Below are 72,089 nucleotides of genomic sequence, written 5' to 3' on the forward strand. Positions count from 1 at the left end.
TAGGCTGACTGCTTGGTACACATTCAGGAAAGTTCTCCCACTCTCCTCGTTGCATGCCCTACTGAGTTGGGTTGAAAATAGAACTTTACATTCTGAGAATGTAGCCAAAGGTAGAAACCTGAGCTTCATGGAAAGAAAATAGATCCTTTTGGCATGTCAGAATGGGTTAGTTCTTGCAATAAAATAACCCCATGCTTTCCCTGCAACGAGAAGGCTGGGATTCTGAGTTCCCACTTCCTTAGGAGTGGTAGAAATTCAGCTCCTACTCTGCAGAATTTGTGGTTAAATTGCCTTTTATCTGTTCTGCAGCAGAGTCAATTATTTCTTCATTCTGACTCCGCTTAAAGGTCTGAAAGATTTCTCCTGGTTTCAGTGGCCTTTGGTCAGGCCTGGGATGTGTTATGAAAACAACAGGGACTGTCACTGTGGCTTTCTTTGACCCTAAAGCAAACTTTCAGGTGACACCAAGCTCAGTGTGGTGACACACCTGAGGAATGGGATGCTATCCAGAGGGACCTGGAGAAGCTTGAGGAGTGGGTCCTTGGGGATCTCATGAGGTTTAACAAGACCAAGTGCTGGTGCTGCACCTGGGTCAGGTTAGCCCTTGGTATCAATCCTGGCTGAGGATGAACAGATCCAGAGTAGCCCTGCTGGGAAGGATTTGGGGGTGCTGGTGGGTGACAGGCTGGACATGAGCTGGGAATGTGCAAGTGCAGCCCAGAAAGCCACCCATGTCCTGGGCTGCATCCAAAGCTCTGTGGGCAGCAGTAGAGGGAGGGGATCCTGCTCCTCTACTCTGGTGAGCTCCCACCTGCAGTGCTGCATCCAGCTCTGCAGCCCCAGCACAGGAAGGACATGGAGCTGTTGGAGTGAGTCCAGAAGTGGGACACCAAGGTAATGCAGCACCTCTCCTGTGAGGGAAGGCTGAGAGAATTGGGATTGTTCAGCCTGGAGAAGAAAAGGCTTGGGGATGACCTAACTGTGGCCTCCAGCACCTGAACAGAGCCTACAAGAAAGATGGAGAGAGACTTTTTACAAGAGCATGGAGTGACAGGACAAGGGGGAACGGATTCAGACTGAGAGTGGATTTAGATTAGATATTAAAAAGAATTCTTTACTGTTGAGTGGTGAGGCCCTGGCACAGGCTGCCCAGAGAAGCTGTGTCTGCCCCATCCCTGGAAGTGTCCAAGGCCAGGTTGGATGGGGCTCTGAGCAACCTGGGATAGTGAAAGGTGTCCCTGCTCAGAGCAGGGAGCTTGACATGAGATGATCTTTAAGGTGCCTTCCAACCCAAACTCTTCTAGGATTCTATGATAAACACAGATTGGCAACATACCTGTAGCCTAACCTTCTGGATTTTCCAAGAGCTTTGCCACTAAGAAAATGAAGTACATGGTTGCTGTCAAATTATCAGTAAAAAAATATTTAGATGCTAAACGTGTTCAGAAGCAATTTTTAAAATGTTTTTATGGGTGTCTGCCTGAGTATTTTGAAATTTTTCTATATCCAATTATGGTCTTTCATAGGAAAATTTTTGCAATTTGAATGTTTTTCTAATTGTATTCAGGCAGCTCAATGAAGAGAAAGGAGTAATTGTGAACAGGTAGAATTTACTCCTAAGTACCCTGAAAAGATAAATAATCAACGCCCAAAAATAAGATTTCCACCATGATTTAATATTTCAGAGATGCCTAGAATAAATGTGATTCCATTTCATGCTACAGAAATTGTTTAAAAGAAATATTTTTCAAAAGAACTGATGATTTAGGTTCTATGATGTTTGGCATGTTTGTTATGTGCTTTCTGGGGTTCCTTTTGCAAAGATGGATAAGTATGATTGATATCACTCTGGAGAGCATTTACCTAGGACAAAGGCAGTCTCTTTTTATTCTCAATTTCTTTCGGTAGTGCTTTGAGGCTGGTTAAGTTCCAGCCTGTGGTGTATGAGTACACAGAACAGTAAATAATCCCTGTCATAAAGAAACTTTAACCTAAAAAGGCAGCATGAGGAGAGGGACATACAGAGAAGACAAAATAACATTAATTCCAGTGTTTTGTTTTCCTGTCGAGATAAGGTATGTTCTGGGGGAAACTAAGAGGATTGATGGAGGAAAGAAGCTGAACCTTCACAGGAGGTAAAGGATGTTGGAAGGAAGCTGAGGTAAAAGACTGAGAAAGGAGGGGAGAAAGGTGGCTCTAAACTGGATGGACAGTGATGAGTCAGAGCCTCTGGATGAGCTCTGACTCGGGAACGATTTTCTTCCTGTTGAGGAGCATAGGGTGTTTTACACATTTGTGTAAAACATACGTGTTCATGCGTGCTTAGGAGCAGACATCTGCATGAGCTTCACTAGTGGTTACTCAGGAAGAGCACCTATTTGAGTATTTAGCAACGTTCTTTTCACTAGGTTTTGATGCAAAGGTTATAAAGCCCATTTAGGTTTTTCTCTGTTCCATGGAGCACAGCAACAACTTTGGATTCTCATATCCCCAAATCCTTTTTAAAGCCGTTTGCATTTTGTGTCTCTCTTCAGACACGAGCTGTTTCCTGCACAAGGTTCACCATTCAGAAATAAATTTGAGGTGTGAGGGTTCTTGTTTTCAGTATATCAGGTGTTACAGTCTAGCCTCAAAATTTCAATTAATCTCCTCCTCATTTGTTGATAGGGAAAAAGAACAGGTAAGTTGGGAGCTGCCTTGATTTTTAAAACCCAAAGCACACAAAGGCCTATTCTCTTTGCAGTAGCATCTCTGCTGAAGTGATCGGAAAAAAAGTGAGGGGTGAAACACTAGATTTCTTTTTTTTTTTGGCTGCCGATTGGAGATAGGTTTTGAAATGGTTTTGGTTTTTTTTTTTTCATTTAGCCAGGAAAGTTGATTATTGTTAATAATGCTACCTCTAATGTTTCATTGTAATCTTATTTTAAGGAAATGCTTGAGCAATAAGCATTTTTCCCACAGCAATGAAACAATGTACCTTTCCCTGCCAAAGATTACATTCACATATATCCTCCTCATTCCTGTAGCTGGAAGGTGAAGCTTGGAATTTTTCCAGTAGCCCGGCTGCCAATTTGCCATCATTGATCATTATCAGGAGTCATTTGGCTGAGGTGTCTCAGGTATAGCAAAGCATGTTCTTGCTGTGTGTGATGCATTTATTACCTCTGTCAGGTCTTGGAGTCCTGCTGGGACTGGTTTTCAGGTTTTTTTGCACTCCATACCTGTCTGTAGTTTGCTAAGAGGTGGCTCCTATGGAATAATTATATCATAGTGCAGTGATTGGTTAGGGGGGTGTGTGTGATGAAGCACAAAGAGTTTGCTGGCACCCACACTATAAACAGACCTAATTCAGTCCTCTGGCACTCAATGGAAGTTCAGCTATTGAGCTCAATGAGAGGAGGCACCTCTCCAGTGCTCTTTTGACTTCATGTTCAGCTCTGTGCCCCCAAAATGTTGCAGTGTCTGTTAAGAAAGTTATGAGATCGTGTCATTCACATGCATTTGGTATAGTCCTCAGTTAAGCAGAAAGAAGAAAAAAAAGGGGAGGGAGGTAGGTGAGGGCGGAAGAAAGAAAAGCCTATCAGCAGCTCTTGCTTCAGTTGCAAAGAAATCAGATTTTTGTCATGGGAAGGTGCCTCACAGTATTTACTGCCTTAGGGTTTATCAGGGAGTGACACTGAAAGAACTCATCACATCGAGATCATACACAAAATGCTGTAAATGCTTTGCATGCTGATTTATTTCTAAACCCCAAATTTTGTCCCAAATGAGATGAAATTTATTTTCTGTGACAACTAGGCACTTAGCATCATGCTTTGCATCAATGCCTTGTTTTAGCAGCGTAGCTATTAAGCTGAGGTACAAAAAACAGAAGGAATTTTAAAAATTAAATTGACCTTAGTACTTTATGATCCATTTAGTGATGCTTGTTGCATTTTGAGTTTTTCAATTCTGTGTTATTGGCGTTACATATGCCATATGAGAATTTGTGTAAATCTCATTTTTATTGAAAGTAAAATAAAACCTGGAAATTTTTCTGGTAGCCTAAGGTTTTATAACAGCTTGTTTGTTCAAAGTCTAAACTCAGAGACAGGTTTGTCTAATAGCCTCAGAACACTACTAATAAATGCTGGAGAACTTGTCAATGCTCAAACAAGCTTGAAGATATTTGAATTATTTGCCAGGCTTGGCCTTCACACTGGGGGAGTTTGGGCTAGAATGTATGTCCTAGATGGCTGATTGGTTAGTACTGGGTGTCAGACAGCTGTTCTTAGTGTTTGTAGTTGTCCATACTTCTTTGACATTTTCATAATCGATTAATCATTTATTAACCCTTTATAAACCATTTATAAACGTACCCTGAATAAAAAAGTGTGACCATTCAGGATTTTTTTCCTCAAGTTTAATATTAAAGGCGAGTCCAAGGCCCAGATGGGCACAGGGAGGCTTTAGGGAGCTGATGTAGTTTATATTTTGGACAGTCAGCTGAGGAACCACGCGGAACTAAAATTAGTAAAGTGTGGGCAGTGAAGAAAGTTCACACGGTGTAATATGCTGTGGGCAGTATTAATGTTGATTTACCCAGTCTGTTAATGGCATGGTCTGTCCAGACCTTTGGAACATTCCTCAGCTCCTTATTTAATGTAGGAGGAATCATTTCTGGAATTAGCATATAAATTGTCCAGAGTCAGCAGCCCTTTAAAGCAGTGTTCTACCCTTGTGTCACGGCACAGTAACTGTTCTAAAAAAATAAAGTTCCCAGTCAGGCACATTCTCATGAAGAAGCTCTTGACTTTACGTTGCATGCTGAAAAAGTGCATAAACCTGAGAAAGTTCATTAAGATTAAAAGAGGGAAATGGTCAGGATTTGATTTGGGTAAGTTGTATTTATTTAGTCACGTTAACAGGGGGAAGTGCATTATGATAAGGAAACACCTGGCAAGGTCTGTCCATGTAGGTTTACGTGTATGTATTGAAACTGGAGGCTTTTCTGACCTTGACATCAATTTTTTTTTCCTTTCCTTGCTCTTCCACATGGCTTGTATACAAGCCATGCTGTAGGGTGCCCTCATTCCAGGGCTCACTCTGACTGGCCCTCGTGTGAGAACAAGTCTGCTCCTGGTACCTGGCGCTGGGATGCTGCCAAAACAAGGTGCCAGGAACCTGACGGAGGTGAACCCTCCTCCCTGGCTGTTGTTCTTTGGTTGCATCTTCCAAAATCCTGTACTTACTCCTTTCCACTTTAGTTGCCAAGAGTAACATGCAGTGCTGTCTTCTAGGTTATCATTTTCCAGGGGAGATGATAAAATATTCAGCTTGGGAATTCCTGCAGGAGTCGGGAACTTGCTTTTTAGAAAGAGTAGATGTGTAGTCAGAGATGAAAAATAAATGTCAATATGGTGTGAAAGGTTTATTTGGCATGGATCTGAGATGACCACACTGAGCAGCGAAGCCAATAAAATCTTTGTACTAGGAAATCATGTGTTCTGAACATGCCATGTACTTTACAGAAGAACTATTCCAGGAATGCTGCTTGAGAGTTTTATATGTTTATTTGGTACTTATTTTTTGTCTCCCTTGCTCCAAAAGCCAGGTGCTTTAATCACAATGAAATCCACTGCCCAGGTCATGGAGAAAAAGAAATGGAAAATAATGCAATTACAGCAAGTCCTAAAAATGATCTAAAATAACATTTTTATATGCAACTGAATAATAATTTTAAGTTGGGGTATTTCCTTACCTCCCCAGGGTTAACTAATGAATTTCTTACTGAAAATGCCATATTAAAAAGCTTTTTCCATTCCAGAAAGGTTTGGCTTATGACCAGGAAAGCCTCCAAGATGCTGGATCTTAAATTTGCCATGGTCCCAGTGTCCATCCTACATGTTGCCCTAGTGTTCTGAAGAAAACGTGTATCAGAGGAGGGGGGGGAGATAAGATTTTTTCCTGATTGAATAATGAAGAACTGTTCAAGAAGGTAAAAAAAACCCCAACAAAACAACAAAAATCAGCTCCCTCAAAGCAATTAAAAAACATTTTATTTAAAAAAAGCAAAGCTCACGTGGCTAAACACAGGAGTACTGATAGATGCATACTACGTGCAGCAAGCAGGGTTTGTGTTGTGTGCTAGAACAGGGAGGCCCTGGCTGGTGTCTGTGGGCCCTGAGCTTGACAGAAACCAAAAGCCACGGTACAAGGTGACAGGCAGAGGGGTATGGCTTGAGGGGGAACATGGGAGTCGTGGCTTGTGTTTGGATGTTCCAGCTGGGGTGGGATGGGCACGCTGAGCCTTCCCTCCAGAGCGAGCGATAGCAGCTATTTTGTGATGTGAGCTTAGCAACCCAAGGCTTGCATGTATTTCACAGGCTTCAGGGTGTCTGACCCAAAGATAACCGTGCTCAAAGGTGTCAGAATGTACCAGAAGAACCAGTGCAGGCTCGTGGGTGTAGTGCTTTGAGACAGGCAGGGATTTGGGGAGGTGCCCTGCAACATCTCAACACGCTTCTCTGCCGTCCCGGGGAGCTGCCTCTGCCAAGCTTGGGGTGGTGGTTGTGCTTTTGACAGGTAACTCTGAGGGACCAGTCTTGGGATTATTTCAATAAATTTGTGACCAAGTCAGCCCCAATCCTGTGACACAAAACCGTGGTGTTTGTGGGGCACAGAGTCGCATTCTTATGGTCTGCATTAGTTTGAGTGGTCCCCAGTGGAAAAAGTGCTTTGAATTTTCTTATCTATGCTCCTCCGATATTCTGTAGCTTGTGATAAAAGATGTATGCTTGTTTTTATGTTTTCCTTTTAAAATATTTCTGCTTCAGTGGCACTTTAAATATTTGAAGGCTTTCCCCCTCCCTTATTACTCAATTTAATTGGAATTATGGTGCCTATCAAAAAGTATTACTGCAAGGTGACCTGGAAATAATAATTTCCTTTCATCTCTACCAAACATTTGTAGATCATTAAAATGTCACAAATAAAAGGAGTCTTATTCACAAAGAAATGGTTTTATATGAGCACAGTAAAATATGAGATTTCATTATATACAAAAATGTTTTGTATTCCTGGTTCACAGAGGAAACCTCCAACACATGTGGAATGCATGGCAGGATGTAGGACCCTCCAAGGGCTGTATACAGATATGTGAAGGGGAAGAGGAGGGGGAGAGGGGAGGGGGAAAAAAAAGGCACAGTGGTTCTGAGGAAACGACCCCTTTCAGTAACAAATGGAGCTTGTGCTCTGGGTCTCCGGGAGGATTTGTGCAGGGATCTTGCTCTGCATGTGCGCGCATTCCTCTGAATCAGACAGGTGTTAAAGTGAAATGGTGCCCAGAGGACGCAGCACCCTCCCATGCTATCAGCAGCCTGACCACATGACGAATCTGAAGCCAGCCAAGCACAACTGCTGAGGGCTTTGCCAAGGAGTTTAGATGCCAAATGCTGAGAGAGAGTATCCTTGCCAGCTTGGCACCTTTAGGCCATGTGGCTGCTGCTGGCATGGAGTTGTCGTTGTAATGTGCTGGGAAGAATGGAACCAGAAACTGTCTTAATAGTTCTGTGTGAATGAAGCTCTCTTATTATTGTGAATATAAAATATTAATTGCCTTACAAATGTGTTTGAGAGGCTGTGCATGGCTTTGGCACCTGTCCAGGCTGGCAGTGGTGAAATCAGAGGATTGCCTCCTGGCAGCCAAATTTATTTATCCCCCCGCCCCTCCCCAGCATCACACTGGAAATAAGAGTGGAGCTATTTGAAAACAATTGACATCTGGGGGAAGATGTTCATTGGCTCCTGGGATTTGGATCACTCCCTGAGCTGGTGCCTTAAGAGTGGATTTAACCAATGCTGTAATCTTCTGGCACCTGTTACAGTTTTTGGCAGTGGCACAGGACAGCTTTGATTGCGCTGGGACTGGAGTAGCGAACATATGTCTAATGCCCATCCCAGAAAGAATGACTTAGTGCCCTTAATGCCTTTCCTATTGTTTTCTTTTCCACTTTCTCTTCTCTTATTCATCAAGCTGCTGTTAGTAGTTATCATTACATGCAGGCAAGCACCCACCAGCATCTTCAAACAAACCAAGGATAACACAAGAGGGAAACAGGAACTGGGACTTCTGTCTTCACAGAATCCAGCTGCTTTCTGCATTTGATTTTCAGTTGTTTGTCTGGCCCTGAATCTTTAGGAAGTGTGGTAAATTAAGGAGTCCAGGAAAAATGATACATGTGCCAGTGTCTGAGATGTAATCAGAAGAAGAGTATTTGTTTTTCTGAACATGTTAATTGAAATAACCAAGCATGTGTCTTCAGGAAGAGAATTCAGAGGACCCATTAAAGGAAGTCTCTGCCTCCATGTCTCTGTACTGATTGTGGATCTGTAAATGGCTGCCATCCAGCAAAGCTCTTAAGTGCATGCTTAGCTCTAGCACAGCTTGGCTAACTTTGTTGCTAACTTTGGCATGTGTGGGGCGTTCACATGCCTGGTGAGAGGCACATGCTCGTGTGCCCTTCTGCATAACTAACTCTTCCTTGTGTCCTACAGGCCTGAGGCCAGGAGTGTGGGTCCGGTGTCCTGCTCCCATAGAAGGTACTGAAGATGGCAGTAGGGTTGCACTTCATCTACAGCTCCGGGGTTTTCTTGCTTCTCATGAACGTCACTGAAATGCAGAGGTAGAAACTCCTGAAAACTGGTATGAAGCCTACCAGCAATGTGTGTAACTTTACCTTGCCTGGTGCCTGTGCAGAATTTAGTGGTGTTTGTTTAAAGCGACTCCAAGTAACCCATGCAAAGTTGTGGCAAAGACTGAGAGCACAGAGGAAAAACGTCATGCTCAGATATCAAATATTCAATTAAAATCTGTGCTGCTGCATCACAGTTGTGGGTGTTTGTACAGAGGTATAGCTCAAGGGGTGCATGTGTTAAAATTTATCATTGTGTTTGGTATTTTGTGAGAAGTCAGTCTTGAGAGCTGGGGTGATTGATTAGGTTTGGAGAGAAAGTCCTTGTATACTTATGGTGGTTCTTGGAATTAGATCATGGCTTATTTATCTACGAAGCCAACAGAAGACTGGGCTTCTTATCTACCCACAGATTTCAAATGATGGACACTGGTAAAGGCTCTTAAATTATAAACATGGATAATTTAATTAAATATAATCTAACCACTTGGATCTCATTAAGCACCTCTGTCAAAATACCTGATTTAGGAGAAAAAATATAAAGGGAAAGGAAAAATTCCATCAGTAACAAACAACTGTACCCATAAAGTCCCAACTCATACAGTAAAGTCCAAGCAAGCAAACTCGGTGAAAAATTCTTGTGCGTGCAGTTCAGAGTCCACTCAGATATCTTCCAGACTACCATCTGCATCAGAAATTTGCTGGACAAATAACTCTGATTCTCTCCAGTAGCTTCTTGGTATGCCTGAGGTGGAATTCCGAAAGAGGCAAGTTGTGTTTTGTTTTTACCTTCGCCAAAGCCTGTTTGAATTACAGGGATCATAGTGCATCTCTGGTTGTTGGAACCTGCACTCGTTTATTTTAAGAAAGTTAATTTCTTGGGGATCATAAAAAAAACAGATGGGAAGAAGCTATCCTGTTGTGGGAAAGTCCTTATCTGCTTCATTGAAATAATTGAAAATGGCTTTTTAAATAGTCTAAAGAAGTTCACTTATGGCTAAGACCCAAATTTGTTGGGGGAAAAAAAAAAAAACCAAACCGAGTGTGAGAAATACTTTAAAGTATCTTTATCCAGCTTTTTGCCCCCGGAGGAGGAAGTGAGATATTTAGAAAGCAGCACATGTGACAGATGCTGCTCAAGATGCTCAGCACATTACTTAAAGATGCTCTGTGACCATCATGTCGCGAGCAATAAAAGAATGTGAATGGGATGGAAGTGGAACAGTCCACATTTACTGTAACCACATCTGTAGCCTCGCCACTCTCACATGATGGCCAGCAAATTCCTGCCAGTTCCTGGAGTATTCCTAAATGTATCTGGGCAGTGCAAAGCAGCACTGGACTGGGGAGCCCTCTGGTTACCTCCAAGTGAGCTGGCATGTCTGTAGCAGTTTGCCACACAGGGACAGCAGTGTTGGTGCCAGAAACAGTAAAGCTCTGTTACTGCCATACATAGTTAATTAGCTCGGGTGTCACAGCGAGCAAACACGGCTATATTGCTCCTGCTTCTGCAGCGAAGTTAATTGAGGCTGGCTTGGGGATCTTTGCCCCAATGTGCGGTGCAGACATACCCAGGAATGCACTCCTATTGTTGACTGAATACTGTATTTTCACATAAATGTGGCAGGAATATAATTGCAGGGTGGAAAGAGAAGGCCAATATACATTCACTTCACTTTAGAAACTAAATTAAACCTTTGACTTAACTCACTTCTATACCAGCTCCCTGCAGGCATTTCTACAGGCTTCATTAGAGCCAACCTAGAGGCCATGGAAAAGGTCTTACAAAAGACTAGCCAGGAAGCCAGTCACAGACCCAGATCCTGCTGCTACAGAACACAATCTGCCTCTTGGCACCTCGGGCTTGCAGCTGCCAGGCACTCTCCTTATGTGGTCACTGGTGTTGGCTCGGAGGCTGGAGCAGATAGATGAGGAGGGCTGAGGGGGAGCACATTCATCACTGCCAGCAGCGAGTGGAGGCAGTGCCAAGTCACTATGTAACCAGGCACATGTGCCAATTTGCTCAGTAATTGGATTGCTATTTGAAAAATTAAAGTGGTGTCTAGAAAATTCTAACCTCTGCATTTATGAAGTATGAAGTTCGCGACTGAGAGGCTGAACAGGAAGAGTGGAGGGGATCAAGCAGAGGTGTTTAAGGAGAGCAAATGTAGGAAGTAATTTGATTACTTTCCAAAGTGTTACAGCAGCCTCAGAAGCAGCCTCTCTGTACCAGAGAGACAAAGAGCAAGACACAGTGCCGTGGAAAGCTGTGACATTACGGACAAGCCGTAACCCATTGCTGACTACAGAAAATCAGTGAGGACTTGTCAGCTGAAAGCAATTTGTATAAAGAAAACACCACTGGAAGGCAAGGCTTGATATACTTCTGCAACTAATTTTTTCCCTAAAAACAAAAAAGTTCTTAACGGGCACTATTTTGTATTTTCAGCGTTTTCTCAGAGCCTGTGAATTGTTGCTTCTGTCTACTGTATACATTGCTCTCAAGTACATTTGGTGAACAAATTCCATGTGCTAATATTAATCATAAATGATATTGAATTATCCAGCTACAGAGAGAATTTGTGATTCAGAAATATACTTCTGCCACAAATTATTTCTGCTCCCATGGCAGTCAAATTCAGACTTTGCTTTGACTCCAGTAGAAGCACAATTACATACAAAAATATAGTTACACAAGTAGTCCTTCAGGCATTTCATTATTCTTTGCAGTTGAGCTCACTGGCCACCCTTATTCAGCTGAAAACTTTGAGCATATGGGGATGATGGATTATAAATTGTTCCTAGGATAATATTTGTAGTTTAAAATATAGTCCAGTTGCTAGTAGATGTACAAAAGTGGTGCCTGTGTTCTTCATCACTCTTAAGCAGAAACTCAAGCTGGAAGCTGTGTATTTAAAATAATAAAAAATAAAAATCTATGGACTCATACTGAAGAAGAGCTATTTGGAACCTCTGTGAAATGTCTGATTATTTCTCATGCACTCAGGCCTGGTAGAATGAGGTTAACACATGTCAAAGCAAAGGCTAAGGAAATTTTGAGTCACATTTCTGCCCCTAGATGGAGTATTCTGCACACTGGGTTGGTTTTTGTATATATATTTTGGGAGAATGGAGCTGTGTTAGAAGGCTTGAAATGCCTCTTGTTCTGAATTCCCTTAACAGTGTATCAAGTGCTGCCCGTTGGGACTAGACTAACTGGGTCCCAGAGACCATTTAGAAGAGAAAAATCAAAATAAGGTTTGTTTGTATAATTGATTGGACACTATAAAGGCCACTGCACTTTCTTAGTGTCTCCTATTCGTTGGTGATAGATATGTGAGTTAAAATGCAAGAAGCCTATGCTTTACAAAGTGTCACTAATTACTATGAAACATCTGATATTTGCAGCTTGCAGTGCTGGATGTTTCTGTGATTTTCATGGTATTTCCTTCTATGAGTATGCAGTGAATGCCATGGTAACCTTAACTGCTTGTAAAACATTTTAATAGTGACCACTGTAATATAGTGGTTGTGTGCAAACAGCATGCACCACTGCTTCAGAGGTGTTTGGAACACTTTGTTTTGGTCACAATTGGAGTAAAATGTTGCCAGACTTCAAGAACTGAATCCTAAACTTGCCAAACAGGGAGCTGAAAGTAAGGTCTCCTGTTCTCCAGCTCCTGTCTTTGATCATCTCCGGAGTTTCATTGATACATTCCTGCCCAGCACTCACACGCTTAGTGAACCATGGCTCCAGAAAGCTTGGAGTTGCTTGGGAAAAGCGCTTGGCTGCAGGCACTGGATTTGAAGGGGGTGGGTGTCAGATTAGAAGCCAGCTTTTGAAAGACCTCGCTTGTTTTGTGTGTGTGAGTGAGAATTCAGCTGCAGGCTCTTAGCTCAGGTATGTTCTCATGTGGGCTTCTGGTTTAGCCCACTCTTAACAGGAGGGACCAGCTGTAAAGTTTGTCCCTGGACTGGGGGCTGAATTCCTGCAGAATCCGGGATTTTCGTTTGGACCTTTTCAGATATGATGTAAATGCCAGCAGCTTCCCAACAACTGTTTTTGAAGCTCAGAGCAGAATTTAGAGCAGACCCTTATGAGTTAGGGAATTGCACAAGACACCCCTTCTCAGAAGAGAAAGAAAAAGCCCAACAAAACCTAAGCCATCTGACTGGAGTCCTGAGAAATGCTTCCCAGCTTTCAAAGAAAGAAAGGGTCTTAATTCAGATTTGCCGGAATCGTCTAATTAGTCCCTTTAATGCCATGCACCTTATAGTCTGTGCCACCGGATTCGTCCTATAAATGAGACGATGGGCTAATTCATCTTGGCAGCAGTAAACAGACCTTGCGATTGTCCTCCGTACAAACACCGGCCTGATTTTAGGAAAACGCTTTGACCAAGCCTGTGTCCCTGCTCCCTCCCCCGCGACGCCCCCGCCTTTTTCTGAGTGCTGCCTGTGCTTCTTGCCCTCCTTCATCCCCACCACCCCAGCCCGGCCCGTCTCACACACAGTGACATACCTCACACATTTGCCACTGCTAACAACAACCTGTCAACTCTTTCTTTGCACCGTGCTAGGCGCCTTTTGTTTCTGCAGCCCAGCAAGCCTTGCAGCTGTTGTCCGAGGCCTGCTCCGACAGCCTGTGATCAGTCAGCTGCAAAATCCTCCCTGAACAACTCGGTATTCACAGCTCTAATCGGGCCAGCGGACTGTTTCCTCCTCTCTCGCAGTAAATCTTTATCACTTGCGCTCTGCTCGTCAGTTCGTGGCGCCAGCTCTTTGGGCTGCTCTATCCCTTTCCCATACTCTGCCGGGCTGTGTGCTCTGAATGCTAACTCCAGCCTTGTTTAGACTCGGTGCTGCCTCAGTGCTGCAATCCACATGTTAGGAAGGTCCGAATTCCAGCTCCCCCCATCTCCCAGCTTTTAAGCTGGATGTACATTAAGTTTGTATCGCTCCAAAGGTGAAGATATCAAAGGCTCCCTCCCTCCCTCTCTCCCTCCCTTCCCTCCCTTCGCTCGGCCTGTTTCATACTTTGTCCATATAAGTTAGTTGTGTGATTATCTTTCTGTTTCCTCCCAGCAGACTGCTGTGCTTCTGTTTAAGAGCCGTCTTTGGTGAGGAGATGAGGATGAGCTGCCCAGCCTGGGGAAGCTGGTGATGGCAAGGGAAAGCCTGGGGGGAACTGGCACAAACCTTAATTTGATCGCATGCCCAGGGCTATTAGCCCTCCTCCTAATGGTCCCCCCACAGAGGAGTCGGAAACACATTTCCCTCCATCCTGTCCCTGACTTGATGCCATCACAGTCTTTTAAAAGATTTACATCAAGGATGTTGAATTGTGAAGCAGATTTCTAGAAAAAGAGAGGATCAAAGTTTGCTTCATTAGTATCCCAGCTGAGCTGAAGGAGAGTCCTTGGAGAGTTTAGGGTGGAGGTTTCTGTCAGCGTGGAGTTCCTGAGGATTTATACTGGTAGAGCTGAAAGCACAACTTTATCTGTGCCTGTTGCCTCTTAGGATACAGCGTGAAAACTCCTTCTGCCTCCTTTGGGAAAACGTTGTGGGTTTTATTTCCCTGTGTTTGAGCCTGTAGACGGCAGTCTAGTTAAATCTCAGTTAAACAGCACGTTTTGCAAAGAGACTCAACTAGCTCTAAGGTAAAGCTTGCTGGAGACCACTTTTAAAAGATATAAATTATTCAGGAGGGGTATTTCTGTTTATAAGGAACCTGGGAAACTTTTTTGTGAGCATTGGCATGAGGGCCAAAAACTAATGAGTTTTAATCTTCCCTCTGAAACTGAGTCCATCTCTGGCACTAGAAAATCTGTTTCTCTTTCTTCGTCAGCTTTCCCCACCTTTAAGTCTTTGTTTCAACTGTTCAAGGTGTGTGCATGTGCACGTGTGAGCAGGGGTGAAAATTAACCAAATACAGAAATTCCTTCAAGAGTACAGCATGAACTGGCTTTAAAAATACATTGTTTCTCTTAGTTTTATGAGGCAGCTGTAAAATAGATGCCCCTTGGAAAATCTGGGTTCATTTATATTCAGACTTTCTATGCCTCAGTTTCTCATCAGTATAGTATTTGCTTGGTCGAAGATAAGCACGTGGATATGGGATTCTTACAATTTTGGCATTGATGGTCAGTTTGAGTCTGTAGGGAGATGCCATCCTGGTAGGGCTCTGTTGGCTCCCACTCGTGCTTCCAGGTGCGATGTGTTTTCTCTCTGTGTAAACAAACAGACCTGTAAACACCCTTTAGGCTTCATTTGGGAAAATGGCTCAGGTTTTGCTGGTGTGTGCCACCAAAGTGCCCTCCTCAGTGTGTTCTCTGGTGAAATGGAACGTGTGTGAACAGGATCTGTATATTGGCTCTTTTTCTGTAGGCTGTCCACAAGGGCAGCAGTAGAAATACTATCTTCAGTAGTATGGAATGCCCCTCGACTAAGCTGATTGTACCAGTTCATAGAATGGAATCATAAAGTAGATTGGAAGGGACCTTTGAAGGCCATTTTTTTCTGTCAGATAGGAAGCTACTGGACATAGTTATTTCGTGATACGATTGACTTCTATTTTATGAAACACTGGTGCTTCACCATGCTTGGAAGGAGTGGGATGGGCAATCCATCTGCTGTCCTCTGCACAAAAAGCAGTTGATTTTGAAGTGTTCCTGGAGAACTTGATATCCTTTAGACATCCTTGTATATCCTAATTTTTTATTTATTTGTTTACTTTTCAGAAAACTCATGGTAGCTAGAATTTACATGTAACCTGATAAGGTGGAAGGAAATCTTTTGGCTTTAAACTACAACGGAAGATTCTAGGAGTCTGAATTGAAAGTGAGTGGAACAAGGAGAGAAGACTTCCTCAAAATTATTATTATTTTTTTTAAAATGAAAGCAACTCAAAACACAGCACAGTATTTTGAGTCTCTTCATACAGAAGTAAGCAAGGCTGTGCACAGCTCGTCTCCACTTTCCATAGTAGGTTGCCACTGTCCACATGTCCTGGTTCTCCTCGTCTGCTGATGTTTGTGCCCTGAAGTGAGGGGTTTTGTGAAGGATGCAGCTGGTGCTCACCTTGGTGTGGTTGTAATTCTGTGGTGGTTGCTGATGTGGGCTTAGGATGGTTAATCGGGAAAATGTCTGGAAGCTGTGATGTGAAGTTTTTATCTGTTCTTTTCCTCAGAGCTTTGTAGAGCTTTTTTGTAAGGGAAGACTCACAGGAGGGAAGTTGCTGTTTTGCTGTTTTGAGAATCCTGTCTGAGTTCTTCTGCTTTGGAGAGGTAAGTTCATTCCTCATTTTTACCCAGACCACAGTGAAGACTCTGTACCTTTCTCTGTTTAGTGTCTGCTAGAGAGGGCTCGTTCATGGCTCTGGGATGAACAATGTGAGCGGAATTTGAGAACAGCTTGTCTGTTCCTTGTTCCAGGTTGAAACTGGACTTGTCTTACTTTTCCTAATGCATCTGGATGCATGTATGGGAGCAGGATATTTTATTGCTCTGCTTCTTTATTTTTAAGGAGCAATGTCAACTTTTTTTTCCTAGCTCCTCCCATGTCTGTCTTCTAAGAAAATATCAGAGGCCAACATCTTTCTATTTGATTTTTTTTACAGAGTTGTTGATAGTACACTCACACAGTAATTCCATTTGAAAATAGTCTTTTAGTCTAGGAATTTTCTTGTCTGATTTGCCTCAGACTTTCCAGAAAAATTCTACCTTGACATAAAGTTTGCACCTGTGAATGTTCAAGGAAATCTGTTTAGCTTTTGCTGTGTGACGGAGGGATTCTGCCAAAACTGAGTTTCTGATGAAAGACTAGTGTAAGCATGGATAGACTGTTTCCTTCATTACTAGGTAATATTAGTGTATAATCAGTCTCATAAAGAAAAAATATGACTAAATGGATTTTATATTCCTTATAAAAATGATTGTTTTGTTTCTTCTTTGGCTACGCAGGGTAAAATGTTTACTACTAACCCATCGTGTTTAGTTTTATGAGTCACTTTTAGTGTGCACATTTCCTGTACATCTTGAGCAAAACTGTGCAAAAGATGAGCAGAGAATAAGGGGGAAAATTATAAATGGATCCATGTGACTACCTCTTCTACAGATATTTTTTTCTCCCCTTACTTGAGAAGTTAAGAGGGAATGCAGGGCCATGCAGTGGTTGTTAAAGCTGATGGAATATCTTTCTCCCTCTGGGTATTTCTTTAATCAATGTTTCTTTATACCATTAGGTCATCTCCTCTTTTTTCATGGCTTTTTTTTTTATTCTGAAGAAGCCTTGTTTTGTACATTTCCGTACATCTTGACGTTTATTCTCAGAATTATGGCCTGATCACTTCCTCTCTTTTCCTCAAAATTTCTGTCGTTTTTATCTATTTTAAGTGCCAGAGCACAAAGATAACCCCATCATAGTTCTCTCATTTTCCTCAGCAGTTCCCCCCCTTTCCCTCCCTGCAATGAAAAAATGAAAGGTCTCATGGTCTTACAGATTTTCTTTATGCTTATTTTGGCCTACTTGCAACCCAAATACATCATCACGCTATAAGACGGCTCTCTAAGGCTCTTGGATCAATTAAAGGTAGCCCTATTCATTGCCAGTACAAACCTTTGCCTATTAACTCTTTCAAAGGGCATTTGTCATCACAAAAAGCTGTGAATGCCGTCTGGGTACATTGATTAAAAAAAGGTATTGTTTTAAGGCTGCTGAATATCTCAATTAGTTGTAATCAGAGGGTAGCTTGTGTCTGTAAAGTGATACAGTTACCTTTCACCTACTTGCTTTATTTTCTGTGTTTTTTTTTTTTTTTTTTAAATCTCAGATGTGCCTCTATCATGCTGTTTTCAGGGTACAAGAGGAGTGCACTTGCTGATCGAACTGTAACAGGATATTATTTTGTAGAGCCAAATATTTAATGTGGCAACCTAGAATGCATCTCCTTGGCCTGCGATCAGCCAAGAGCCAGTTAGTGGAGCAGCGCTGCTCATTGCCAGCATCCATCCTCTTTTTCTTCATCAGAAATCCAGGGTCTGTATCCTGGAAATGCAGAAATCCACCCCGACTCTTCAAGGACTTGCACGTGTGCTCAGCTCGAGCCCCTGAATCGCCCATTAATGCAGAGTGTACACAGCCCTGTTTGGCAGGTCAAGGTAGAACAAGGTAACATTTCTTAGACCAGTAGTTCATTTGCCACAATTGTTTTCTCAAATGACATGAAGCAGTTTATTGACGTGTTCCAAAGCTCTGGGAAAATGTCTTGTTCTGCTGTTCCCTGAATCAAAACATTTCTTTCAGTAGTTAATCATAAATATTTGGTTTCTATTCAAGGAGACCCTTTTAAAAACGGCAATCAGCACTCTCCCTTGGTCTTCATACAAAGTTTTGTTTGTGGTTGTTGCTTTCTTGATTTATTTTTCTGAGCAAACAGCATAGTTTATATTTAATTTAAAATATTTTGTTCAAATCAAACATTTTTTAATGTGCATTTAATGGAGGCATTGAGGTATAGACAGAACCCTTCCAGTCACATGTCTTGATGGTACAGCAATGGCTTTCGTCAGCAGACCCTCACTCTCTGGAGGTGCAGTTCCAGAGAAGGGGATTTGGGAATATATGCTTTTCTTTCCATATTTATGCAAATATCTTCTTAGAGGGAGGAGAAAACACTTGACAAAAAAGTAAATGCAAGTCACACTTGATAAAACGTGCTTTTGTGCTTGAATAAAACACTAGATACAGTGGTAATGGTAAATAGCATTTAATTTGTTTCATTATGGGAAGGGGAGTGGATGCAACTGGTGTCTTACAGGGAGTCCCCCTTAGCTAGGATAAAAATTCTTTGGAAAATACCTAACACGCCAACCATGGATATGAAATGGCTCGTGCAATTTGGTCATTTGGAAAGCAGGGCAGTGCCATGGCTGGGAACCAAATGAATCTCCAACACTCACACTCAGCTGGTGGTTTTCTTGATGAATTTTTTTTATAGGAAATCCCTGCTTGCACAGATTCTCAGGGAAATGTGGCAAAGTTGTGTAAATGCAAGTGGTACTGTCCTCACTCTCAGTTTTCCGTGAATGAGAGTACTGGACAATGTATGGCTTGAAGTGAGGATATGTTTATGGTTTACCTCTCTTTTTCAGAAGCCAAGATGATACATGCACTTCTATCATAGGAAGATTCCTCTCTGTGTGTCTAGATTCTGCATGAAGTACTTCTTGTGAGTATTTGATCTCCTTTTTTATTGTTTTTAATATTATTGTTACAAAAATGCTTCAAAAAATTAGTACTGTCTTCAAATTACTGTACAGTAAGAGCCTATTATAATCTCTGTTTCACAGATGAGGAAAACCAGTCTGATAAAGATTAAAGTTCCAGTTCAAGGAGAGGCAGAAGCTTAAGCACATCTTTTAATGTTCCTGTGATTTTGGTGTAGGCTGTTATGAAGAGTTTCTCTGGAGGTGAAAACAGAATGTGCTCTGAGTTGCAGACAGTACCTCAGCCACAGTGCTGCAAGTTTTTCTTGTTATACTTGTTAAAAAACGTGATGCAATGGGATCGTCATAGAGGAGAGAGATTTATTTTTGTAGTTAGTTATTCAATATGGTAGTGAAACTCATTTTAGCATGGAGGTCAATGAAGTTCTAACCTTTTCCTTCAGCTTTGTAGATTTTCACAGAAGTGTGTAGCATCTTTTCTTTGGTCAGGTATCTCGGAAATAAAGTCGGAGAAATAAATCTGCACATTTCTACTGTGGCTGTGATAAGCATATGTATTTATATATATAATGGCATTGTGTGTCTTGCTCTATGTAACATTTTTTAGGTGTCTGTATGAGTAGGAGATTTATGAAGTGTGACTCATTTTTCCTTCTCCACACTGTTCCAATGGAAGAGCTCAGACTGCGATGAGAAAAAGTAGTACACATTATTAAGAATTCTGATAAAGTAGGCTGAATAAATTTGTTTTCTTTGTGAGCCTTAATCCTGTGTTGTATTGGCTTCTTGGACATGGCTAATTTATTTGGAATTCCATTCTGTTCCCGACAGCATTCCTGATTAGCAGTTTGATCACCCGGAGCAAAGTTACATACCAGCTTTCAACTCTTGTAATCTAGCAGTGTAATTTTTTCAAATGGACTCTTTTCTTTCCTTCTTTGCCCCAGCTCCCCTTCTTTTTGTGTGCAAAGAGACTTTCAAAGTAAGCAGGATAACCTGTTAGTAGAATGAAAAACTTCTTCAAAACACAACGTAGTTTGCTGAAAGCCCGACTTTCATTCTTGAATAGAAAAAAGGAGGTTTGGAGCAGTGTCAGTGCAGCATGTGAAATGTTTGCCTTCCATCACTAATAAAGGATAACAGTTCTTTTCAATAACTGCATTTTATGAGTGGGGTGATATAATCTTCAAGTCGTTTCCAAGGTCTGTAGTTCGCCAAAGCACATTTTGCTTATGGTAAGTTTTAGAAAGTTTGGATTTTTCTTTAGTCATTAAGTTTGTCACATGGTGGACCTTGTAGGCAAATGGCAGCTGTGTCATTGTTTGCTTCTATCTGTACTGGCTTGTGCTGTCAAAACAAAGGATGCCCGAAACACCCAAATTTAGTTGTAAACCAGAGGCAGGTTTGGATCTGAGCTTATTTTGGTAGAGCACATGTGGAGCATTGTCCAAGTGATCTGATGTGCCAAAGACATGGAGTTACAGATGAGAGGGAAGGGAGTTTTCCATCCTGTGACATTTCTGAAAGTCCCGGTCTGGTTTGTACCCAGTGGAAAGGAAACAAGGGTTTTAAGTCAAGGGAAGCTTGGGAGTAGCCCAGAGATAGGTGACCACAGCACTTGTCAAAAGGCTCAAACTGTGCTTTTATGCATGAGTGCTTCGACTGCATAATGTTTGAAGGCTATGATCTGTCTGGTTTGTACTGATCTGGAGTTTTAGGGATCTGAAAAGCAGCTCTTGAGAAATACTTCGTCAAAACTGAAGCATGTTTTGCCAGTTTTCTGTGTTGAAAAACTGGCATTTTGTTGCAACATTGTTCTGTCAAAAATAGTACTCATTAAATTCTCTGCTGTATTGATGTGAATTCTGTGAATTCAGTGGGGAGGAAAAATTCTACTGATGCAAGGAGAGCACTAGGAAAGGTTGGCTTAGGGCTAGATCATTGTGTCTGGTCAAATTTGGTGATAATTCCTTAATTTCCCCAGCAAAAACCCCTGAGGTTCTTTCTACCCCAAAAATTAGGCATCTAGCTGAGTGTGAAAACATAGCGAATTGTGTATGGTCTCTTTGATCACTAAGGAGATAATAATTGCTCCATAACAAGCTGTTCTGAACTTTGTAACATCAGTCTTAAATATTTATGGCTGTTTTTTTTCCATTGAGTCACCAAGTATTTCTGTATTTTTATGTTTGTTCACAATTAGGTGGACATTTTGGACATTGCTAGTCTTTTATTTGATTGGTGTGACTAGGTATCATGGCATCTATGTGACCTGTTCTGCTGCTGCTGGGTCATGTTCTGCTCCAATTCCTAGTAAAAATTCCTGTAAGAGAAAGGGAACCAAGATGTCTCCTGCTGACCATCGCCCCACCCAGCAGCACATGGAGGTGGTCATGGGATGACAGCAGAAGTCTCATCAAGTCTTTTTGGAAATACAGATGTCTTCAAGTAATCACTTTTCAGACTGATTTATAAGGTTTTGTTTCATTTCCTTCTAGTCCTTTTCCTTCACTTTTATTGCCATTTCCTGCAATCTGTGCTCTTTTGTTGCATTTAAATCTCACTTTTGACACCTTTGAGGATGAGCTGGAGTTTTACAAACACTTGTGGTTTTATGGAGGCTGAAGTTAGTCTTAAGGGATGAAATATGTAACAAATGAAGTATCTTCTTTCTGGCCTTGTTTTCCTTGATTATGGAAATGGACATACCGAACTGACTGTGGTGGGAGGAGTGTGTTTGCTGGGGATTTTCCAGGAGAAAACCAGTGGGGCAGGTGTTGACTTTGCTTTGACTCTATGCAACACTGAGTGATCTTGATATGTGCACGTTATCACAACTTATGTGGAGCAATAATTGATTCTGAATGTCAGATTTTGTCCTCTAAAGTGGTGGCTACTTGATCTGGCTCTTTTTAAGTGGTATTTTGTTTTCAGTGTGATATAGAATGCTTGCTCAGGAGGTTTCACATATGTAACCTGGAGCAAGGTGCCTTTTTGACTCTGATAACTATAGAAAGCACGTGATTCTGACAGATAAGTGCTGGTCTTGAATTTTTCCTTTTTCTTATTTAACAAAGAGCTCAGAACTTCTTATTAGCCTTGCAGACACCTGCAACCCTTTGCTGCTTCCTTTGGTAGATATCCTGACTTTTGAATGTGTGGAAAATGCAGTAAGTCAAATATTCTATTTTTTAATTCTAGTTTACTTATGTTTTGGGATATATTTGAAACTGATGATAACAGTGGGTGTTTTATGGTTATTGTTGTATCATCTGCTTTGTTGCTTGTAACTTTACTTGATATTTTAGGAGATTGCTTTATAAGGGAATTTGAACACAAGATGTGAAATCTGTTGCCTTACATTTTAAAAGTCAACAAGACTGCGTAATATGTACTTTTTTTTTTCCTGAACTACTCTTCAATGGGCGTTTACCAGGACAATTAATTATGTGATAATTTAAAAACAAAATACAAAATTTGTCTTGGAAGTAGTTTCAAATTAGAGGGTTTTAATAAATATTTACAGCAGAATAGGGTAGTAATGTTGGTTATGTGATGAAAGCATATGTGAGTAATAAAATATCACCCGTCAGAAATACTGTTCTATCATGTCATTGTTCCCTAGAGAGATGACTAGTTGAAAAACGATTTTAACAAAATAAACTCTGAACAGAGAGGATGCTTTTATGGGTGATACAGCACACATTCTTCAAAAAAAGGCACATCATTAAAAATGGTGCCAGACATTAGGAACATCTGTTGTGTGAAAAAGTAAATTTGGGAAAATCCAAATAATAATGCTCAATGTGTAGGCTTTACATAGTGCTTTTCCTCACTCATTCTCAAAATACTTTGCAAAGAGGGGAAGAACAACTACCCATGCTAAACTGCATTTTCTAAAATCCAGCCACACCAGCTTTCATCTGGCATTTAAATTCGCCTTGCTCATGCCGTGCCATTAATTTTCCGTGGCAGGAAATCTGTCCCAAGAAGTGAAATCCAAGCAGGAAAGCACTGTCCTTCCATCTTGGGCAGCATTCCTGCGTGTGAATAAATGCAGAGTGCCAAGCTGACAGCCGTGGCATGCAGAGCCAGGGAGCTGCCATTGCCCGGGCAGCCGGCGTGGAAGCTCCCCTGGCTTTGTGTCAGCCTGTCCCAGGCGCATCCCGGTGCCAGGCGCCAGGGATGTACCGCCTCTGTTCCGGCTTTGACACCTCGTGGGGATCGCCGGAGCCGGCGGAGCTGAGAACCACTTATGGGCCTGGGGAGCAGGAGGCACCTGTTGTTCCCTTGGCACTGGAATGAAGCCCCAATTCATGCCTGGCGTGCCCTTAAATAGCTGCCGGGCTCCTGGGCACTAACAGACTGAGCTGGAGCTGGTGGCCAAGGCGTGGGATGTGCTGGATTACAGCTAATGCTGAAATCGGTGGTTTTCAGTAATCCTGCTGGAGCACAGACAGCAGCATTGCACCAGGCTGGAGGAAGAGGGTTGCCACAAAAGATGCACTTTCATTGGATCCATCCAGATGGGCCGATATGAAGTTACTGCTCCTCTAAAAAAAAATCAGATATTATTGCCTCAGCCAGTAATTAATTGTACAGCTGCAAAATGAGCCAGTTGCCCAAGTGAGTAAATAACGTAGAGCTCCTGTCTTGCAGGGATTGTGTTGCAGCAGATAGAGCCACTGAGCAGTTCGTCCAACTGTTTTTCCTGCTGAAATCCCTTTCAGATGAGATGGTGATTTCCTTTCTTTTCATTTGTGTGGGCATAGGTCTCTTAAAAGAGCAGGTTAGAGGAACAGCTGTCGGGAATGACGCAGTTGATCTTGCTTTAGGGCAAGATGGTAGACCTTTTGGGCCCTTTTCATCCTTTTTTCCTGTAGCCGTAGGTGACCCTAGTAACATACATATGTATATTTATCTGTTCTGTCCAGCCTGCTGCATTTGTTCAGCAAAATCTTTGCTAGTTGAATGGAGCAGCTCCTTTAAACTCAGCAGCTTTTGGAATCTGTAGGTATAAGAAGATATCATTTGGTGCACCTCCTCAAAGATTCCTTCTTAGTCATGATTGGGTTAGGGTTACTCATCCCTTGGTTGAACCTTCCTGTGCAGAGAAATTTGAGTTGATTCCCATTCCTTCATAAATGCATGCAGGGCAATATGTCAGACTTTCTTTCCTTTTAAGCAATCTGACCAGTTCTGACACTTTCCACCTCCATTAAAGAATCCATGTGGTAGATGAGAGCACCCATTAGTGTGAACAAACTCCTGAAACCCCTGAAAGTATTTGCTTTGCTCTGCCATTTAACTGCTTACAAAGCCCAGGGCTTTGCTTCTGATACACAGCCAAAAAAAGGGAACAGACTATTTTATTTTTTTCAAACTGCAGTGTAAATCTGTTTCTGTTGGCTGTGTAGAAGACAAGGTGTTGACTTTCATGAGGTTACCCCAATCCAGGACAAATTTGACCAGAAAGTGATACTCTGAGAGGATACTGACAGTCAGTATTTTGGTATGACGTTTGGTTTAATGCAGAATTTTTGAAAATCAGGGAAGCAACTCTGACTCCGGGCTGTTGCTTGAACCATGTCCAAGTCATTTCACTTACTGCTGATCCTTCCCAATTTTGCCTTCACAGCTCTACATGTCCAGGCCCAGGCAATGAATTGCTTAAACATCAAAGTTCCTTGTTTTCTTCTTGAACTGGGTCCTGGAGTTTGTACTAATTCTAATGAGGACTTGGCATCTACAAGGACCTCAAGGTATTACTGTACCTATTCCCTAAATTTAAGGGAAAAAGAATGTAGAATTCCCAAAGCTTTACGTCTCCGAATCAGGCTTTAATTTCTTTCTAGACGGAAAGTGCGGTTTCTGGGGAAAGAAGCTTGCTGGTTAGTAAGTCTGAAAAGATCTTAGCAGTTCCAGTAATTACTCATTTCATCAATCCATCCATATTTAAAGTGAGCTAAACCGAGTTCTTTCCTATAATGTCTACTTCAAATAATGCTGCTTTACATTTGGAGAGCCAAATAAGGAAACAGAGCATAATCTTACAGGAGTTTTGTTCCCTTTTAGTTTGCACGGCTCAGACTTGCTGTAACAAGAGCACTTCTTTCTATGAAACCTTTTTAACATATTCGACTAAACAAACTATCTCCTAAAGAAAGCAGGAACATTTTTGTGTGTGTGTGTGCGCTTTGCTCAAGCCTTGGCTCTCGAGGACATTTCTGCATTTGTCAATGTACTAAATGAGCGATGCATTTTGGACAGCTTCTGTGTTCTGATTTGTTTTCTTGTGCTTTTTTTGTCTCCCCCTCCCCCCCCCCCTCCTTCTTCCCCTTTTCATTTGTCTAGGAGGAAAAAAAAAGCTCCTCCAGTGTTGTTTCCTGCAAAGACCATTCTTAAGAGCTCGTTGGACAGCGCAGGACTCTTGAAGTGATAGCTAATTGGTGAAAGAAAGGCCCTGATTGTCTTGAGGGAGCTGGAAAGTGCTGCGTGTGCTGCTGAAAGGGACTAGGGAGAAGGTGCCTGGTTTCGCTGAGCAGCTGCTGCTGGAGATGTTTGGAGATTACATCAGCATTGGAAAAAAGGGGCCAAAAAAAAAAAAAAAGTCCAACTTCACAGAGACGGAGTTTATGGAGGTTTTTTTCTCCCTTCCAAAGGTCTTCTGACAATACTGTCATTGTCAATATAAGAGTTGTTAATTCTTTATGAATAGCACATGGGGCCTCTTGACTAAATAGTACGTTACATGTCCCAAATCTGTCAGCTGGACTCTTCTCTCTCATGCTAGTGAGATCACTTTGATTGGAATGTTAGAGGAATTGCTGGGCTGGCCGTGCAGAACTGAATACTGCATTATATAATTAGATCTCCCAGAGTATTTTTTTCACATTACCTCATTATTCTAGCTTAAATATGGAATCAGTCCTTTTGATGGTTTTACTGGTTGTAATTATATTAATACGATTCATTTTGTGGTCCTGTCTTAGTGCTTATATAGATTATAAACTGTCCCGAAGGTTTCCTGACACAAGAAAAGAGGACTAAGGGACTTCAAAAACCTCGTTCAGATTTGAATTGACAATGGGGAGAGCTGGATAAGGTAAATGAAGCTAGAGCAGCTTTTACCTTGGGATCTGATGAGAGAGAAATGACCTGTTGAGACTCCAGCCAAGTGAAGATTCTGCAGAAAGCCTCACGCTGACGGAGGGGAAGGAATGACAACTGATTGAGTCAAATGACTTCCTATCCAACTTCGGAATGAATTTGCTGTTGGGAACAGACTTGTGGACTTCTGCCAATTAAATGATATGGACAAGCTGGAAGGAGCCCTCTGCCTGGGCAACCCAAGAGTGCTCAGTGTCCACGTGCCACCCTGTGGGCTGGCAGGAGCGGGTTTTTACCTGGCTGGTTGATTTGTTACCAAATTCCTCATGGGTCTTCCCAGTCAGATCTGAAACTGACTGAATGGCTTTAGCTGACCATAACCTGCCAGATATTCACATTTCTTAGCAAGAGATATATCTGAGTACCAGTACAAGGTGGATACCACCGGAATAATCTGTTCCATGGATTTGTGTCTCAGAGATTGTCTGATGGACTCTGGCTGTGCTTCAGCACCAACAACGGATGGGGTGACAAAATGAGTGAGTTTTGACACCAAAGCCCTGCAAGGGGCCTTCATGTCTAGCCTTAAATAAGCACCCTGCTTGGACACTGGAGGATTTGACTACTTGCCCAAGGACAAAGTGACTTGAACTTTCTTGGTTAAGTTCCTTGGCGAAAGGAAATAAATTTTTCTGAGTAAATTGCCTTCTTTAAAATAACTTAAAATAGTTATATTAAGTCAAACAACCTAAATCTCACGGCAACTCAGTGTAATACTGTCTTTTGAGAACTGAATTTTTCTACAGTAAAGATAGGAAAATTGTATTACCTTGCCTGAGAAATGCACTATCCTTGGCCCAGTCACTCTTAGAAAAAGTCCTTTTTTTGTTTGATCATCTTCTATCTCATGTGAAAATGAAGGTTACTGTTTTACTGCTTCATATACTTATTTCTATATCTCTTGGTAGCTCACATGATGATATCAGAGTTCAGCTAGGTAAAAGCCTACAGTATTCCCATACAGAGTTTCTGGCCCATTTATGACTCACACACTCCTACAGGCTTGTCATTAGTAACTGTTCATCAGCTCTTATCATTTTGTATTTTAAAGCCTCCTAAAAATCAGACATGAGAGCTGGTATGTGCTTAGGCAGTGGAACAGGGTAAATGTCAGGTCAATTGATTTCAGCCTCAGATTTTATTTATGGTGGATGACCAGTCTACAAAACAGCCTGTAATGCTTGAAGGTGCATGTCATGGGTTTGAATTTCTGGCAGATGACAATAAATTATATGTAGATGTAACTAACCCCTTGTCTGTTTCTGTGATTCTTGATTTTAATGATAATTCTGTCCTTTTTCTGCTTCCCCAACACCAGCAAACCACAAAGGGAAAGTGAAATGTTGTCTACTTTATGTGCAGACATACCTTTGATAACGAGTAACTGGAAAAATAGGCACAGTGGTCCATTTTTCTTCTTTCAGTTAATCATTGCTATTCTGAGCTGTTGTGTGCAAAACAAAGCTTGTGGAGAAATTGATACTGCCTTTAAGAAATAAATCTTCTAATTCTTTATTTCTGTCACAGTGAAGTTGCATTTGGCAGTGTCATGTTTGTATTAATTGTTTAAAAGTGTGGATGTGATGAGAAGGGCTACAGGTGAAGTTGTGGTTTACTGCCTTTAACATTTGGGGATGTTGGAACTGACACCGGTAGGGAATTCACAACTTTGATTTGTTTATCCCTGCAGGACAGGATTTCAAGTTTTCCCTGTAAATCAGAGCGTGTGGTCCTGTTATGGACTGTATCCTATGGACTGGTTCTGTTGGTATTTGTGTATCTAGAATATTTGATTTGGACCTTACTTGAGTCACGTGAGTTGCACTCTAATTATAAGAGTGGTCTGGCCAAATTTATTAGAACATCCATGATTTGAGGCACATTTAATTAATTTAATAATTATTAAAAATTTTGACGGAAGAGTTAATTTAGATCTTGATGCCTGTAAAATCCTCATGCATTCAAAGCAGTTTTAACAGCAACTTAGTTAATTTCTGTGCATTCATATAGTTGTTATCCCATCCTGCAGGATGTGGAAAGCCATCCCTGTTTATCCTGCATTACAAAATTTGGACTATCAGACTTTCAAGAGTGCAAAATATAAAGGAGATTGAGATCTTCCTCTTTATTCCCATAGGTCTTTGCCCTCTCTCTTTTCATGCAGATAATAAAAATCTAAGCCCTTTAAGTGTGGTATGATGTGAAAGTGTCCACTGGTATTTCCTGGTGGGATCCTATGGAGCACTGTGCTGAGATTTAGACATTTAAAAGATATTTATGCATTATTGATTTTTTTTCCTTTAGGATATGTATTTAAAAATAAGTAAGTGCTTAATGTCAGGTTTGAGCTGTGGACAGTGTGAATGAAGATTGCAGGGTGGAGCCCCCTTTCAAGACATGAAACAATGGTATGTGTAAAGAAAGAGAAAAATAAAAGTGAAATACTGAGATATTTAAATCCTTGCTAATGTAAAATTAATTGTATTTTTTATATAGAGATTAAAATCTACTGTAAGTTAATGTATTTGGTATGTTTTAATAATTTATATCATTAACGTGCCAAGCAGTTGCCAGAATGACCATGTAACCTACTGAGAAGAAACCCCACTCTTTGCTTGAAGACATTATTTTGAAGAACCTTTAAGATGGGGTTAGATACACACACACACACACACACACACACACACATATATATATATATATGTATATATATATGTATATGAATATATATTAAAATAGCCTGCATTTATACATATAAACCAAAAATAAAACTGTATGGTGTATGGATGCAGAACTGGTCTGTTTTAGGGCTGTGCTAATTTATGGCCACTATTTTCATAGTACTGATAGTACCAATAAAGCCAAATATGCTCCCAAAACAAATGTCATTTTCAAGTTCCAATGTTGATACTCTTTTTTTTTTTCTTTAACTAGGGCTGAAAGATCTTTCTGAGCTGTAAAAACTCAGTTGGTTGTAAGTATCTTGTTCATCTGCAAATGCAATTCCTGTCCCACATTGTGTAATGTGCAAAAAGTTGGCATTTTACGGACTGCATTATGGTATGGAGGACTAATTACAGACAAGCTCACGGTCATCTGAGCATGTAATTATATTTATTGATTAAAATAATTCCACGATTTCATTTTTCAGTGCCATTACACTGGTACCCACTTAAACAATTCCTGTCAAACTGTGTAAACCGGAGTGCTGAAGGGTTTCCTTAAACGGATCTGGCAATGCAACAGGTGGCCTAATTACTTTAGGTAGGTCCATTGCAGCCAAATTCGGGGAGGAGAAGCTGAAGACACAAGTAGGGCTATGACTGACTCTCACAGAGGGAATCTGGACATCTGGGGGCCCAGTCACCAACTGTTTCAATGAACTGCCACCTCATAAACCGGGGCTCAGGGGAAATCCCGTAACCCGCGTTCATGTTCTGTGTCACAGCCCTAGGGAATGGGAAAGTATTGTTAGGGTCTCCCTGTCAGGATTCATGTAGGTGTCAAACTGTTGGACAATTAAATGGCAGAAGTCCTGTCCTGGTTAGTTAGCAGGGACACAGAGTTACTCCAGAAAGGCGGTTGGGTTATGCTTGTTTGCCACCAAAGTGGGTGACCTGAGAGGGTGGCCCTTTCACTGCAGGCAGGGCTTGTAATAGCATCTACTGCTAAGGCTGCCAGGCCCTTCCAGCCCTAAAGGCCTATTTTCAGCTGTTCACAACTTTGTCAAAGTAGCTTTTAGCTTTTCAAACTAAATTTTTCCATGTTTCATTTGGTGTCTGCCTCCGTCGGAATTCTCTTCTGACAGTTTCAGCCAGAACAGTTTAATGTCTTCCAAGAACAAGACTAGGGGAAAACACATTGTTTTACCCATGCTACAAAAATATTGGCAATACTTTTTTTCCTGAAAAGTTGTAGTTGTCCCACTCTGGGAGAAAATTTTTACTGAGCCCTGTCAGGGATATGTAACTCTTGTTCACATCAAGAAAATTTTGTAGCTACCTACCACAGATTCAAGGGGTACAAGATCAGATACGACGTGGGGAAATGAGGATAAAAAAACTGGCAGGGAGAAAAAGGAATTACAGTAAGGTTTTAGGTAAAGAGGGTAAGTGGGCCATGCATAGTTAGTGAAAGGCAATCTGGACTGCACCATGTAGGAGAACTGGCTCTAGGAGTGAGTGAGAGTGAAGGCACACTAGATGAAATCAGGATATTTTGGACTATCAGCAGACAGGATGAAAGTGGAGTTGGGAAATCTATGACCTAAAACATTCTATGACTCTATGACCAGACTGAAATCAAGAGGCTAAGACTTATTTAGCAAAGTGCTTTTACTTGGAACAAGGAAGTCCAGGGAACTGTCAAGGGGATAAGAACTGCATAAAATGTTTGCTGAATCACTATTCCTTTAAAACACTGATATAAATCCTGGAACCTAAGTATCATCCTTCTTTTTGTCTGTCAGCAAATTTTTGTTTTTGCTGGTGAAGCATTGTGTGCTGAGCATCTAGAGGGCTGTACTAATAGGATGCAACAAAGCTGAGCACTGACATTAAGAAAGTAATAGAATTAAGGATTTATATACAACTTCTGCTCTGTTCCCTTGATGCCATGAAGATTTATGCCTTTTTCTTTTATACCCCTGTTATACCTTTTACAACTTCTGTATTCCTGGTGCTTTTTGCCTACATTCTTGGACTTGTTTGTCAAGCTAAGAGACTAAACATTTTAGAAGCTTCGTAGTTAGGGATCAGTGTGCCTCAGACCCCAAGGTCCTCTCCAGAACATATTCTGTAAACCAAGATAGAACCATCCAGGGGAAGGTTCCTTGGGGAGGGGGGGGCTCACTTGAGCCTCTCATTGGGGAATCTTTGATAGATATGCTAATTAGTAAAACCTATAATGTTATACCCAATGTTGGGGGGGAGTAAGAGAGACACAGAGACACAGGGAAAGACTCGGGGGGTGCATCTCGATGCATACGACCTAGACGTGTACACCTAAGGATCCTTAAAAATAAATACCAAGGTAAAATCCCTTTTCCCCTTCTAACCGTGTATGCCTCTTGATTTTAAGACCAGGAAAAGGCATCACCCTGAGTCTCATGACAGCTTCTTTTGCTCATTTGTTGCACAGGATGAAATGCTCTGGGTCTGAAGCTTGCAGGAGCAATACTTTGAATATCCCAGAAATAAAGTGATAGACTATGAAATACAGAGCTTAGGAAGACTTAAGTTTTGAGTGCAGTGATGAGGAAATTAATCCTGTCTTTGTCCATCATTGAGTTCTAAGTGAAAACACTTAGAGATATTTATTCTTTGCTTTGATGCTGCTTACCTGAAGATCCTGAATCTAATTTGCTTATTTGCTAATTTGCTATTTGCCTTTGCTAAGGACCATAAACTGCAGCTTGTCAGTTTAACAAATAAAGTAGTGCCAGTTTAACAAACTAACTGGTACACTGAGAAACCAAATTCTGAGAATCTGAAGTAAGATGTGTAAAATAAGTAGATTCAAAAGGAGGAATTCCCCTGTACCTTTTTATTTTTTAATTGCAAAATGAGATAATGCAGATATGGGAAAAGTGTTAATCAACATCTGCAAAACACACACACATTATGAAAAAAATTAGGAGGAAATTATTTTTGTGAGGAGGAGAAAGTGCTGATAAAGAAGAAAACATGAGAACTTATTAAGCAAGCACTGACCATCCTGTCCAGCAAATGTGGCAGGAATATCTTGGAAAACTAATCTCCTTGGCAAATGAGTATAACAAAATGGAGGGAAAGTAACTTTACCTCCCCATATGTATGTGAAGAAATCAATAGTTGCTTGTCTCTAAGGTGCTAATGAGTGCCCAGATATGCATAGTCCCACTTAGTTTCCAGACCCTTTTCATAGCTGACTATCCCATAGATGTGGAGCTTCCACCTCTGAGATGTGAGTGCTCTGGGTGTGTGAAGAAATTTAAATACATTTATTTAGAATGGAAACATCCACAGCATTTAGGCATGTGTGGGAGGCTTTTAATTTTGCTTGTTGGCCTTAGATCCTCAGACCGCATATCAGTGGTACATGTCTGAATCTTTTTTTTTTCTGGAAAGGCCCAGGTGAGTTTGAAACCTGGGTCCTGTATTTAAAGGAATACTTGAACCTAGGTCTATCCTGTGTGAGTTTAGAACCGTTTCCTGACTGCCTCCCCTTTGAGAATTGTCAGCCTTAAAACTATTCAGCCAAGTTTCTAACTGATACTTACGAGGTGGAGAGTCTCTATTTTGTTCTTTCAAGAATGTCTTTTTCTTTGCCACTAGGTTATAAAAAACCTCCAAATAATTAGTGCTCTTTCCTGGGAATTATTACCAAATCATAAAACGTAGAATTAGTTGTTTCTCCTCCCTAGTCATTGTATGAAGACAAATTCATGGAAGAAGGATTCATCAAGGGCTATTAAGTGCAGGAAATCCTTGTGCTACAGAGTGCTGAGAGCTGAAAAGGATATTAGAGAAGCATCACCAAATGCTTGTCCTATTCTTAGTCTCTTTGTAGACATCCCCTGTCATTATGATGGGAAAGGGTGCAGAGTTAGCTGATTCTGCAGGGTTCTTCTCTGTTACAGTATTTCTCTTTGCATTTGAACAATAAGAATCTGTCCATTATGTTATTTAGAACAGGTCACTGGGACAAATATTTTCAGAGGGTTGGAAGAGCTGGCTTCTACTGGCTGTGTCCTGGACAAAGCAGTGTTGTGCTAAAAGGGTGGGAGAGGAGGATGGCAGGGAGAACTGGGAGCTGCCTGCAGACATGTGACTTCCACACTTTCTATGCTGATCCCAGAGCAGGTTCTTCCAGGAGCATCCCTAGTGGTGGGATATCTGGTTTTGTGTCTTGCTCTCTTGTCTCTTTCCTTAGACGTGCCTTCCTTGGCGGGCGCCTCAGACCGAACACAGCAACTTCCAGATTTTCAGTCCCTGCAAAACGTCTTCCACCACGCCTACGTTGAAAAGGGCACAGGATCCAGCCAGCTAATTTGTTCCTAGACAGTTAAACTTCTTTACATGAGCTCCAGACCCTGGAGTAGGTTTAACATACTATTTAAAGAGTATGTGAGCAAAGGGGACGGATCTGTATCTCTCTTAGAGCAATAATCTAATTGGAGGTCGTCCTTTGTGTAACCCTGTTAACATTTTAGACTATTCTGGGAAACCCCATGGCCCAAGTACTGTGGAATGTAGTTAGGAAAAACAGTGTTTTCTCAAATATTTCAGATGTGGAATATTTATTTTGTAGCCAGAGAAACTTGTTACCGAGCAACTGACCATGAGTAGGATGCTCTGCCAACTAGAAAAAAAGGACAAAAAGGAAAAAAACCTACTTACCTCTCCTCAGGCTGCATGTGAGAGTTTACAATGCAACCAGGAGAAATTTACTACAAAATATCCATTCGACAGGATTCATTGTTAGTGGTCTCAGGTCAGTCAGGTCTTTCCCCTTCACCTGCCTCTGAGTCATATAATTGACAGGAGAAGCCACTAGTCAAGGTATTGGTGCAGGGAAACCAATCACTTTCAGATCCACCCCATTTTGAAGACTGTTTTTTCAAATCCCTGGGTAATGGAGTTCGATTGTTCATTCTTTGCCGGTCCAAAACCAGGCAAGGAAACAACTCGGGATTCTGCTCAGATTGTTTTATCGACTGGATGTACTTGCTTGAGCAGGCTTCCAGAGGCTCAGGTATTATTTGTTTTTAGAATTCAAGTACCCAAGCTGTTTTTCAGAGGAGCTAAAGATGCTCAGCTTGCTCACAGTGGGTGAAGTTCAAAAAGGAAACTTGGAGCAATGTGGTGGTAAGTGTTCCACACAAGCAAAGCATTCCCTACTGCACAAATCTGTTGAATGGGGAGTGTCTGTCTGGGGAGTTGTTGGTAAGCAAAGCTGCCCATTTCACTGGATGCAGCTGGAGCAAACAATCATTCTGGATTAACCCTGATGTTTTGGAGATTCACTCCCTGCGCTGGGAATGGCTGTGATCAATGCTTCCACCTCTGCTTCTGGACTGAGGCCTTTAGCAGCCATAATAATGGGGGAAAGTGTTCATTAACTGCTCTTTTGAAGTAGAAACGGCCTGTTTGGTCACAAATGGGCACAATAGAAAACGCCACCTACCCAGATAAAGAGGGAGGGGAACATGAATGTGGCTAGATACAAGAATCAGGCTTGTAGCAGGTCACAAAACTCTAAAAAGATCTATGAATTTGGAGGGTTTTGGAGCAGTCTCAGTGATGTTTCAGAACTTTCCGCAGGATATCTGAGCACTGTTTCTCAAAGCATGGATCTTTGGGTGTTTCCCAGAGACACCCAGGAAGCCCCTGTTTATCTGTTTATCCGGTGTGTCTTGGTTTATCTGCTCTTTGTCGTGTGGCCAGTGCACTTCCATGCTTCACTGCCTACTTTGGAGATGCTGCTTGGGTTTCTCCTAGGAGAGGTCATATGTCAAATTCCTTCTGTTTCCGAGCACAATAGAAGCTTGCCTGTGTAGCTGCTGCTCAGCCTCCTAAAGCTTCCTCTCCAACCTTGGCTCTTCTTCCCACTTTGTCCCCCTCCTTCAGAATAATGCCTGTCAGTTGACCTCATTTAGCAGTCAAGGCCCCCACATGGTGACATCACCTGTTCTGCAGCTTGGTCTTCAACTGCTGGTGGAGATTGTATGCACACATGGTGGCTTGGTCAGCTTCAGTGACCACAGATGATTTTAAAATTGCAGTGTTACATCAGGCATTTTCGTGGCTCCCAGGAATTAATTGGAAAGTTCAAGTTGTGGATTACTTAAAAAAAAAAAAAGAAAAAAAGAAAAAAGTTATTTCAAATTTATTTCAATCATGCAAGAATGATTATTCTTCGGTAAGGCAGGAAAAGATTTACTGGACATGAAGATAAAGATGCTTACCACATTTCTGGTGTGCTTGGGGGAATTAGTCTCCCTCCAAATTCTACTCATGATGTTTGTCTGTAGCTAAGAGTTTGTGTAACTTTTATGCTGATTAGTTTGAGATTTTTATTGACATAGTTATATTTTGGAAAAAATTTCAAGGTTTCAGGCTGGATTCCAAAAATGTAGAGTTATTCAAAGTGTAGTTCTCTACCTTAAAACCAGATAAATTTACTTGTGGTGCAAAATAGTGCATGATTATCAGTAATGAATTCAGTTTCTGTCATCTAGGTGTTAGTGTTATTACCAAGAAAATGAGTTCTACAGATAATGGCAATGAAATGTATAACCTTTTGATATAATTATATGTAGAAATGGATCTTCTGTAGAAATGTGTTCTGGGCAATCTGTGTCTCTATCAGTGTCTCTAGATCAAAACTGTAAAGATATCTCTGTGAAGTAAAAGAAGTCTTTTTTCTCTTAAATATTAATATTTTTTCAGCAGAACTGGAGTCCTGGTTCTTTCCAAGCTCCCCCTCAGCCCATTACCTGGGAATTGTATCTCCCAGAAATTCATCACTGGCTAGGATCAACGCTGCTGGTGATGTGTGTGGAAAGGGAGAAACCTTTCCAGGACCTATTTTTTCCTTGTCTTCAGATCACACTGATTTCATTTATAGGAGAGCTGGAAATCCTGAAAGTTCTTATGCAACTCATGTCTCATTGCATTATGTAGGTGAAAATCACTGAAAAATGTGGTCTCCTGAATTGTCAGTTACTTCCCAATATTTACTTCCACCAGTGGAAATAATTTTTTTTTTGTTTGTTTGTTTTGTTTTGTAGTACAGGGGATATAATTTCCCAGATTAAATCAAGTGTTGACACGCCTATGGTTTGTACTTAGTATCAGAATTTTGGCTTAGCCATGTAGCACCTTGACATCAGTAGAGTGGATGTCACGTTGTACTTGGTATCTATTAATTAACGAACCTGTTTTCTCTATTTGTATAGAATTTTAAATTAGGTGAATCTAAAGAACACGACATCAATTTTTTTTGGAGGACAGCATTTGAGTTTATTTCCTGCAAACATTTTTTTTTTTTTTTAATCACCAAAAGCAGCAGAAATCTTAAAAATAATCTGCTGATTTTGGCTGCTTAAAGATCCAGCCTGGAAATACTGTTCTGTCATCTTGTTGGTGTCACAGTGTAGCGTGAGGAGGGAGCAGAGGCAGTAGGATCTGGTTTTGGTGTCCAGCCATGAACAAGGAAAACAGCTGATGAGAGCATGTCCCAGTCCAGTGCTTTGCCTAAGCCCATGGTCAGAAACCTGGCTGCCTGTTCATTTTTAACAGATAATTTTGAATAACGGATGCGACAGGTTTTGGTAAGATTGGGAACTATGCATTCCCCCTTTTGATCCCAACAGCTACTGCAAACAGTACCAGCTGAAGCTTTCCCAGCTCTAACGTGGGCACGGTGGCTGTGGGCCATTATGCATAATTTTGTTTGAAAAGCCCGTGTGCTTTGTGCTCTCACTACGTGCCGTGGCTGCTCGGAAGGTCCTTATTAGTCATCCTGGCCCAGGCTCCTGGCTGTGCTGTTGGAGGTTTTGCTTTGGATTTGCACCACAAAAGTCACTTTATGACTGAGGCAATCCTCTGCTGCCCCTCTCTTCCTGTGCTCCAAAGGGTGCAAAGCCATAAGTGTGGTCAAAATATCCCAGCAATGCCTGAAACCTGTGCCAGCTCTGAGCCACTGAGAGCTGAAGGGAAGCAGAGCAGCTCTGAAGATGCTCTGCTTTCCCCTGGGGTTTGATCTGGAGGAGCCTGGCAGTGGGTACCTGCCCTGGCTCTACTCTGGGATGTTTTTGTGTGGTTTGAATGCTGCTCAGAGCCTGGCTCAGTGGGTGTGTGCTGGCCGTGGCAAGGCTCAAGTTTTCTGAGTGCTTTCTGAGTTCTGGATGCACATTGCCTGTGGCTGGGGCTGCAGTGGGTATATGTATAAGCCACAGCTGGTAAATAGAAAAAATAGGAGTGAGTCAATTAGCAGAAATGCCTCTTCATGCTTCTCATGGTTTGCAGTTGAGTTTTATTTGTTTACAATAAAATGCATTGATGCAACTAATGCAAAAGCGGTATTAAATCATGTGTCTGCTGAGATGTTGCTTCTGCTTTTTCCAGGATCAGAAAGTACTGAAGTACTTTTATTTTTCACAAAAGATAGTGTTTGAGGGTGGTGCTATGTCATTGCCAGATACTTTTAGTTACTTTTTTTGTCCCATTTTTAATTCTTCTGTCTGTCTTTTGAAAAAATGGGCTGTGCAGCCTTCGGTCACCTGTGGAATAGTCAGAGCAAAGTGTAATATTCTGAGGCTCCACTTTCCCGAGGTTTCCTGAAGGAGTCTCTGTTTATCATTCAGCCTGCAGTGCCTGTATTGGGTTACACCAGGGATGTGGAAAGCTATATGGGAAAATCTGTCAGGCTGTGAAAAGATCTCAGGCTTTGAAATTTTATGGAGCATGCTTGCTAATGCACATTCCATATTTCAGGGTGTCTGGCTCCCCTTGCTCCGGGTAAGGATGTGACGTGGAATATATGGGCATGTTTCGTTACGAGCACTACTGAGCTGATGAACAAGGCCACGGAGCTGGGGAAGTACCAGGGAGGAAATCTCATGAAGGAATAAATTACAGTGACACCTACTAGTGTTGGTACAGCTAAAGGTCAGTCCCCATTGACAAAACATGATCTCTAATACAGCGAGGAACACTGGTGCAACTCCTTTTCCACCACGCCATTCCAGTAAAATCCCAGTTTAGGAGTGGGGCCCACGTTTTTCCTATATACAAATATTTGAGAGACTCTTCTACAGGTCAGAACTTCAGCTGCTGTAAATCAAATTCATGCTCATGAGAGGGTTTGCTTTCAGATATTTCAGCAGGACCTAAGTTTGCAAGTGGCCAAGTGCAGTAAATGGGACTTGGATCAAATGCCCTGAGTTGTGCATGTATCAAGTACAGTGTATATTTCATGTGCTTTGTAAAATTAAAAAAACCAAAAAAACTTAGCCTTTGCACACAGTTTCAAGAGTCTAAAACTCTGGATTGTACTGAAGAGACTTTTTTCCCTGATTTTTAACTTCAAAATGCCTTGTAAGGTTACTTGTGAGTCCTGGTAAGGTAACTTGAAAATAAGACCAAAAAACCCAAAATCTTGGGAAATGGAAGGAGCTTCCAAATTAAAAAGTGGCAATGAAAAACATAAAACCACTTTATTCTTTTCCCCTCTCTGCTGAACATACTCACCAAGTGAATCAGCCTTTCTGACCACCTCTTAAAAAGGTGGGATGTAAAGAGCAAATCTGTTGGTGTGTGGTTGACAGATTGGATTTTTTTTACGTGCATGGGCTTAGAGAAAGTGAGGCATAAATTCCAAAGCTGCAGGAGTTTGGCTGCACGGCCACATCCGATACTGGTTCTATTAAGGAAGAGTCCAGGTTTAAATGTGCCACATGGAGTCAAAGCCAGTCCCCCAAGTATGTGTATCCAAAGCCATTTGAATATTTTATACATGCAAAACAAAGATGGCAAATCTGGCTTAGAAGGCAGCATCCAGTCAGTCCTGTGGGTTCAGGGAGATGCTCCAGGTAATAAATATTCCTCCATACATGCACAAAAAAATACCAGTTTGTCTGCTGGATGGAATTCTGTGGCCTGGTTTATGCAAATCAGACCACAGTGTTGTAATTCGACTGTAAAATGACTTAATACATTCTTTGAGTAACTCTCTCTTCTTTGTCCAGTAGCTCCCCATTTCAAATAGCAGTAGTTGTTTAGAAGCTACCACGGATTTATTCACAAAAAAAAAATTTAAAAAAAAGAGAAATACTGGTCTGGGGCAGCCACTGCTCGCTTGGGAAGAGCATCCTTAAGAAGACATGGCCTGGGTTAAACTTCAGGCCTTCATGAGGTTATGAGCCCGTGATGCACCTGGATAATTATTGTCCAGAGTGAATCCCTACCCACACCTAAGCTCGTGTGTATGGATTCATGGATGCTCTAAGGGTGATGGACTATGGACATCTTCCCCCAACATTTGTGTTGTTTTGTCAGGCTTATGTCCAGACCTCGGCAATATTCAGACCTCATGCTTTTTTTGTTTGTTTAACGTATGGAGCAAATGCATTGTGAAACTGATCTATTTCCAAATAATTTTGTCACCAGGCAATTAAAATATCGTGTGCTATAAACATCTCTAAGACGCTATGGATGGGAAGGTTGCCAGTTTCACAAGTCACATTGCTTTCAAAAGTACAATGAATGTACAGTTCTCTGAACAGTCTGGAAAGAAAAGTCATTTTCCAGCTCTTAAAATCTTTTTTTAGCTTTTTGCAGTGCTCTGAAGTCAAATTATGATGATTTTAAAGACAGAAATGTTAAGTGCCAATGATTTGTCTGTACTGGCACACTTAAATTCATAACATGGTTGGGCCCATGCTTAATATCTTAATTGTGCATATGAAATTCTTTTAAAGTGAAGCTAGCCAGAAAATGCATGCTTCTTAAATTAAAAAAAATAAATTAATTCATGTTTTTTATATTAGAAATAAACCCCGTCAAATAACTTACACCTTTTTATTTTGGTGTTGCTGTTTCTGGCTAAGAAATATGACTGTTTAGACTAGGAATTTAAAGAGGAGTCTGTAAGGGTTGACTCTTCTGCCATGATTAGGCACCAAACTATTTCCCTGGACTTGGAAAATTGCATCTCTTGTGGCTTGATCAAGTTGACTTCAATTTATAAAAAGTGAAGAAGCATCTCTTGAAACAATTTATTGGCTTTAACATGAAGTGCTGTGAACCTGGTGGCTTAGAAATGGAGTTCTGAATGTGATGTGGTTAACCAAGTTCACTAAGTGAAAGATCATGAGCCACTTAATTGTAATCTTCATGTGGTCAGGAAGATCTTCAGTGCAATGTACTAAAAACAAGAGCCAAAAAACCCGAAACTAATTACACTCCACAGCCTGTAATTGCTATCTGAAAAGAAGGAAGAACAATGTAACAACCTTAATGACCAGTCCCAAAGTAATAAAAGTTGCTTTAGTCTATTGTTGGTCTTCAGGAACAAGAATTCCAATGGGAATACCCCAGAGGAGTGCTAACAATTGGAAAAGTCTACCTAAACAATTAAGAAGACTGTCTTGAGTAATAGAATTATTTAGGAAGTCCAGCAGGCTGTGGATGCTCTAGGTTGGCGCTCTAAAGACACAGACTGGATAATGTGCTGGTGTCCAGCGGGCTCCAAGGAGTCTGTCTCAGCCCAGGAAAGGGGAATAGTTTCTTTCTTCTTCTGTACTGATGTACAAACAGAGGAGCAGACATTCAGGCTGAGTTGGCAATCCTGACTCAACTCCAGCCAGAAACTCGGCTGATGGGGCTGTTTTGGGGCATTAGATGAAGCAGGGAGTTGCCTTGGGAGAGGCAGGGGCGCAGTGAAAAAATCCAGCAATGGGCATCCCTTCTCCCAGCCCTTGGTCCATGCAGGCATGCAGCATAACTGACTTTCAAGGTGAATTTTGAATGTTTTCGCAGTAAAATGTATGTGTGTAAAATGAGAGTATTTTCAGACACAGGAAAGACAGCTCCAAAATTTTTGAAGAGGAGGATCTTCTGCAGAGATGCCTTTTTGAATACAAAGCCTTTGTCTCCTTTATCTTACCTAACCTCTCATTTTACTCTTCTTTGGCAGTGAGAAAGGACCCTCACAGTGATGGTGTGCTGTTTAATTTAATTTAATACTGTTTCTCCTGGTACCACATTGCACTTCAGGAACGATGTCAGGAGAAATGGATTAAGCTGAGAATCGCAGAGGTATGGATGCATGCTGGAGGTTATTATTGCATCGTGGTCTGCAATATTTTTGGAAAATTCTCCCTCAAATCTTTACTGGAAATTGTATGTGGAAAAAACAAAGCAGTTATTTCTTCTTTTCTGATGCTCAGTAATGTGTTATATAAATATGACCAAAGCAATGAGCATGAGATTTCACTGCAAGTGCTGAGGGAGTAATAGATGGGAATTAGCAAAAGAATAGGAGGAATGAATGGGGATATGCACTGAGAGTTTATTCTCTTTGAAAGATGATCTCTTCTTGAGTTACTGAATCGCTGATGGGTGATACAAATGGTTGCAGATAGGATAGATTGCCTCAAGATTGATGGCTGACTGTTGTTGGTCTAGGTTTTTAATCCAGGCTTCTGCTGGAATGCAAAGTTCCTTGCTCAAGATCAATTATACGAGGACATCAAGAAGGAAAAGACAGTCACGGTATTTGTCTGCTTCTCAAACTACCCAAGACGTGAAACTGGTTTTGCTTGCAGTGACATGCCTGTTAATGCAATGTAATACTTTCTTATTACAACCCTTTGCTTGCAGTTAAAAGGAAAAAAAAAAAGCACATTCCTTGCACTTTTTGATGCCTCGTGATGGTGTTGTCTACAAAGATAGATCCAGGGGGCTTGGGAGGTCACAGTAGCAAAGCTGAATGTGCCCGAGTCACTCGGGGTGGGCAGCACGTCAGTAGCTGTGCTCTTCATCTGAATTCATTTCATCACACTGCAGAAATGCCAGGCTACAACAGGGGACAAAGGAATTGTGCAGCAAGTAGAGATGGGCCTAAATCCATTGGTAGCTGTGAAGGAGGCACTTCAGAGTTTGTCTGAAACATACGCCTGGTCTTCACTGGCATTAATAAAACAGGCTGGGGCAGGGAAAGGAGCTGGGTAAGAAATCCAAACCTTCCAGTGTGGCTCCAAACCACAAGCCAGATAATAACCATGAAGCTGTTGTCTCAAGTGTAAGAGGTCCCTTACAATAACACCTGTTAAATTTCCTTTGATTTTCCATTAACTAAATACCAATGTGGAGGTACATGCATAAGGAAGGCTGGGAAAAAGATAAAGCTATAACATTTTATGGGGAATTTTAAAAAATGGAGACTCCAAAAGAATGCATGCTATTATTTTTATCTGCTTTTACATTCTGATAATTCCTCTAATATACAGAGCATGAAAGATAAATGCTCTGTGCACAATTGCATGCCTCAAATTTTGAAAATGTTTCCTCATTTTTCTTCTGTGAAGAAGAAAAAATTTCTACTCGGGTCAAGTGTGACACAGAAGACAACTGACAGCAGACAACTGAGGCTGCTAATGCTGTTTAAGATGATAAAACCAGCAATAGGTACAAATCAGATTAAATGTCCATACAAAACAAGGATATTAATTTAATAACTTCCTGCCAGTGGTGAAAGCCAAAAAATAATTGAATCAGAGAAGGGAACTAGATTAATTGAGCACATAAATTCTTAACTACTGGGTCAGTTTTGGTTGAAATGAATGACAATGCTGGTTATTAATTTTAAATGAAAGCTTCCATCCAAATATCAAAAGCTGTGACTTCCTGTACTTCCTTAGACAACCAGCTATGGTCAGAATTCCATACAAGTAGAGAACTGAATTTTGAAAGGTGGAAGCAGAAGAATTTTTGAAATTTATGTTACTTTTTTGTGGCTACTGAAGAATTCTCTAATACAGCAGATGATGTCGATGCTTTTTCTGTTTTCCTACTCCCCATTATGCCCAAATAAGCCACCAGAATAATCTTCTATGGAAGGTGTGGCCATTGGACTTGGACGTGATGTGCATGACTTTGGAGGCTACCCCCACTCTCTTCCTGGAAATAAAAGGCACATTCTACTTCCTCTGCTCTGTCTGCCCCACAGAGGTTCCTTAACTCGTGAGTTTGAGCTGAGACAGGACATCCTGTGTGATTTCAGCAAGTCCATATGGTTCTCCAGTGCTTTTCCCAAGGTGAGGATTAGAGAACATCAAGTGCTGCTTGACAGAGAGAGTAAATCTTGTGTAATGCTTTTGTTCTGCTAACATCTATGTAAAGAGCTGCCTGGGAGTTTTGGAATGGAATCTGTCATCGCTGTAATCCTGTTCTGGAAAATCGTGATGGAGACAGCACAAGCAGTGATGTCATTGGCTGTCTGACACAGTCACTGCCCACAGCAAACTCATCTCCTCCCCAAACTTTCCTTTGTCTTTGACATTTGAATGCCCAATTGGCAAAGCTTATTGGTGCTTTTTTTGTTTGTTTGTTTTTGGCTTTTTTCCTTTCTTTCACTGCTGTGTTAAAATTCAAAACACAGATATGCGAGAAAAAAGGCTAATACAGAGGAGGGTCTGTTCAATGCTCTCTGCAGACTTCAGAGGAATTTTTGTGCTCTCTGCCTTCAGTGTCATATGGCGGAAATTCTTCTTTGGTCCATACAATGCAATAAACAAACCTCCTGTGTATTAGCTTTAAATTTTAATACTTCTACTCACAGTCTATGGCAAGTGGTAGAACTGTAAGAAAGATGCAGTTTACTTTGTAAGGGTTCTGGCCTGTCCCTCGTTGTCACAGACACCTATTTATTAAGAACCATATAGGGCAGTGGTAGTTGTGTGACATCATGCAAAAATACTGTTTATACATTGTGTGCTAGCAATTGTGTGGGACAATCACATTTGGTTATTATCATTCCATGCCTTTGTAAAGGAAGTGAGAAGAGAGCCTGGGTTGTAGCCTTGTTTTAGTGGTGGATTGCCCTTTTTCCTGGCTAAGTTATCCATTTGTAAGGTAGTGTTGCAGGTTTTGCTTTATGGATTGTACATTTGTGTTTGGACATCTTTAAATGTGCACTGAGCTATTGTTTTACAGATTATAACTTTACATATAACAGGGTGCCTTGTTTTTAGAGAAGATAATCACAGGATGGCATGATTTTGGTTATGGCTGTGAGTGCTCAGCATCATTAAAACTTAGCCCAGGGTGATTGGGATTAAATATATCAAAAACACACCTTATCCTTATAATAATTCCTGCTTGCATGTTACACAAGTAAAGAACCTGCAAAATGTTGGGTGCTGCTAAAGCTGCACGTAAAATCAGGAAATCAGGCAGCTGCAGGTATTTCTCAGCTCTCACACTGGTGTGTGCTCCCTGGCTCCATTAAATCTCCATGCCAGGGTGAGACCTGTACCTCTCCACCCACATTTTTCCCTCTTGTCACCCTGCTTTCCATGAGCATGAGAGCTGGATGGGAATGGAGGAGGGATGTGCTGAAGCTGTGTCCCTGACCTGGGCAGCAGGAGGCCTCCCGTGCATCCCTCCAAGATACTTATTTGATGGATGAGTTGGATTTTTTGCCTTTTAGACTTTGTTTTCTGAGTGTCACTGAAAGGTATCCCTTTCTTTTATTTTCCAACCTGATCCTTCTGTAGTTGGCATTATGTGTCTTTGATGAGATCATGGAGTGACAGTAGAGGTGTGAGGGAGAGAAGCAGGAGTGAAATGTGACCCATTTGTACGAAGGGCCTGCCTTTTTTCCACTGAAACAAGTACTAATAAATGGTCAAACTTCTCTGTTCAGTGGCTGAAATGATGTGGCTCCTGTGCACAATGGGTAGTTTAACTGTGTTCAGAACCCACAAATAGTGTGTCTACTGTTTTGTTTTGTTTTAGAGAAAAATTAGCTGGATGGATTGTTTGGATCCATCAGAGTTCCAACACAGTGGGAGACGGACAAACATTATCCTCATCACTGCCAGCACCAGCAGCTGCAGGGGTTGTTGCCAGCTGAGTGGGAAGAATCCCTGCCACAATCTGAGATACAGGTGCAAGGACTTGGTATCACTGTTACTTCCCAGTGAGTCTGATCAAGGTGAAGAATTTTGTCTGTTCCTGAGACATGTGTAGGTCAGTCCTAGAGCCTTTTTGCTGGGCACTAGGGAAGCTTGGCTTTAACCTAGGTTCAGGCAGCATCCCACATTGTGAATTTGAAAGTCAGCTTGGCTTTGGAATGAAGGTGCAGGAAACTTTGGAGACCTGTGGATGAAAAATGCTGCATCAGTGTTTCCTATGAGACAGATCTTGGTTATGTACTCAGAGCAGAAAATACCACATCACATGCTGGCACACTTTAAGTGCCAGAGTTTTTCCTGTGCACAGTTTTTGTGTTCATGATAAACTGGAGGCAAGTTCCACAGAAGCAGCTGGAGGCTGAAAACGGAGGTAAATCTCACAGCAAGGATTTATTAAAAGCAGGACTGACTGTTTTTAAATGGGATATGCAGAGAGCAACAGATAGCCATGCAGTCTGTTGGAAACACTATACTAGATTTCAAGTCTTAAACTTTTTAACCTTTGCATAATTCCTGAAATCTTTTTTGGTTTCACTAATTATTTGCTAAAAGTGCCTGTTGGTAACAGATAGTTTTCTTAAACAGCTCTAACTTTGCTTCCACATGGGCAGTGTGTTTTCCTGCTTTGGTTTTGATGCTCTTGGGTAATACTTCATGGTGGGGGGGAAGGGGAGCAGAGCTCCCAACTGGGAATCTTCAACACAAAAACTGTTAAGGGGTGATAAATCATTGGAGGCCCAGCATGTGATTAAAAGCTGTGGCCACCAGCAGTGACCCATGGGGCTGGAGGTATCAGTGACAGGGAGCAGGGGGAGGTGTTTGGCATTCCTGATCGGAGGCCTAACCAGGGCACTGGGGTTTGTTTATGTTTCTGTTCCACCGACTCCTGTGAAATGCCCTCTGTCTGTTCAGGGAACACACATCGAGTCAGGGAAAGTATCCTTGGTATTTCTTGAAATGTCAAGGAACGGATGCTTGAAAGGAGTGTGTGAGTAGAATTATCTGGGATTGCAGAGTGAAAACCAAACACTCGGCTCAGGGCTCTGTGATTCAACAGTCAGCGCCACAAAGTTATTGCAATTTTAGGTAAGCTTTCCGCAGATGTACAGAATGTTATAAATAGAACTCCTTTCCTCTCAGCTAAGTCCATCCTAGAAAAATAATTTTTGTTGGACCAGACATAGAGACATCCAATCTCAGGTTCTACTTTGTTCTTGGTTTAACAGAAAGCTTTATTGAACAAGAATAGGAAAAAGTCTGGCAAAACCCAATTATGATTTGACCTGATTTGATACCCATTTGCAGCAATAATGATAACTTCTGTTGCTGTGCACAAGACAGTGGAGGTATGGGAATATGGTTCTGGGGACATGATTTAGTGGTAAACATGGATGGTGCTGGGTTAAGGGTTGGAATCTCTGATCTTAAAGGTCTTTTCAAACCTTAATGACTCTGTGATTCTGTGAAATAATTTCTATGTGATATTTTAAATATCAGCTATTTGCCAACAAAAGGATTTTCATCAGCAAGTACAGAGAATAGTTCCAGTTGCAAAATGCTGGCAAGACAGAGCAGCAATGAATGAGAAGATGGGTTTGGAAGGCAAAGAGAGCAGGATGAGCGGGAGTTCTAAGGCCGTATGTGGTGAGGATCTCTGAGTTACATCAGTAGAGAACCGTAGGGAAGACTCTTGGTTTGATAAGTGGAAAAGGTCACAAGAAAGGATTTGAACAGAGGAAAAGTCACCACAGTGTGGCAGATGAGGTGCCTTTGAAGAAAAAAGACATTTACATTGGTAAAAGGGCTGCAGAAACATCTTATTTTTGAATGCCACGCTGTTTAGATAGACTCTGTGACTGTGCAGAGTCAGCCTTTTTTCCCTGTCAGTTTATCCCACAACGTGTGAAAGATGCTTCAAAATGTCATAGGGATTCCTTTATGGACATGTTTGACAGCAGCAACCCCAGACTGCTCCAGAGAAAAAGGCAAGAAACCTCATGTCGAGTACATGTGAATATACAAGAGACTCCTTCCTATGCCCTGTACGCAGAGCTTGGCTTAAGGCCTGACCCAGAAGATTTTATGTTCCTTCCTGTGCTCCTTTTATTAGCTTGGGCTGGATGTTTTCAACTGCCATGTAATACTGAACAACCAAGGAGCATCTCACTGTAAACTTCTTGACTTCTCACCAGCACCAGGAATATCTTAAAAGTTTCCCTGTGCTACAGATGAGCAGGTGATTATTATGTAATTGATGCTGCTCCGTGGGGTAAATGTGAGTGATAAAGGCCCACCTTGTAAAGGGAGAACACGACACAAGGAAGTTGGTAATAATTTGATGTAAAAGGACTCTTAGCAAGTTTGGGAATGTTATGGTTGCCAGATGCGCTCTTCCAGATGTCAGGATTTCCTATTAAATGCTTCTTCCGGTCAGGAGGAGCGGTGCCTGTGATAGTGTGTTAGAGCCTTTGAGACATGAGGGTTACCAGACCCCGAAGATTAATTCTGTAACTTTTGCTGCAGATTAAGCCTCTTATTAGAAAATATTGTGATTAACTCGCAGCACAGCCCTTGACTGTTCAGGAACACACCGTGCACAGAGTTGGAATTGTCCTGCCAGGATGCTGCCCAGTCAGTGACTCCAAGCATCCCTGTTGCATCTGAGTAACCTTATAACATGATATAACCCCAGATGATTTCATACACTGCTGCTGCTTCAATTCCTTCTCCTTGGACTTCCCTAGAACTGCAGCCAGATGTTTGTGAGCCAGTTATCACCCACTGCAGAAGGGAGTTTGCTGATGTGGTGGAACTAAACTGAGTTTTTCTCATGACCTCGTAGCTCCTCCAGATTCTAAGTGCAGAACTGCTTCCTAAACTTACATTTCTGTTTGAGTTACCTCAAGTCCTGTGGCTTTGCAAGTCAGTGCTTCTCTCCACTCCTCTCCCTTGCCTATCTCAATCCCTGGAGTCATCTCTGCCTTCGTTTTTCCCACTCATTCTCCTGTGAAGGCCTCAGGTCCCCAAATCCTTCACAGCAGGGAAGACCTGACAGTCCCTTCCCCTGCTCTAGATTTGGGGATTTGCCTTATTTTGACCTGTCTGGATCCTTTGAAGGATCCAGGCTGAGTTGAATCCCTGTTCCAGTGCCAGCTCTGTTACCTGGGATGTAACAACCACACACAGAGAGCACCCAGGTCTAAGATCTAAGACTGACTGTAGAAAGGCCTTGGTAGAAGTAAGAATCACATGCAAGTCTTGTGTGTCTCAGCTCAGTGCTTTATCTGAGCTTTATCTTATTTCATAACACATGAAATATTTGTTAGAAATCTACTTGGTTATTATGCTTTAGTTAGTAACTAATGCATATTAATTTTTAGTTTATATTCCAGTACCTTGCAATTTTCTCCAGTCATTTTCTACTTAAAATGATAGAGAAATAAGGCTGGAAGGGTCAAGAGATAGTCACACAAATGGCCAAGTTCTTCCAGGGGCATCAGCCATCCTGATCCATCCCTAAAAGGTGCTTGTCCTCCTAAGAAGGATTGCTGTGTGGACCATGTGCCTCGACAGAGCCACGCACTGCTACATGGAGCTCTCTGTGAGCACAGGCTCTCATTAATTAATTCCAAAAGAAGCCCTCCTGACAACTTGTGGCTCTTCTACTGAGGCTTGAGCAATGTGGAGAGGTGTGTGTGGGTTGGATGCAATATTATTATGAAAGATATTTCTTATATGCTCTCAGCATCAATCCAGTTGGATATTTCACATTTTGGCCTGGGCTGTTGCTGGAAGCACACAGAGCTAGCTCTTTTTAGATAGTTATCTATGGCCACTTCACAATTATTTGGCTTGATTATTTATGGAGAGACTTCTTAAAACTCATCTGTTTAAAATCCAATCTGTGCTTATGGTAAATGGTCCTCTGGCTTTCTGTGCTCCCTCCAGCAAAGTGGCTCAGCCTGATTATGGGTAAAAAGGCAATGGTGTCGAGAAAACCAGCTTTTTGCAGACCCAGAGGGTCAGAGCAGTAGCCTGGAAACGCATTGGGGTCACCACGCAGAGAGGAGAGACCTTTAACAATTACATTTAATTTGACTGGCAATCAAACAGAAGTGGATGGCAAAGCAGGAAATGGTATCTTCAGGCACGGCATGAAATAGTATTGCTGTCAACTTGAATAAGAAAATCTGACTTTTTTAAAGCAACTACGTATTTAAATAGCCTGTAGGGTCAAACAGCCTTTCCTACAGCCCTCTGATAGCTGGCCTGATAACGGCATAAACACTATAAATATCCTAAATCAATAATCCTGTATCACTGCTGAAAGCAGGCGTGTTCACATATCACAGCAGATGGGAAGAAAGCAAATAATATTTGTCTTGCCTTTCAGATTGATTTCCTGTTTTTAGTAAGCCAGAGTGTGTCCATATGTTAATCAGATTGCTAAGAAAGATAGCTCAGGGCAGCAGACTTTTACTTGACCTGCTGGGAGAACGGGGGGGCAAGGAAGGGAGGAGGAAGTCCTCCATGGCCCTAAAATATCTGTGGCAGGAGCTTCTACAAATGTGATGCAAATGCCTGTGCTTCCCTGACTTTCCCTGGGAAGTGCTCTGCTCTCCTTCCCTGGGCAGGTCAGCTTCACAGGGCTCAGTGAGCCGCAGGATGGGACCCGTTCGCTGAGGGTTTCTTAATCCTTTTCTTTCCTTCTGGAGTGTCTTTTTGCCATGATGAAAATCACAGCATCCCAATGTCAGGCAGAAAGATCCAAGGTCCCTGGGAAGTGCAGAGGCTGCAGCCCCTCTCCTCTGCCTTCCCTTTCCCTTCTGCAGTGCCATGTGTTTCCCTGCTCCTCCACACTTGCACTGACACGTGGCTACTTCAGCTGCAATGTGCCCTTCCACAGAGCACAAAGGCCGTCCATAATGGCTTCCAAATGCACTCCCAGGTCCTGTTATTTTTCCCTTTAGACAGGAGATTTTAATTAAATTTAACGACAAATAGTTCAGAGATCATTTGTGTGCACATAAACTCTAATGATGTTTATGGGCAACGTGCAACTGCCTGAGAGGAAATGATGGCACCCTTGGTGTTCTGAGCATATTTTCTGTGGAAGGCATTTATGTTCCTTCTACAGGCATCAGTTTTATCCTGTTTATAAAATGGATAAAATGCTTAGTATGAGAGTGTGAAGAATGTGATTTCAGTGGACACTTGGGCAATGACCCTGGTCTGCCAGAAGCTCACAAGGCAGCTGCGATCCTGCAGGAGCTGTTTTTGTGTGTTCGTGCCAGTGTGGCACACTTATGTTGTCCCAAATATGAAAATCAACCAAACACAGGTAACATATTGCATGTCAAATGCATGATGAATATCACAATTAATTGACAATGCCCCAGTTTTGTATCATTTAGTGTTTTATGCTTGGCTGATACGAGTTAATACAAGGTGGTGCTGCCATCCACATTGAGTCCCAGTTACCTCCTTCAGGCTTTTGGGATGCAGGTGGATACAACAGGTGAAGCACTAAGCTTTGAATTAGGAAACCTCTTTCAGAAACCTACCTTCATGCCTGACTTTTAGCAACTTCCTGGTCTAAACCTTTGTTCTCCTTCTCTTGATGAAGACCAGTACTTCCTGCCTTGTAGATTTGAAAAATACACCGAAGACTGGGATGTGGTCAGATTCCATGGAGACACCTGAAAGAGAAGTGAGTGTGCCAAGGACTAGTTTGTTTCAAATCCTGGTTTCGGTTGTTTGCTGTTGGGAGCATGAAGGGGAAGGAATGAGATGAGAATGAAGCTGTTCACTTCTTTCCTGTGTTCAATGTGCATTGGCTCTCCTTGGGAAGCATCTAGGAAGTCCAAATGCAGGGAGGACCAGAGCTGATCATTCCTTATATTTCTGAACTTAAAAGACAAAAACAGAAGACCACCCCTTCCTGCAGTGGCTTTTATTATTAGAAAAGACAAGTAATTTTTTTGGAGAGGAAGGATAATTTTATGGAGCTGGAAGCCGGATGATCTCACTTCTAATCCTGGTGTTGACACAGATTTTCCTGTGTGACCTTGGAAAAATCTCTTGCTACATTCCAGTTTCCAATCAGTAAAATGCAACCATCATTCTTTGTTATCTCTGAGGAGCACCCTGCACTTAATGCATAGTTGCTAGACAGATTTTGACACATCTATAGGTGCTCAAAGATGGTGTTTTCATATCCAGTGGGTTTTTTTTTGTGGTGTTATAAAAGCATTTAAGCAAGTTAGGTCTTAACTCCTGTGGCATTTTGGGAGCTATCTTTCTGTCTTCCATCCATGTGTAGTTTAATCCCTTTCAAAATTCTGTCATGGACTAATGTGCTGGCATAATAGAAAATCTCTAGAAATAAATTCATCTCTTAAAGCATATTTTAGCAATTCCATTAAAAGAACCAAGCTGCATCTCTATGCCTACTCCCCATGTTGCTGCTGCTGCTACTCGGGGAAAGGACGTGCTTTTTCTTCCCCCATCATTCCTGCCATCATCTGCCATTTTTTATATGCCAGCATGTCACCAGTGCTGTGTTTTGTAACACGTCCCCTGCCATTTCTTCATACCCAAAAGTGCCCTCAGTACAGTTTCTGGGTGTTGCTCTTCTGTCCATGGTTCACAGGAACCAGGGGATCTGTGCTTCTCCCAGTATCTGTGCTCCCTGTATCCTGCAGTTCGTGCCAGTTCAGCTGATCCATGGAAATCATGGGTAATAAATGAGGCAGATAACTTTGCCTCACTGCTACTTTAGGTTGATGATGGTGTTCTCTGGAGTACTTGGGGTGCACTGTTCCTTCAAAGAGAAATTTTTGATACCTGCCCTTTTTCTTTGCAATGTACAGGAAATGTTTGTAGTGGATCTGAAGGAGGTCTCAGCACTGAACTCTCTCTTTGGTGACTCTTTCATGTTGGATTAATGGGCAGAGCCTCAACAAAGACCAGAACATTTTGTAGAAGCCACTAAAAACTGTGTAAGGGAGAAGCTAGAGACAAAGTGACCTGTCTAAGGTTATGGAGCAGTTCAGCACCTGAATCAGGAGCAGGTTGAAGCCTCCTGATAATAACTGAGTGCTTTATGCTTTAGTCACCAATACGTATCAACTTCCAAATATCCCAAGTCTTTATCCAGATCCTTACTGTGTGTATATCTGAGACGTAGAGGACTTACCCTTTTTCCTTTTCCAAATAATCACCATTTAAAATTCTTCTCCACCTTTTTTTTTTTGTTCCTTTCATTTACTTGAAATCTTCTTAGCTGCACGTCTGATCCTTGATAGAGACAGGTACTGTAATTTCTATGCTGTTATCTGATCCATTTGTTAGTGTGTGGCTGGTTTTGAAAGCAAATAAAAACTAATCCAGTTAGACTTTATTTAATTCCATCCAGTAGGAACAATTATCTCAAGTGCTACAGCTTCTGACATTCATCAATCTAAAAAGAACACAAAGATGTGTATAAAAATATGACCATTGAACTCAAGTGGTGCTTCAAGGGTGTAAGAACAGACTCATTCTGTTGCATTAAATAATATTATGTGGTGAAAATGTGACTAGCAGGTCTTGATTATGGTCATTAATATTTGTGTTTAATAAAGAGGGTCTAATAAAGGCACTCTACAAAGGTTACCAAATATTGCAAAGAGTTGCTTTGCTGTTTACATCAGCAACTATTTTAGGTAGAGGGAGAAAATTGTTAAGTGTTGGCTGTTAATCTTGGGTAAATGTAATAGATTCAATTATGTAATGTGACAATGAATTAGTTCTGCTTTGCCTTGGGTTAGTTAGAATTTAAGCTTCTCCCCTTTAGATTTATTCAGATTGTTAAGTGGCTGCTGAGAAGCTGGAACCTTGTCAAACAAACTTGGCTTTAAATTTTAAATTATTTTTAATCAATATGTGAAGAGGCCAAGCTCTGCCATATGTTACTCACCATCCATTAGTTGGTAGCTGGTCATTAAACTCTCACTAAGGTTTCCTAACTGTGACTATTGTGGTGATTTTTTTCTCTCTTTCTCTCTCTCTCTGTAGAGTATGGGCAAAGGGGAGCAATCGTGGCAGATTGCCTTGAGGACAATAAAAACTCTCATGTAGTATGGTTGTTTGTTCAGACACAAACAATAGAGACATTTTGCTATTACCATTTGCCAGCTATCAAGGGGTTTTGAGCCCCCTCCCCCTTGGTGCCTACAACTCAAAACAGATGCAAAATCTTTCTTTTCAGTCCCCTTGAAATGACCTGTGGTGGTGCAGTGTCATTTAGAGGAGAAATTATTGGAGTGAGAGTGGCTGGTAACAATAGGGGCCTTGTGCCAGGCACATGACAGAACAGTGAGGGGGCTGTTGGTGACTTTATTGGGGAGGAGAGCGGCGATCTGGCAGGTGCTGCCATTGTTAAAGGTCCCTGCTCCTAGACAGTGGTCGCAGATGAGTTCATGTCACTTTGTTCGAGCCCTTTGCATGGGTTCAGTGAAGTGACACTGGTCAAGTAGCCGATCCAGCCTTTTTGATCTCCTCGGCATGGTCCCTTCTGTAACATAACCCTTTATTGCTGAGATATGTCAACATGCTTCTGGGCCATATGGCTTCAGGCTAGAGTAACTTCTACGCTCTCTGAAAGGGACATAATGACTTAATGTTTGCTCTGCTGGTGCAGCCCTGGTCCTCAGTACCCACCCTGGCGTTACTCTGTGGAGATGGCATCCAGAAAACCAGTTCCAGTGTGTTGATACAAAATAGATCCATGGGTTGGATGCTGAATTCGACAGCAGCAGGGTTGTTGGTCACTGCCTGAAAGCACTGGCTGTATTTAGGTATGTGCTCGCTGAGGGTTTTCCTTTTGGTCCACAGAACCCGGTGGTGGGATTGCAGCAAACCAGGGTGAAGAAGTTTAAATTTCCCTACACTCACAAGAATAACATGAGTGATGTTAAGTAGGAGAGGTTAAACACATTGAAGTAAACGTATCAATGCGTTAATTTTAGCCGTGCTGTCCCTTTTCCCAAAGCACCAGGCCACACCATAATGGCTACATCTGCTTCTGTTGTACATATTGTTTAGTTCTAGTTTTTCTGGCTCAGAGAATAGAAACTGGTCTTTCTGTGGGGAAACAAAGAATTTGTTTTTGTAAATTGCCTTTTTTTTTCCCCTGAATAAATAATGAAAAACCTGGCAGATTGAACAGATCAGCCATATGGAAACTGGCAAATTTTAGCCTGCTAAGGATAATTAAACATGGATGTTATGTGGTGTAATGAGATACATGTTTGTGGTACAGGGTGGGACCATAGACACACAAAATGAGGAGATAGTGCTCAGAAAGAGAAATTACATCTTTAGGGTTTGAACTGCTGTCAGATGAAGGATCTGAAGTGTTTTTGGAAGTGGTTAATATGCTTGGGGTAGGCAGGTCTCATCAAAACAGTGGTTGCACATCCAAAACTGGCAGACAATTTATAGAATTCCAAATAAGGGATAGCTGGTTTCTTAATGAACACCCCAGAACAGTGCTGATGCATTAAGAGATTGAGCAAACACTTGGTCTTAATATGTGGAGGAACTCTCACCATGTAAAGCCATTTGCACTGTGGATAAATGCTGATGTTCTCATTAGACAAGTTTGCCTACCTCGTGATTGTCAGTATATAACATAAAATAAAAGATAAATCAATTTGCAAGTAAAGGTCTTGAAAATTTGACACTAAAATGGACATATAGATATCTTTTTTAAAAAAATAGCATATAGGAAATACTGTAATTGCATCAGATAAAGAACCAAATCCTAAAAACAACCACTAAAGATAACTTAGCAGGAAAAGAAAACCATGTAATTCTTGTTAGGAACAATGCTAAATCAAATATTGCAGCTCTTTTGAGATATGACTCCTCATAAAACACCGTGGTGAAAAGCCTTTTGAATTCCATCTAGTTTGTGGAAACCCTACAAATTTACCATATTTTACCATATATTTTAAATGCCTACCTACAGGGTCTTCCTAAAAGCTGATGAGGTCTTTGGTTAGGAAGAACAGGTAGCACAAAAAAGGAGGGAGTTTCTAGAACAAAACCTGGAGTATGGGCTAGGAATGTGTTAGGAAAAGGCCATGGGGTTTATAGGAATGCTCAGTATCAGTGTAATGGGAAAGGGCTCGAGTATGCAACCAAACTTGCCAAACGCTCCACAAACAAACAAACAAATGCTTCCCACCTCATCCCCCAAAAATAACAAGCAGAAAAGCAAACTGCAAGCAAATCTAAGGGGGAGCAGAGGAGGGAGTGGCAAAATGTGAATTGCTGAAGAATATCCCTAAACCTCCCAAACTGCACTATTTGTAGTTCTTGGATGAGGGAAAAGTCCCATCTCTGAGTGTGCTACTTGCTCACATTCTGGTCTTTTGATGGAGTAAAAGTCTGCTTTCTTATCTATGTTAGAAGTAGTAAAATGAGGGAGATCACTGCCTGGATGTGCAAAGTTTTCCATCAGATTCAGTAATGCACTCTGACCCTATGGATGGCAGAGCCAAAAACACAGAGGGAAAGGAGGGCACATCGAGCCCAGAACTCCACACATTCAATTAAGGTTGTGTGGCCAACCTTAAGTCTGACTTTTAAGGCTTTCTGGATTTTGATGACTTGATTTTGCCATCCTTTTCACATCTCTGTGTTTAGAGATTTCCTTAAGCTGGTTTCCGTCTCTGGGTCCTCTAAATATTCTCAGGGCAGTCTGTAAGCTTTAAGATAAATAACATATAAAATAATAAATGATAGCCTGAGCTACATAATGCTGTTACTAGCAAGAGTTTGGAAACAGGTCATCTTATGGGTTATTTTTTCCACAACAGGATTGTGTATCTCAGAGATAATGATGGCAGATTAAGGTCCATCTCACCAGGCTGAGTGCACAGAAATCATCCCCAGGGCTTCCGAAGCCAAAGAGTATTTTGACAGTACTCAATAATCGCCCCTTATTTTGAAGTAGGAAGCACTTATGAGGCTGAAGGACGACACAGTTTACTTTAAGGGCTTCCATTTAAAAGATTTTTTTTGTCAATTACATTCTGATGATTTTCCCTGAAACAGAGGCTATATTCATTAGATGGCCTCACCTGTGATTTCCTCTTTGTCATTAAGAACACGTGTTTACTGTGGGGAAATAACATAGGAATGTATATGGAATATATCACTTGTGCACCTATGAAATTATTTCTCTCCATTTTTGTAACATAAAGTCTTGCAATGATAATGGATTTTTTTTTTTTTTTGGCTCCAGGATTTACTGAAATGGTAACATCACTTAAATGGCACTTGGTGTAGTACTCTAGTGTGATGTGTATTTGAACCACTGTGCTTGATATAGCAGAAGCTACAATTAGTTCACCTTATTAACTGTAAACAGTAACTATGAGCTGTAAAATCTAGTTGTATTATAAATAATATTAATTTTTCACTATCTTTGCAGAATTCTTGCTTTTCTTCCTTGGAGGAAACAAAGACATTCTTCCAACACTTGCGTGCAAAGTTAACTCAAGAGGAGGCACTCACGTACAAAGAAATTACTTAAGTTATTTTTTCTTAGGTCTATTAGACTGATTCTTTTGCGTCACCTACCTCTCTGGGACTGAAGCCAGAAGTTATACACACGGTAGTATGTATTTTGTTCAAATATGAGTTTGTAAATACTTGTTTTGGTAGACCACAGTTCACTCAGAACACTAAAGTTTATCTCAATGGAACAAACAAAATGAGAAATTCTATGAAAACCTTAAATTTCTCTCTTAAAAGTACCTGGGCTGGAAATGGCTATCCTAGAAGTTATCTTTTTAGGAACATGGCACAAGAAGTCTGAAAATTATCACAGTATTACTTTATCTTCAGGATAAGAAAATGCGATCAAACTCAAGCGTGTTAGCAGCCTGCACAGAGTGGTGTAAGGCACTGGGGACATCCTCAAAGAGTGCTTTGTACAGCAAGAAGCATCAGGCTTTTCATCTGGTGGGCAGGAATCAGTATTAAGGAAGATAAAATTATTATGTTTTTCAATCTAACTTTCTTTCTTATGCCTACACCCTCCAAAATAGGAAATACGAAATGGTAAGCACCAGCAGGCTTTCTTGTGTTAAAAAAGCAGAACTGTGCTCATTCATACCTGATAGAAGTGCTGGTGTGTGGCTGGGTAGGTAGGATAGGTACCTGTTAGGAGCCACGGGTGGGAACAGCCCCCAGAGATCTGCTTTCACACAAGGGCCACTGTTGGTATCTTGCTGAGGAGAGAATCAGGTGTCTCACTTGCAACATGTATGTTCAAAAAGGAGAATTAGAAATACAGAGTAGTCATGAGAGCAATATGCAGAACATGGGAAATAAACACTGAGGAAGGTCATCAAAGCTTGCTGATATGAAAGCTGAATGTGTCCTACAAATTTCTTTGTTTTTTTTACGGAGTCAGTGCAGGTTCTCAGTCTTCTGTTGACAGTGGTGAGGGTTTAAGGGGTTCCCCTGTCTGTGGAATCAAATGCTCATGGGGGATTTCTCCCTGCAGTTGCATCTTGTTTTGCTGAGGAATAAAAGTGTACAAATGACACTGAGGGGACAAAAAGAAATCAGGCCACAGCCAAAGCCCCAGGAAAAGCATTCAGTGAGTCAATTAAAACCATTGTTGGGTGGCACTGTAAGGCAGATATTTGAAATGGTTTGGTTTATTAAAAAAAAAAAAAAATCCTAAGGAATTACTATTAAGACAACCAATCAAGTATTTTAAAAGTCTGTTTTTGTAGCTGAAGGGGAAGAACAGTGGATCTTTTATTATAGCAGGCTAGCAGTCCTGGGAATACTCTCTCCCTCTTCTGCTGGGTACAGAGTACATTTGAAGAGATGATAACAGCAAGGAGCATATCATAGCTTTATGATCACTCATCAGCTTTGGGGAGCCTGTGAAATGAAAGGGCCCCAGACCAGCCAGGGTTGAAAGGTTGAGGCTATAACCAGACTTTTTGTTCCTGAGACGGCCAGAGCCCTTACTGAACAACAGACAACTGTGAATAGATGATGGGCATCTTTGCTTTGTTGCTGCTCCCTGGTTTAAGGATACTCTTGTCCTCCTTCTGCCCCTTCTATATTTGACAAGTTTGCTTTCAGCAGATATGACAGGCACTGGTGGGGGTCACTGGCCCAATTCCACATTTCCACACTTGGCTTGCTCCAAGTTCACTGGCCTGAACTAATGTCTCCAATGGAGGTCGTACTACTGAACATTATGAGTTTTTATATATTAAACATGCATTAGTGGGTTTACCCTGCTTATCTGACAGCTGTAGAAAAATAAAGAAAATTCAGTTTGAACTTTAAAAAGCAGGGCTTAATTTATGTCCGCTACTTTTGTTCCTCCCCTTTTTTCAATTGCCAATTGCAAAGCTCAAGGGAGATAATAAAATGGAGGAGCTGCTACTTTATACTTCCACGTGCTTCCTAGTGCCTGTGCCTTACTGGGTGAGCTAAATCTAAAACTAGGAAAAGAGTTTTCAGATGGAAATTTGATTAAACAATGCAATCATCTGTCTCACAATCTGGTTTTTTTATAAGGAAAGTATTTTTTTTTTTCCAGGGGGAATTTTCTTTCAGAGGGTTTTGTATGAAAAGGCAGACGTCATGAATACTGATGGGATGGGCTCAGTGTTTTGTTATTTCTGTTTAACAAAGGCAAAATGCTTTAATAAAATCAGAAAACACAGATGTTACTTTGAGTATATTTTGCATCTTCTACTTTTCTTTTTTTTTTTAAAGTTGGGAACAATCCCTCCCTCAGACTGACAATAGCAGCTCATGACAGACAAAATTAGCAGCTGGAAACTTAGCCAAAAGTTTAGGCTTTTTAGTATGTTGTTATTGTTTGGGATTTTCTTAGATGGTGAAAGGCACGCTTGAAGGAAGAGGCATGGATGAATTGAAAGCCCTTGTTTCTCACTCTCAGTACAGTTTGACTGGGTTTTAGTTTTTATAAACAGTTTAAAATGGGAAAATGCACAACTCTTTGTTTAGAAATTAGCCCATTGTGTTTTTCTCTTTTTTGTGTGTGGGGACTTCAGAGGGGAGTTCATGTGGTTTGATAATATATACTTTTCATACTCATTTAAAACCGCCGTATTTTTATTAAATAAAAAACCAGTTTCTCTATGTCATTGAAAAAGAAACACCTATCCATTTCTCCCAAGTAATCTCTGTTTTTTGGGGGGAAGGGAGAGATACTGGAGATACCTTTTCACCTAGACTCATGATTAGATGAATAAACTGAATTAATCTACTGTTTGCTCAGTAATTCTGAGTATCATGGTTGTTTTGAATTCTGTACATTTTAGAGTGGCAAATGTGGCTTTTAGAACCTTTCCAGGGTCCAGAAAAAAATCTTCTGTCGTGACAGTGTCTCTTTTATCTCCTGTGCTTACTTGTCACTCTCTGCTCATAAAGATGGACACTTGATTGCCCTTGGGGTGCCTGGAGCTGGGAAGGACTGTGGCTGGGGATTCTCTCCAAGGCCACCTGGTTGTAGGAGCCCCACTTTCCCCAGGACCACGAGACCACACCCGGAGTTTACACTCTGTGTGATGTTTAAATGCTTTCTGAACACAGTGGAGGAGAAATCCTGCAGAAGGTGCCTCTCCATGAGATCTGCCCTAGATCTGTTCAGTGCTAGTTTGGGGAGAAACATGGTGTTTTCTGTTTTCATGTGCCTTTGCTGCATCTTGGATCTCTGTGCTGGTGGGACTGTACTTTGAAACAGTGTCTGCTTCAGAGCTGAGCTATGTTTTACCTTAAGGAATGAGAGTTTCTATTAAAGAACAATGGATTTAGAGGCAGGATTTTACCATTTTCCTGGTTTTCCACATGTATATCTCTCCTTTGTTCAAGGTGCCCGGGAATCTTCTAATGAAACACAGCTTCCCAGCATTGCTGGGTGGTCAGTCAGTGCCTGTCCAGTGTATTTGTAAATGGATCTTTTCCCTATGCTTACTTTTGTTCTTTCAGGGTGTGATCTCTTCAGAGAACATACTTCTGGGTTCATGCTTCCTCTAAGAAATTGGGGAGGGTACCAGGAAAATCCACCCATCTGCCAACACTGAAAGGTAACAATCAAACCAAAGTATTAGGATTTGAGAGATTTGGCTTCTCTTTTTTTAATGTCACATGGGTTCAAATGTTCTCCAAGTGTGTGGCAATGGAAGGGAACACCTCGTAAGGATTTAGCTTTATTGCAGGACAGTTGTAACACCTACTGAATGCAGCTAAGAAAAACATGTGAATAAGAAATGATGTTGTGGTGGGAAGGGATCACAGAGAAAAAGAGGAAGCACCGCTGTCCTCATTTCATTGAAAAGGTTATATTCTTATGTCAAAGAGCCGAGCTTGTAAACATTCCTTCTTAGAGAAGATATGTTACCTGAGATAGATCTAAATCCAAAAAACAGCTAGATCTGATTTCTAAGAGTGTTCCCTGAAATACTGGGTGATTCCTAGTGCAGCTGTTGGAGTAACAGGGAGCTGATTGCAGTGGTAGAAAATATTATATATATCCTCTGTGTCTACCCACACATACTAGATTTAGTGAAGGATCACTTAAACAAGGCAAAATGGTTTCTAACTCTGAAAATTGCGGCGTTTTCTTTTTTCAGTGTAATTTACTTCTTTTGGGCTTTGTGGAAACTTGCTCCCAAAATGTTCCCAAGTGCTGCTTCATATGTGAACATAGTTATTGCCTACCTGTGCTAGTGCTTCTAATGCAGGAGGATCTTTCTTTTTCAAGGTATTCATCCAACTCTTCAAATGCAATAGACGAGTGTTGGAGACCCCAGACTTAATGGTGAAAATAAGGTGAGCCCTGTGGCCTGTACCCATGGCTGAAAACTGAATTTTCAAGGAATGGACCTTTTTCCCTGGGCCTCTGGGGAGGGTTTGGAATATGATTGTCCACAGCCTAGCAGAATTCAGGGATGGTAGAGGGAGAGAGAAGGGGGCTTTGATGGAAATGCAAGACAAGGAAAATATTTTGCATAGGAAAGCATTTCGTATGCAGAAAGGATGGTACTTGGTGATGTAAAACACTCAATACTGGAGTTTCTGGCTTTGCACCCAGCTTGTTTGTAAGAAGGGCCATTCCCTACCACTTCCCTGTGGAAGTGTTGCTCCACACTCGTGCCTGCACAAGCGCAAACGGAGCAGAAGAGCCTAATTAAAGTTTCAGGGACGAACAGAGCAAATGTTAGTTTAATGATACAGTTACAAGTCACAAAGAAATTGGTCAGACTCCCCAAGTTTTATACATTTTTGGCAAAGTAAGTGGGAAACTATGTGCTGAAGTGAGGTCAACAGATGGAGCAAGAGAGGTGCGGGAGGGGAAGAAAGCTACACGCCCACGGACAAAATCAAAAAAGCCCCCCAAACGCCAATCAAACAAACAAAAAGAACTAAAGAGACAAACCTTGGAAGAAACAGATTTTTAAACAAAGTTTGCCAAATAAGCCAACTTTTCTTTTTTTTTTTCCTTTAGAGCAGATGCAAAGTGCCTTTTCAGTTAATTTTGGATAGAAATAAGTGAACACATGCTGTGCTTTAATAAATCTTGGCTCAACCACAATAGGGAAACTCAGACCTTGGTGAACAATTCTGTGTTGGGGTTTGGTGACACTCACCAAGCCTCTCTGTGTTCTCCCCTTTTCTCTGTGTCCTTTCTCCTGTGCTTTTTCCCCCGCCCCATATACAAGGACACAGCCAGGGCAGGTAGGTGATATCCATGTCATCTGGAGAGTAACCTGGTGTTTCAAAATCTCCTCTTCTGAGTGTGGGGCTGGGAGTCAGAACTCAACAACTCAAAATCCTCACCCTATCATGGAAAATGGTTCTGCTCACTGACGCTGGACAAAAAGTTTGCATTTTCAAAATTCTTACCTAGCCTTCCTTAAATTCCTGCTCAGGAATTCAGCTTCTAAGTTTCCTTCTTAAATTCCTTCTTCAGCTGCAAAGTAATCTGGTTTTCATAAAACCAAGAACTGGTGCAAACCTCTGTGAATCTTTGTGTTCCCTTTTATGAAACGGCGTAATGCAGTCACTGACACTTTATTCCACTCCTTCTATTTTGGGTTGTTATTTTCTTTGCTTTGAAAAAAGCATGGTGATGTTTCATAATAAGTTTGCATAACCATGGAGTTCTGTCTCTGGTTTTACTATCCTCTCTTCTCGACCTCCCAGCATTGTGCTGTCTATTGTTTATTCTGATTATTACTATTTTTTGTTGTTGTCGTTTTTATGACAGGGATCAGGAGTGAAATCTTAGCTCTGTAAAGACCAGTGGAAAAAATCCCAGACTTCGGGAGAATTAGGATTTTATCCTAAATGCATTTATTTGCCTGGCACCCTTGGATGATTAATACTAATAATAATAGTTAACAGGTATCATGCTCTGATCCCTGCCAGGCATTCTGGATAAAGACTTAATACATTTGGTAAATCTGGGATGTGTTATTTCCAAGCTCTTATAACAGTATCTAACAAGTACAGAGTGCACAGGGAAAATTATCCTGACTGCAGATGTGTTGACATTGGTGAGCCTTGCAACACATCACACATTTATACAAAGCTCTAAAGTTTAGTAAAACATACAGTTGGCAAATTCCTGCTGGTCCATTTTTTTTTTTTTCTGGGCTGCCAGAACCTTTTTGGAGAGCAGCTTTAACACAGAGAAGAGATTTAATGTATAAATTTCATTATGCTTGCAGCAGCTGGATTCTGTACAAATTCTGTGCTACATGAATCAAAGCCATCCAGATATCCAGACAGCGCAAACAGAGAACGTCTGATCCATGAATCTTCCAGGTGCACTACTGTGCTTTCCAGAAAAGGCTTGAAAAATTCTGTCTGTTGTGTGAGTACTTTGCAGCTGTTCCTGGAGGTGACACTGAAAGAGGAGTTGCCTTGCTCAAAGGGAGGATTTTTTTTCTGAGCTAAACGTTCTGCTTTGCTGTATGGTTGTGGCTTAGCTTTTCCTTGATGCTATTTTTGTATGAGATCATCGTTTACTCTGTTCAAACACCTATGGAAAATGTTCAGACACCTCTTCTTTTGGAGTAACTTGTTGATGTCAATGGTTGTGCTTGTTGGAGATGAATGCTTTGATCTGGATGTAGATGAATAAAAAGTATGGGCTGCCACAGGCACTGTGGCACAGACAGAGCATGCTCTCAAATGGAGCATATTTTTCCACCCCCAGAATCCTTGGAAAGATCCTTGAAATTCATGTCTCTGGAAACTATTTGGTTAATGTGCACTGTAAAGTTACAAATGTGGGCTTGTGTCATGGAAAGACTGGTCCTCTCAGTCAGTGCAGGTAACCAAGCCCCCTTAATTTCGTTACTGCAGATTACATTGGCCTTGTACATTTTTCTCCACGTGGTACACACAGCACCTGACCACAGATGTGGTGCCAGGCTCAAAATAAAGAATTTCCTTTAATCAGGATAATACCAGGACCTTGATGAGGACTGAGAGGAAAAATTGCCTCTTGGTTTCTCCCTGTTTTGAAGCTGTCAGAGTGCACATTTGTGAGTCTTCGTGTGTGAATGATCATTAAGTTGTGACAGAGAATAGGGTGAGAAATGGTAATCTGAAGGCTGTTTAGGTTTAGAAACAAAATCAGATGTAGTTTTAGAGGCCTGAATTCTTTCTTTACCCTTTTTTAGTTTGAAAAAGGGTAATAATTGTAAAATGCTCTTTGCAAGCAGAAAAATGCCTCCAGTACAGTCTCCTGTACTCACATCAGACTGTGTGTTTCTGAAAGGGCCCTTGGCCCTCATGGTTTTCCTACTGAGATTAGTCACAAACAAGATAATTACTCATTTCTAGGCCCAAAATACGTGAATTGCCTGGAACTTATTAAAAGAGTTGTGTTTACCTTAATTAATAGATTGAGTCAACAGAAATGAAATGCTTCCTTCTCTGACGGTGACTTTTTTGTGTTGGGTAAAACCCCAGTTGTACTCGACTCTCTGCATTGCTTTCAACCTGCACTTAATTTTCTATATTTGGGCATCATCTGTTCAATGTGAGCAACTGCTGGTTTGGTTTTCATTGAAATGGTTCATTTAAATCTGGTTTCCATGCTGCATTTTAGACACACTGACACAGAGGTCAGAGACTCACTTCCATGAAATATTGGCAATCGAGGGGACGAAATGCAAACCGGATTTGCCAATGACTTATGCTCCCAGTGGAGAAATGGGCACAGGGGGATGCTGAGAGGGATCCAGATCACAGTTCTGATGGTTCTGGGATCAGTGTCGTGCTTTGCCTCTCAGCTGTCTGCAGCTGAACTGGGCACAAGTGGGTGCTGCCTCAGAGATGGATTTAAAAAGCACTCAGGCTGTGGCAGTGCTATATGGAAGTTATGTTTTTATTTACATGCTCCTGATATTTCTGTCTGGGAACACTTATGTGTCTTGCCAGCTACTCTGGTACCCGGTAGCTATTCTGTCTTTCCACCAATGGTTTGCAGACTTCAGCCAAGTTGTTTCTCTTGTGTTATGAAAGAGATAAAAATAAAATGGGCTGGACCTTGATCAAGAAATGATTTTAGATAGAGCTTGGCAACAGCAGCAGACCCTCAGCAACATTTTCCATTGTACAGGCTCTCCCTTTTTGTTAACTGGGCAGTATGATGAATTGCTAGTTTCAGGTCAGGCTTCTTAAAGTGCAGAACAAAGACAATGACACTATGGAAAATAAAAAGGATGTCCAGAGTATTGAGTTTAAATTTAAATCTCTCTCAGAAAGCCAACTTTAGCAACAAAGATGGAAACACACCTCAGAGGGATATGGCTGGAGTCTAAGGAACAGAGATATCTGTCAAATTCACTGAAAAAAATGGACAAAATTCTTTTTTTTCCAATTTCTGAGGGAGATACCAGTGTTGTTTCAAAGCTCTTATTGTCATGACAGTATTTGTCACATGAATGCTATTCATCTGTGTTCAGTATATTAAATTATTTATTCTCAGTGATTTTGCTCTTTGAAAATTGGGAGGTGTGGATACAACACAGTTTTAAACTATATGGGATTAATAGAAATGTGTAAATAATTAGGAATTTACCAAATCGAGTTATGTAATATTGAAACTTCTCCTATCAAACCAGATTAATTATGATTTTGATTGCACTTCTCTGAGGGATTTTTTTGCTGGTGTCAAAATGTATAAAACGTGATTGCAAAATTTAAATGTTCCTTCATGTCCTGTGGTGGCTGTTAAATCTCTGCTCTGCGGAGTGATAAAACATCTTCTTTCTGCCTGGGTAGGTATCAAAAAGTCTTTGTCCCTTTTCCTGCACTTTATCCTGTGGCAAACTCCTGTCGAATTTGCTGCTCGTACAGAGATTTTCTAGGTTTTTGGTTCTAATTGAATTAGGGAGTTTGAGACAATTTCCTGGAGTTAGAGGACTTTGAGTGACCATCTGTGGCGCTGAAAGAGTCATTAACTTTCCATGGCCATTTCCACCCATTGTCTTCCTTTTAGGCTATCCATAAGGATTCCAGTTTGCAAACCAAATGGGACGATGGGTTGGGTTTTTGTGTCAGGGGAACACCTGTCCATTAAGAAGAAAACCGAGGCTTTCCACTTTTTCTTTTCAAGTAGATCAGTGTGGGACTGTCAGCTGGGGGCAACATTTGGTCAGTGGCAATCTGGTCCAGGCTGCTCCAAATCCATGACCTCAAACTGGAAGATGGTGTTTCCTGATCAGCCTACTTCTTCAGGGAAGAAGTTTAGACTGCAACATAATTTTAGGCTGCGAAGTAGCACTTGTAGAACTTTAATTATGCTTGGCTATAGGTTCAGTGGTCTTTTTTCTAACAGAATTCTCACCTACAAATAATTGTGGGTTTTTTAAATGAGTGCTTCTATCTGGTGTGCAATTTAGGGTGTCATCAAGCAGAGAGATCCTACATCCTGATTTGTTAATTGACTTAATAACTATCTGGCAAATTCAAAGTGGAAGATTTCTTTTACTTATTTTTTATAAGTTTTGTTGCACTTCCTATTGAAAAGCCATTTGCTTTTCTTCTCAAGGGTCAGACAAATGCTTTGCATTCAGTACCTGCATAGCTGATCTTTCTTCCCTCAGGAGCTGCTGTGTCACTTGTGAATTTCTGCTTCATTAACAAATTCTTCTTCTCAATTAATCCTTGTGTGTGTGTTTTACATGATCGTTCTGGTCTTTACTTTTGTCCTAAAATGTTGTTCAGTGTCCTGTGTTTATAGGAGCTGTCATTCTACCACTGTGACCTCTGCATTTTGGAACAGGATTTCCTGCTCTTTCTGGGGTATAATTTCCAAAGTGGGCTTGGAATAAGTGGAATACAATCGTCACTTTCTTTCTACAGCACCTACATGTTACAAGTGCTCTGTGGAAGTGGTACAAAGCCTTTATTCCTACCCAGAGGATTTTCCTTGATTTTTTAATAGTAATTCAGTGAGAGGAATCAAAAAACATTATGGAAAACATGGAGATGAAATATTCTGTAGCAGTTATTTCCTCTGAAAGACCTGTTTGGATGCACACACATCTTGGCAACAGAAGGACTTTTCTTGCAGGAATAATGGTTATTATTCAACAACTTCTGTGAATGTTGTGGAAATGGATGGTAGTTGAAGTAAGGAAACAAGTAATGGCTTTTTGGAGCAACAGAAAAACAAAAGGAGAAAGAAAAATGTATCCCTAATTTATCAAATTGACTTTGTATCTATGTGTCTTTTGGATGTTTGACTAAATTAATGAATTCATAATCTGGGACTTTCAGAAAGTTGCATTTTTGTTAAAGGCTCTCAGTGAAGATGTGATTCCCTGTACTAAGGCTCAGGGAGAAACAAGATATTATAGTTCATTATTATCACATCCTGCACATGGAAAAGAAAACACTGACTGGGATTTTTAAATTTGCATTTGGTTTGGGTTTTTTTTGAGGTCCCTCATGATAGACTGCCTCTCTTTTTGTGTTAGAATATCACAAAGGTGATGCTTTTCCGAATGATCCACCTCTCTAAGCGGCTGCTGTAATTTTGTAGCAAGTGCTCTGAAATCTTTCCTGGCTGAGATTGGAAGAAATCAGACCTAGAAATTCAGAATAAATGAAGACACAATTTCACTCAGCTCTTGTTGGTGTTGGAACCAAACAAAAGCATCTAATTATTGAATTATTATTAAATGATATTTAATACTATCCTCCATTTTTCCAGCTGTAACTTGTGGTAATTGGTTTCTGAACTGATTTTCTGTGGTCCATAGAATTTGACCCTTAATGCCAGCATTAGATGGACAATGAAAGGCTTGTGAATTTTCAATGTCTTCAGCCCTCCATTGTTACAAGGCATCAGGTTCCTTTCCACCATTCTATTTTATTATTTTCTCTTTCTTTTTCCTTTTCTTTTTCTTTTTCTTTTTCTTTTTCTTTTTCTTTTTCTTTTTCTTTTTCCTTTTCTTTTTCTTTTTCCTTTTTTCTTTTTCCTTTTCTTTTTCTTTTTCCTTTTTTCTTTTTCCTTTTTTTTCTTTTTTCTTTTTACTTTTTTCTTTTTTCTTTTTTTTCTTTTTTCTTTTTTCTTTTTTCTTTTTTCTTTTTTCTTTTTTCTTTTTCTTTTTTTTTTCTTTTTCCTTTTCTTTTTCGTTTGATTCATGCCTGCTGTCATTTGGCAGACAGCTTTGCATTTCCTTCTCTTCTCTAGAATCTGTGGCTACATAAGTTATCAGCTATAAAAAGGCTAGAACAGGAAAGCTTGTCCTTGACATACCCTGTGGAATTAAAAAACAAAAAGCAAACCATTTCCTATGACTTTGTTCTGTTGGTAATTGCTGTTGGAGCTTGCCAGGAGGAACAGGGCCTGTCTTCAGGTCAGGATGGTAAACTCTAGTGTCCTGCCTAACTAAAGAAAGCTCAGTTTTTGTTTCCTGCAGAGTCTGAGAGCCAACCTTGGGAGCAGGGGAATGGCAGAAGGGTGGGCAGGGTGTGTGTCCCAAATGGAGGAGTGCAGCAACCAAGAGGGAGCAGCAGGACGAGGAGCAACCTCATGGTGTTGGGGAGAGGCTCTGTAGATTCTGGTTTTATTTCACAATTTAGAGATTTGCAGCTTAAAACTCCAGGTCTGGACTAGTTGACTGCTGTTGTGTTGCTATGAGGAAGTGACAGAACCACTGCCAGAGGATCAGGAATAATTAAAATAAAACAATTTATGAATAGTTTACATTTATTGTTGGATATCGTGAATAATTCTTTGGAAACACTCCTTCCCTTATAGAATCATAGAATTGTTTATATTGGAAAAGACCTCCAAGATCACCAAGTCCAGTCTTTCCCCAACCATGTTCACCACTAAACCATGTCTCCAGGTGCCACATTTTAGTGGCTTTTAAATACCTCCAGGAATGGTGACTCCATCAGTGCCCTGGACAGCCTGTTCCAGTGATTGAAAACCCTTTTGGTGAAGAAATTTTTCCTTATATCTGATCTAAACCTCCTCTGGTGCAGCTTGAGACCCTTTCCTCTTGTCCTACCACTAGCTAACTTGGGAGAAGAGACCTTCATTGTCCATAGATGATCGTTTCCTGGCAGGTCTAATGTTGGGCTAATGTATACAGCACTTAAACCTTGGGCAGACACACTTGGGCAGTCACCCCCTTTTTCCAAATCATGGTGAATTTTTTCCATGCTGTAGATTTGTAATAAACACCAAACCAAAAGAGATCATCTGTGTGGCTTTTACTGTGGGAAGTTAAGAATAACTAATATCATAACTAATAAAATATTGCTCCTTATATATCAGTACTTTAAGGATTCTCAACTAACATTACAAAAACACTGACTTGTAGATCCTTTTGATATAAAGAAAAGGCTCACTAAAGCTCACTTTGGACCAAAGCACATCAGCTGGTGTTTGGTTGGATGTCACAAAGACCAGCAGGTCAAAACTTATGAGTTAGACCTTCAGAAAGGATGAGACTGACCTAGAAATAGAAAGATTGTGCTGTGAATCAGCCAGTTTTCTGGGTTTGAATGTTTTTCAGGCTTGGAAACTTGTGAGGGGTAGCTGTTGTTGGACAAAAGGCTACCACCAGGAACTATCAGAAAGCACCAATAACCTCCAACAAAGCTGTGAGAATTGATGCCAGTTATAGCTCTGAGTGACTTCTGCAGCAGCAGGGTCCCTGCAGGGGGGAAACAAGAGTGGCTACACGGAAAAGGGTCGCAAAATTATGGTGTAATTCCCAGCTCTGCAAACTCTGTCCAGCCTGGGGGACAGGAAAAGTGACTGAATGTGACTGATTCTGCTCTCACCTTAAATGGTGACCTCAGGGACAAGAGGATTGTGCCATGTACACCAGGAAAGCACAGAAATTAGGTTTACCTTAATGTTTGGACAATAAAATTAGTAAACTCTGGTGGATTAAAGCGAGAGGGTTTTTTTCAGTCTTCTTTAATCACTGCTTCCACTGCCTGCACTGCATTTACACTTGGGATACAGAGCATCCAGCTAATGATCTGTGGTTGATTAGTCCTGTGGTTTTAAGGGAGAATTTGAACTTGCTGGGTTACATTACTTCCCTCTCCAGGTAATGACTAGAAAGAATACAATGAAGGCCTTTATCTTCACATAAGAATTAAAAGGTATTTCCAAATTTATTGACTATGTTCTTTGCTACAGCAAAGTTACTAAACTGGTGCCCAGTCATGCTGGCAGGTTTTTCTCCTGTGTTCTGAACGCAGCTTTGAAATGCTGGTTCACTTCAGGTAGGTTGTTCAACACTCAAAAAATGGGGATGATTTTCAGACAGATGATTCAGTAGCCTTTGAGGGTAATGAATGTTAATTTAGGTCACACTCATGCTGATGATCCTGTGGTTTGTAGCCTCTTCTCAGCCTGCAGGACTTTATGTTAAATTGAGGTGCTCTTGTTATTTCTGTGCACAGATGTCTTTTTTTTTTCTTTTCACCAAACTTTTTTTTTCAATGCTGTTTTTGGTTCAAAGAGTTCCAGTTTTCTCTGTTCCAGTTCATAAATGAGCAGAATGATCTGAGAGGTTTGGATTGAGCGTGTTGGCTCTGAGTTTAAACACGATTAACCTTAAGCAAGGCACCAGTCTCAGGGATATCAGTAGGGTTACTCCTGTGCCTGTGTTTAAGAAGAGCTCAGATGAATCTGAACACTGGCCTTGAGATATTACATATTTCAGAAGAAACAAGAATTTCCTGGCTGAGGTACTGCAAATTCAAACTAGAAACCTGCCACATTCCTCTTTAATAACCCACACAGTTTCAGATTTTTAATATGTTACAGTTATTTCATTTTGCTGGTTGTGTTTTACTGATGGGAAGCCCAAGGCTGAGTTCCTAAAGAAATGAAATTCCTCTTCCATTGGCTGTTGCTGTTCATTTAGGCTCTGTTATCTGCGTGTGTTTTGGTGCTAGAAGTATGGCATCACTGTGGGTCCACAGTGGCTCCCCTGTGCTGGATCAAGTCTCCTCTTTTTTTTCTTTTTTTTTCTTTTACAACGGGTGAGATGTGTTTAATTTATTGTAGGAAACTCTTAAAGATGCAAGATCCCTTTTAGAGGCTTCTACAATAGCCGTGAAGCACTTATTTAATCCCATTGAATGGAGGGTAGATTTACTAGCTGGGCTAGACATGATTTTTGTTCAGGAGTCATCTTGGAGTACATCGAAGTTTAAAGATCTTTGCAGAAAACCCAAGGAGAAACAAAAGGAGTAAATTTTAAAAGGAACTTTGTCAAGGAGTTTTAGATGTTAAACAGATAGAAAAACCATGGTGGCTTGACTGAGACGAGTGTTGGGTTTGCAGAATCGTTACTGATCCGGTGAGACATGCTAATGAGGCACTTTAAATGCAAGTTTGATGGAAAAAGGGGCAATTTCATACCAAAGTGCAGCAAGGTTACCGAATCAAAGAAGGTACACTACAGTTCTGCGAAAGGGGACAATGCTCCATTGTCAGATCCTTTTTCTTTTGACTTTAAACATGTTTTAACTACACTATTTACGAAATTGTACAATGTGGCTTGCCCACTGATTGAGAATTTATGACCAGAAACAAACCTGTTAGGGGAGAAAAGAAAAACTGAGTGTGATCCATACTGTAGCTGGAGAAATAGTTTGAATGAGCTTAACCTGAGCACGGTGGGGGGTGCACAATATGGTTTTCAAGCCCAGGGGCCTAGGACCTGAGTTCAAATAGAATTTCGTCTTTCAATAACAATTTAAAAAACAAGGGAGAGTGCTTGGAGACATCTGTGGCCTCTCAACCTGCATTAATATAGATGTCTCAGTTTTGTCTTGAAAAGCCTCCTTCAGAATCATGCCTTGTCAACCCATCCACCGTGCCAAATTCCTCAGATTGCATCATGCCTGAAGTTCACAAACATCTTGTTTTACTTCCAGTCATTAAAGCTGTTTTGGTAAAAATAAAGACCAACATCATCAGTGTGCTTGCTCTTGCTGCCACAAAAAACTGTCACACAAATCTTTCACTTCCATGAAGGAGAATTCAGGCTCCTTTAGGAGATTTATGGAGCGGCTTTGGGTGTGATTGCTGCACACAAACACAATGAAATGGCCTAATTTTTTGCCATGCTGTTTGTTGAAAGAATGGACAAAATTCAGTTGCAGCAAAGAGCAGACTTCCTCCTCCTCATCTGGTTCGGTAGAATTGCACTGGATAAGATACAAAACATGTTACTCTGCCTTGGTGTAACAGAGCCCCAGCTCTAACAGTTAAATTTCACTTATGAGCCATTTTTTAATTTTTTGTTTTCAAGACTGGAACCTGCCTGTGGCAATATATTTTACTATTTCACATCTTGTGAAAGGTTGCTCAGCTGGGTTCTGAATTTAACCTCTCATTTGTATGGGTTCCCACAGGCACTCCTAGTCAGAGTCAGAAACCACAGAACCAGCATAAAAGCAAAAAGGTCACTGAAATGGAGAATCCCAACATTTCCTTTCTCAGACCTCAAAAAGGAATTTATATGAGGTTTCAAAAGTTGCTTTAATTGTTCTCCACATTTCTCTGGGTTTTTTTTTTTTGCTAAACTTTTAGTTCTTATCTTGGTCTAAAAGGAACTATCCCAATATGAAAGTTCTCTTTCTACACCTCGAAATGAAAAATATATGTTATCTCACAGAGGAGTCTTAGACTGCAAGGACTTTCTTCAAGACTTTGGTACAGCACCTATATTAAGGAGAAAAGTGTTATTTGACCATTGCACCGAAAAA

The 72,089-nt window shown here is 41.1% G+C and overlaps 1 protein-coding gene and 1 long non-coding RNA gene across 3 annotated transcripts; both read left to right on the plus strand.

Moving 5' to 3' along the window:
- The first annotated feature begins 7,889 nt into the window (after positions 1 to 7,889).
- LOC125328103 lies at positions 7,890 to 19,689 on the plus strand. Of its 2 annotated transcripts, XR_007204535.1 has the most exons (5): positions 7,890 to 8,683; positions 15,413 to 15,512; positions 15,862 to 15,958; positions 17,529 to 17,840; positions 18,824 to 19,689. It is a non-coding gene; the product is annotated as an uncharacterized LOC125328103 (long non-coding RNA). The 2 variants fall into 2 exon arrangements; XR_007204534.1 differs by lacking the exon at positions 17,529 to 17,840.
- A 2,153-nt stretch (positions 19,690 to 21,842) lies between these two features.
- SMIM38 (small integral membrane protein 38) lies at positions 21,843 to 27,312 on the plus strand. Its single transcript, XM_048308333.1, has 2 exons — positions 21,843 to 22,068; positions 25,253 to 27,312. Exon 2 carries the CDS (start codon positions 25,817 to 25,819, stop codon positions 25,946 to 25,948), a length of 132 nt encoding a protein of 43 aa, XP_048164290.1. The 5' UTR covers positions 21,843 to 22,068; positions 25,253 to 25,816; the 3' UTR covers positions 25,949 to 27,312.
- The last annotated feature ends 44,777 nt before the right edge of the window (positions 27,313 to 72,089 follow it).

Source organism: Corvus hawaiiensis, chromosome 6 (genome assembly GCF_020740725.1).
Source record: "Corvus hawaiiensis isolate bCorHaw1 chromosome 6, bCorHaw1.pri.cur, whole genome shotgun sequence".
NCBI lineage: Eukaryota > Metazoa > Chordata > Aves > Passeriformes > Corvidae > Corvus > Corvus hawaiiensis.

What these genes read in the sequence shown, in the direction of transcription:
- SMIM38 (XM_048308333.1), top strand. Translation starts at nt 25,817, where the DNA reads ATGGAATCAGTCCTTTTGATGGTTTTACTGGTTGTAATTATATTAATA.